The sequence below is a fragment of the Drosophila rhopaloa genome, unplaced genomic scaffold, assembly GCF_018152115.1.
Source record: "Drosophila rhopaloa isolate 14029-0021.01 unplaced genomic scaffold, ASM1815211v1 contig_164, whole genome shotgun sequence".
Classification (NCBI taxonomy): domain Eukaryota; kingdom Metazoa; phylum Arthropoda; class Insecta; order Diptera; family Drosophilidae; genus Drosophila; species Drosophila rhopaloa.
In genome coordinates this window covers 815093-887181 of record NW_025335044.1, presented here as the reverse complement: position 1 = coordinate 887181, position 72089 = coordinate 815093, and the positions used below count along the sequence as shown (strand labels likewise).

The 72089-nt window shown below is 37.8% G+C and overlaps 2 protein-coding genes across 2 annotated transcripts; one reads left to right on the top strand and one right to left on the bottom strand.

The window, feature by feature from the left end:
- The first annotated feature begins 39053 nt into the window (after positions 1 to 39053).
- LOC108039202 lies at positions 39054 to 46605 on the top strand. Its single transcript, XM_017116130.2, has 3 exons — positions 39054 to 39388; positions 40393 to 40693; positions 45092 to 46605. Exons 1-3 carry the CDS (start codon positions 39229 to 39231, stop codon positions 45951 to 45953), a joined length of 1323 nt encoding a protein of 440 aa, XP_016971619.1. The 5' UTR covers positions 39054 to 39228; the 3' UTR covers positions 45954 to 46605.
- A 5137-nt stretch (positions 46606 to 51742) lies between these two features.
- LOC108039201 lies at positions 51743 to 53005 on the bottom strand. The gene is made up of 2 exons (XM_017116128.2): positions 52860 to 53005; positions 51743 to 52790 (listed from the first exon to the last, which is right to left on the bottom strand). The coding sequence occupies exons 1-2, from the start codon at positions 52909 to 52911 to the stop codon at positions 52027 to 52029; spliced, it is 816 nt and encodes a 271-aa protein (XP_016971617.1). The 5' UTR covers positions 52912 to 53005; the 3' UTR covers positions 51743 to 52026.
- Between the last annotated feature and the right edge of the window lie 19084 nt (positions 53006 to 72089).

Sequence of the window (72089 nt, the reverse complement as noted above, 5' to 3'; positions counted from 1 at the left end):
CCCTTCAAAACTGCTAAAGAACTTAAGATTTCTTTACAAAACCGAACTGGTAAAGACGTGTGTCTCAATACTGTGCGTAACACTTTACATAAATTTGATTTCCACGGAAGAGTTTATTAGCCCCAAGAACAAAAAAAATCGCATTAAGTATGTATGCAAAAGAATATTTGAAGAAAACAGGGGACTTTTGGAAGACGGTAATATAGTGGTTATTGAGCTCAAAATATGTTTTAAGAAGTTTGTTTGGCGTAAACCAAATACCGAATTTGAACCCAAAAACACAAAGGCCACACTAAAGCATAGAGGAGGTTCTGTGATGGTTTGGGGCTGCATGTCCAGTGCTGGAGTGGGCCAATTACATTTAATAGGTGGTATTATGGATAAGTTTGGTTACCTTAAGGTTTTAAAAGAGAAGCAAAGTGCTCAGAAATTGGGTATCGCTAACAACTTTGCCTTTTACCAGGATAACGATCCTAAGCACACATCGGGTGATGCAAAGCTTTGGTTGATCCATAACTGTCCCAAAGTTGTCGAAACGCCAGCGCAAAGCACGGACCTTAATGTAATTGAACATCTCTGGAAGGAATTGGCTAGAAGAGTGTACCAAAAGAAATTAAACACTAAAATGACAGACAAATTCGGTCCATTTTGTAAAGTTTTACAGCACATTTATTATAAGAAGGTACTTGTCCGATTATGCGATGGAGCCACTGTACATCTCCTGCATATGACAAGCCTTTGTAAAATTCGAACATAGTTTTATAGAAATAGTGTACAACAGATCGACTAGACTGGAATATAATATTGAATTTGTTCACTAACAGTTGGATTTTTTAAATTAGATAGAATATACTCAGCTGATAAGTTGTTATCAATTTTATATTCTTCTTGGAAGAATGCAATGAGGGCATCCCAATGTTCTAGTATGCGTGCCACACAAGAATAAAACGATAGCCAACGAATCGTAGTGGTTAAGTATATTGTGTGCAGGAGAATCTAAGAAATTTTGAAACTCTTTAAATTTTCGTCGACGCTTGGAACTTTTTGAAAAGTAGTTTCGTACACTGGCCTATGTACGTCGCCCTGTGTTCTGCTTCAGGAAATGATTCAAAATTTTTGAAATTTTTACGAAATTATCTTTAAAATATCAGAAATATACCTGAAAAGTTTTTTTCTTTCTCAAAAAAAAATTCCTGAAGATTGCCTATTTTTCGACACAACTAACCAGAATGGACCCTTAACGTAATTTAAAAATTGTGGTCCATTTTAGATTCCTATATCCGCAAACGACAGATTTTAAACAAAACAGACCTAAATGTTGTTTGAATAGAGAAGTTGGTGGAATCTATGCCAAAACTCCTTAAATCGGTGAGACATTGAAATAAGCAGTTAAAGGGCGTGAACTTGTGTGGCGTAAAAGTGGTACAGCGCTGGACGTGCAAAATCTTGCTCCAATAGTAAAGCATGGTGGTGTCGGTGTGATGGTATGGAGTGTGGTGTATGGCCGCAAGTGGAGTTGGAAACCTCATGTTTCCGAGTCGACAACGGATCACAAGGCTTAACTGCAAATCCTAAAGGATAATTTGCACGATAGCGCAAAAATTAGTTTTAGCTGAGGACTTTTGGTTCCAGCAAGATAATGACCCGAAGCATTCAGCCCATAATGTGAAGCTGGGGTTGCTCTATAACATCAATTATACAAATACATATGTTTTGATTAACTGCGTAAACATGAAACCGGCAAAGAAAAGTAACAACATTTTAAAATATTACGAGGAGATAGAAACAGATATCAGCGAATGTTAGATTTGAAATACATCAAGAATGTAAAAATCGACTGCTTTCTTTAAAAATATGTTATAGTGCATCGCGGCTTGATCGAAATATATTCGGCATCAGTGCTCAATTCGTCAGCAAACAAGAAATAAAATCGCGAATTCTTGGAATGGTGGAACTTAAAGGATTTGTTTTAGACAAATACGAAATAGCCCTGACCCAAATTGTATCAATTACATCGGATAATGGGGCAAATAAGATACAAACTTCGAAAATGTTATCAAAAATGCTTATGAGCGATGATGATATTGACGAAGTCTGTATTGAAGAGAACATTGAGTACATGAAGCAAGTCGACCATTATAAAAAAACAGAAAATATGTATGTACATATGTGGGTAAAATACAAATAGTTCGATGTGCGGCCCACACTGGACAGCTTTGTGCACTCGATGTAACAAAAAATGCTAATATAAGAGAGTATTTGTTAACCTTCCGCAATTTTAACAAACACATTCGGAAGCCATCAAACGGTTAGCGTAATTTTTTTGAACTACAAAATTATAAATTACCTTAATTGGATTGTCCTACTAGATGGGGATCAACATATAAAATGATTGACCTACTCAATAAAGCGAAAGCTATATTAGGCCCTATTGAAACTGTTGAAAATAAATCCAAAGACGGATATTTCGTTGTAAATGAACAGTTATGGGAGTTCATGCAAAGAACTATAGTGCAGTTTCAACAAAAACAATTGCACTATGGGAATTTTTAACAAATTTTAGCAACCAACGCTTTAAGTAAAGGATCCATTCTTTATACAATTGGAGAGACGCTTCTTGAAAGTATGGAAGTAAGAACAAAAAAATTAGTATCAAATGTTGGCTACGACGCTTGCTTATACCTAGACCCAATATTTCATCATACCCTGGACGGCTCACAAAAGGACAGCGCAATTCATTTTCTAAAGAAATTGTGGGCACAAATTAAAATCCACAGCCCCATTCCAAATTTAGTATCATCAAATAATTTAATGGCTTCGGATACTGTACATGAAGGAAGTAATTTCGATCTTTTGGACGACTTTTTAAGTGCTAACATTGTTCCGAATGAGTCAACAGATAGATGTCTATGGAAAGATTGAATCGTTGAAATTGCCGTATATGAAAATGTTTTAAATTTCTGGAAAGCAAGGAAATTAAGCGTTCCAAAGCTGTATGCCCTAAGCAAAGTATGCTTTGCTATACCACCAACTCAAGTAAGAATTATAACTTAATTTAAAACAAAATATTTATTACCAAGTGTTTAAATTTCTTTATATTTGTAGGTAACAATAGAGCGGGCGTTTTCGTCTTTAAAACTGGTGTTGTCGGATAACCGAAATCGATTAAGTCACGAAACATTGGAAAATATTCTTCTTGTCCGGCTTAACTCAACTCACTTGGATAGTGCCATCGACAATTTAAGTTTATTTGAAGACGAGGAAGATGAGGGGTGTGATTCGCGTTTCTAAATGGATAAGTTCTTATTTAATTTTATTTTTATTAATTTACTTAATACATTAATTTGAATACTGTGACTTTTAATTTTTAATTTTGATTTAATCTGAATACTGTGAATGAATATACGTTTTTATCTTGACTTTTAGTTTTTGAATAAAATACTATTATTTATTTTATTATTTCATCTGCGGGTACTGACGTTGAGTTTTTTTTTTACTGATTATTTTTTATTTTATAATAATTAATATATCGAATTTTTAGGCTAAAATCACGGTTTTTGACTGCAAAGTGTTACCAAAAATCCAAAAATTGATTAAAAAAACAAGAAAGGAAAGCTAACTTCGGGCGGAGCCGAAGTTGATATACCCTTGCAGAATACTCTGTAAATTATATTCTCCAAAATTATTCATATGATGCATTCTTAATACTCATAAAAAATCCCAACTTCCTAACTTTAAAAACACCAAAGTTATGGCATTTCCAATAGTTCAGTTATATGGCAGCTATAGGATATAGTCGGCCGATCCTTATGAAGTTTGGTAGGTCGGATTGATTGGCCAAAAAAAAACCCATAGAAAATCCCAACTTCCTAACTTAACAAACACCAAAGTTATGGCATTTCCGATCAATCAGTTATATGGCGGCTATAGGATATAGTCGGCCGATCCATATAAAATTTGGTAGGTCGGATTGATTGGCCAAATATAAAACCCATAGAAAATTCCAACTTTCTAACTTTACAAACACCAAAGTTATGGCATTTCCGATCAATCAGTTATATGGCAGCTATAGGATATAGTCGGCCGATCCCGGCCGTTCCGACATATATACTGCGTGCAAAGGAAAGAAGGGTGTGTGCAAAGTTTCAATTCGATAGCTTTAAAACTGAGAGACTAGTTTGCGTAGAAACAGACAGACGGACAGACAGACGGACATGCTTATATCAACTCAGGAGGTGATCCTGATCAAGAATATATATACTTTATAGGGTCGGAGATGTCTCCTTCACTGCGTTGCACACTTTTGACCAAAATTATAATACCCTCTGCAAGGGTATAAAAAGATGCGGATTTTGGCAAAAAAAATCCTCTCCGACGAGGCCAATTTTTGCCTCAGCGGCCACGTCAATAAACAAAATTGCCATTACTGATCACCTCACAATGCACAACAGACTGTAGAGCTAGTCCAGTACCCAGCAAAACTGAATGTGTGGTGTGGATTATGGCATGGCGGCATCATCGGTCCTTATTTCTTTCGAAATGAGGAAGGAAACACAGTTTCTGTGGCCAGAGCTCGACAACATCGATATTACCGACATGTGGTTCAAGTCAAGTCATTGGTCTATGCCAATAAGCCAGCCACTTTGGACCCACTCGAAAACAATATTCGGGTCGCTGTCGGCACCATAACGCGGCTAATGTTGGACAACGTAATCCAAAATTGGACTATTCGTCTGCGGCACTGCCAACAGAGCCGTGGCGGCCATTTGCCGATATTTTATACTTTATAGGGTCGGAGATGTCTCCTTCACTGCGTTGCACACTCTTGACCAAAATTATAATACCCTCTGCAAGGGTATAAAAATGGAACCGATACTGGAACCGGAACCGATTTGTAATATTTTTTAAGAACCGGAACCGAAACCGGAATCGTTTTGCGATTTTTCTTAGGAACCGAAATTGGAACCGGAACCGTTAACAGATTTTTATAGGAACCGAAACCGGAATCGGAACCGGAATTCCAATCGGTTTCAGTCCCTGATTATAATACCCTCTGCAAGGGTATAAAAAAACATGTTTTTTCCCCTATTTTCTTATATTCCATTTAAAATCACAATGTATGTTTATATATGTATATGTATATCGAGCAATCATACCTGGTAGGTTTGCTATTGCCAGTCGTCGCCAAACCGTAATGACACAATATTCCCAATTTTATTGGGAATCATCCTGGAAGACTTACACTTACGTTGGTCTAAAATGTAATTTCCCCCATTTTTTTTTCAGTTTTATTAAAATGACAACGGATTTATACGTCTTTCCTTAATCTCGGAGTCGTCAAATGAGCCTTCTCTCCACCGCACTGCAGTCACGCCCACGGTCCATCTAATAAACTTTTAATGGTTGTTAAGTCCCCAATAAGGTATATTTTCCTAATATCTTATCTACTGCAACCAAATAATTGTATTTATAAACTACAGGTACATGTTTTGCTCCATACACCTATATATACAGCTGTGAAAAAAATAATAGCACTACCTACTCATGCATTGTTTAAACGGTCACTGTACCTATACTTTTTTACACTATGAAAACGTTGAATACCATTTTGAAATCGAAATTAACCAATTTATTTAATTTCTTAAAATATGTTAGATATTTTATTGAAACTAAAGAAATTTAACGAAAAGAACAAGAGAGAACTCTATAGTCGAGTGCCTCGACTATTAGATACCCGTTACTCAGCTAAACAACTTAATATTATAATTGCCGGGCAATTGCAACTGTGTACAATGTAAATACATATGCTTACATATATACACACATACGCCATTGTTTGACTCAGACCTCCAATTTGGCTAACTTGATTTGATTTGCATAGTTATTGGGATATAGTTCGGTATTGACAATGCCAATCTTCTAGCTTTAATAGTTTCCGAGATCTCAGCGTTCATACGGACAGACAGACGGACAGACGGACATGGCTAGATCGACTCGGCTAGTGATCCTGTACAAGAATATATATACTTTATAGGGTCTGAAACGCTTCCTTCTACCTGTTACATACTTTTGCACGAATACAATATACCCTTTTACTCTACGAGTAACGGGTATAATAATAGCACCACTTTTCAAAAATGGATTTAAAACTATAACAACGACTAGTAAGTAAAAAATTCATGAGTTTTCTATATTTATACATCCATGCATACATTATTGGCAATCACAGCCTCACAACGTCTTGGCATGGAGTCAACGAAGTCCTGGCATTGTTTAGTGGGAATATGGGTCCAAGACTAATCCACTACTTTCCAAAGTGATCTTACGGTGGTTGACTTGGATGCAGCAACTGCCTTCTTGACATCGGACCACAGATTCTCTATTGGATTAAGGTCAGGCGACTGCGCAGGCCACTCCAAAACATTGACAGAGTTTCTTCCGAACCAATCCTTTGCCTTTCTTCTGGTATGTTTGGGGTCATTATCTTGTTTAAAAACACATACGAGTGGCATTTCGTACTCTGCAAAGGGTAGCATAATCGTATCCAAAATATTTACGTACATGTCCTGATCCAGTATGGTTTTAATCCAATGTATTGCACCTACTTCATTATAGGACAAACAGGCCCATACCACCATTAGGTATTACAAACACCAAAGTTATGGAATTTCTGATCAATCAGTTATATGGCGGCTATAGGATATAGTCGGCCGATCCCGGCCGTTCCGACTTATATACTGCGTGCAAAGGAAGGAAGGGTGTGTGCAAAGTTTCAATTCGATATCTTTAAAACTGAGAGACTAGTTTGCGTAGAAACAGACAGACGGTCAGACAGACGGACAGACGGACATGGCTATATCAACTCAGGACGCGATCCTGATCAAGAATATATATACCTTATAGGGTCGGAGACACTTTTGACCAAAATTATAATACCCTCTGCAAGGGTATAAAAACTTCACACCTATTATATTTCTATTATAGCAGCCATAAAAATATATGTAAGCATTGATGTTAACATTGATAGACTCCTTTTATTTACTAGTTCTCCTGCACAAGGGTAGAACATTTTAATTAATTTAAATAAACAGTTTTTTGTTTAGGTAGAATAATTTTGAAATCTTTTGTTTATTTATTAAAAGTAAGTCATTTTGTTAAACATATAATATCAATTCATCATTTGAATTTTGTCAATATCGATTTTAGTTCATTTATGTATGAAAATATCAGGTGGGTCAAATAAGCTGTGAGCCATTGTATGTACATATGTACATGCCATCCAGTCATGGTTGTAGAAAGTGCTTGCAGGTAGCCCAAAACAAATTCAGTTTTAACGTAAAGCACAATGTGTGAGGGAGTATACAACACAATAAACACAAAAGAAATTATTGAACTTAATAATACTTCATAATATAACTCCTACTTTGTAGTGCCAATTCTATACCGAAGAGTCTACAATGCACATTAGCTTGTAATATTCTATGTATATCTTAAGAATTAATGTTTCTTGATTTAAAAAGCTATATTTGTTAAGCTAAATTTCTATATCTTTTGTTTTAAGTTGGTTTCCTTAAAATAAGGAATTTTTGTTTTAAAACATCAAGAACGATATGAATTAATTTGAAAAAAATTCAAATGCTATTTTTCTCGATTTTAATGTAAATATCAATATATGTTAATATTTCGTGACACTCTAAAACGTTCAATTGTACTTCAGCATTTCATCACTCCGCGGATATCGATCTCTCCATGCAATTTTTGATTAGCATTTCCATTTGGCCGAAGTAATAACGGTTTGTTCTACCAATCGAGGTTTCCGCACAGTCTCCCCCGATGGAATTGTTATGCATGCAGCTCGAAGGCCGGAAAGCGGGAGGAAGAGCAGCTGGAAGCGTACCAATTTACTAGTGAGTCTTTTTTGCGTGAGAAATTTTCAATTAATATGCGCAATTGCAATAGAGCAAGAGTGGGAGTGCGGCCACGACAGTTTTAGCATTTTTCGCATAGAAATTTGTTGCTTGGTAAGCCCTGAAATTTGCCCCACGCCAGAACTCCCAGCATCCCCAAAGCTGTTTCCGGTTCCGGTTCAGGTTTATGTTTTCTTTTGCTTTTTTATTCCAGGGACGACACACGCAAAATTTCGTATTCAAGTGTAAATTGCATTGCAGTTTCAGCTACAACGGAAATTTTAAGAGATTTTGCATTTTTAGTGGAATGAATGAAGAGGTTGTCTGGCGGCAGCCTCTATGCAATCTGAGGGAGGAGTGTGGGAAGAAAGCGACCGTGTTGCGCCAGGTGACGCCATACGTGGAGAAGAAGCTCAAAAAGTTGTTTGCCACATTTGACAGTCGCACAAGAAGGCGCTATCCATCATTCGTTTATCCAGCCATCCCCTTATTCGTTTGGGCAGTCTTTCTTGGCAAGCACGAAATTTACAATTCAAAATTTCTCAAAATTTTCTTTTCCTACTGCCAAACCGCGAATGTCGCGTGCTACCGGGCTACATCTGTTTGACAGCTGTCAATTGCTGCAAAATGACAAGCAGCAACTCCATTTTTAAGTTTTTTATGGCGTAAATCGTTTTGAAATCAAGAAAGAAATAATATTAAGAATATGAAAATCGGTTTTTAAGTTGCGAGAGAAATCGGACCTTGCAGTTGTTACAAAACGACTCCATTCCGTTTTTGTTTTAATAAAAACAATGAAGCTATGTCGATTTTGTGCTGCATTTGCAATCGTTTCTATGGCGGGTATGTGATATTGTTGTCCGATTTGACAAAGCTAAAAGCGTAGTTCTGGTATAGTAAATAATTACTATATCTCAAAGGAATATTTAGATAAGTAGAAAAACAGCAAAATATTTTTTTTTTTAATTTTTGTATTTTTTTTAGTTTTTATATTTTTTTATGGGATATATGTATCTATATAATATAGATGTCCGATTTTAATTTAATTAAAAACGTAATTCCGTAGTATCTAAATAACAAAAATAAAATCTTCATACATTTTTATCCGATTGTTCCTATGGGAGCTATATGATATAGTCGCCCGATCCCGATTTGGTAAAACTCGACGTCAGTACCTGCGGATTTTGGTACAGAAATCGTGTGCAAAATTTCAAAACGATTCGTTTAGTAGATTTTGCAGGATCGTGTTCACCGACTTTGAAATTACAACTTTTCAGGAGAGCGTTTTTAAAGTTTTGGACATCGAAAAATCGCATACAAAACGAGCTAACTCACCTACGTTCGACTGCCCATAACTTAGTTATTCGGCGAAAAATCGGCCATTTTTTTAAATTTTTATTGGCGATACGGATAGTCTCAGCTCAATTTGCATGTGATTGGGCAACATTTAAACAATATGTGTGATTTTTTTTTCCAAAAATATTAAAAATTGACTGAAATACAGGCAATCTCCGGCGGCGCCTCTAAGAAAAGATGTTTTGCGGTGTACACGATAACCGGTCACAGAATCATCCGAAATGAAAAAATCGAATTGCATTAGTTAAAGAACAAGATTCCTCAGGTAACGCTGTCGAGTTTTTATTATTTTTTTTTTCGATCTTTTAAGGCACTTGAAAGTCAAAAACACCGATTTTCGCCTAAAACGTCGAGATATTTGTTGCTCTAATAATAAATAAATAATAAAAATAATAAATTTAAAAAAAACTCGACAGCGTTACCTGAGGAATTTAGTTGAGAACAACTGTGCAAAATATTAAAACGATCCGTCCGATAGACTTTTCAGGATCGTGTACACCGACATTGAAAAGGGTAACTTTTCAGGAGAGCGTTTTAAAGTTTTGGACACCCATACAAAACGAGCTAACTTACCTACGTTCAACTGCCCATAAGTTCGGAAGCTTTACTCGGATCGATCTAAAACTTTAACACAATATTCTCAAGATGTTGTGCATTCAGAAAAAAAAATAAAAAAAGTGCAAAAAAAAAAATGTAAATACTATACCCTTAAGGCGCTACTTTTTGATCGGTATAAAATTCGTTCCGATCGAACCATTGTACCAGGTTATCGATTCCGCGGCTATATATTAGTAGTCTCCTCCTCACACTCTAAAAGTTCGACTCGTCACTACGTGTAAGGCCGTCCACAGTGGTAAAGAAGATCATTGACTGCCATAAATACGCCCGACCCTGCAATTTTTATTGCAATTAGACTGCCTAGTATACCTACACACCGCAGCGGCATTTTATTTACATAGGAAAGGTAGTGTAAATGACAAATAGTAGATTATAGAAAATAATAGCTAGGGCATTCCGTGATGATTAAACGTTTTCCCTGTGCGAATCGGAGCTTTACGGACTCCAAAATGCTGTACACTTCGAAGTTTTCCAACTTTTTGTTTAAAAAATCCAGTACCGGCAAAACTAATTCTATAAATATTATAAACGCACGTTATATTTAAGTAAACGACCGACTGCTTGTTGTTTGTTTATTTGTAATTGGTAAGATATAAAAAGGAACGTTTTTGATAAGAAACAAGGAGAAACGCTATAGTCGAGTGCCAGACTACAATATAAATTTATTTTAGAAAGCGCCATCTGCAGAACTGTAGTGCAAACACCACAAGCTGAGAGCGAGCAGCAGCCCTCCCATTTTAAAAACTTTTTATTTTGATGCAAATTGAAAATATATACATATTATAATCGTGATATATATGATTCAATTTTAAGGAGACATGTTATATATATCTATCTATAGAGAGATTTCCTATATTCTGTTGCAGTGATAATAGTAACCATCTTGCATTTTCGTTAAAATGCTTGTATACTTTTATTTATTCAATTAATTAAATTAAAAAATTAAATAATTAAACTTAATTAAATATAAAAAAATTAATTAATTAAATTCTACCTCAGACAGCAACAAGTTAATTGTTATTGAGTTGACTTATTGATTTCTGCCTAGTTGCAGGATCTAGGACAGGTTGACGTAACCATTGTGTTGGAATTGTTAGCCAAGATACAAATAAAACATGTTGTGTAAATTAAGAAACAATTTTTATACCCTTGCAGAAGGTATTATAATTTTGGTCAAAAGTGTGCAACGCAGTGAAGGAGAAATCTCCGACCCTATAAAGTATATATATTCTTGATCAGGATCACCTTCTGGGTTGATATAGCCATGTCCGTCTGTCCGTCTGTCTGTTTCTACGCAAACTAGTCTCTCAAGTTTAAAGCTATCTGCTTTAAACTTTCCCACAAGTTGTCTTTATATTGCAGGTAGTATATAAGTCGGAACGAGCCGGATCGGGCCACTATATCATATAGCCGCCATATAACTGATCAGAAATGCCATAACTTTGGTGTTTGTAAAGTTGGAAAGTTTGGATTTTTTATGAGTATTAAGAATGCATCATATGAATAATTTTAGAGAATATAATTTACAAAATATTCTGCAAGGGCATATCAACTTCGGCTCCGCCCGAAGTTAGCTTTCCTTTTTTGTTAAATATAGCAATTGAAATATAGACTTACTTATTTTTTATAGCAGCTGCAAAGTTCGAGTAAGAATTATATAAAGTTTACCAAATGCCAATACATATTATATGAAGTCAATGGCAATCCGGATGCTTCCAAATCTTAACCCTGTTAACACTAATTTGTAACAGTTTTTTCAAATGGTATTTAATACGAACTTGCAATAATAATACAAATTATTTTTCATTTAATATAAGTATTATTCTTAAATAATTTATAAATACCAACAATATTATAATTTGATCATAAATCAGACAACAATTTTCTTGTATAAATGAAAACACTTCGTTTTTAAAACAATAACAAAGTGTTCCTAACCTTTTGTTCTTAAAACTTTAAATCACTATGTTCTTATATCCCACAAGGTCTTAAAAGAAGAACAAACGGTATTTCTTTTAAAACATTGTTGCACCAATTGGAAAACTCTTAAAATTTTTTGTGACCCACAAACTGGATAAAATAGTTTTATTCGCGACATTTAACGAGAAGTAAAATTGGCTAATAATCTTTCAGGTTGGCTTAAAACGTTTTCTTAAAAAACACCGAAAAGTTTCCCAGGCTTTTTGTCTTATATGATGTATTTGTTTCATTTTCAGACCAACTCTTTGAGTTTTATCAAAATCGGATGACTTTATGCTATACCTATGCACGTTACTGTTCAATTCAGTTTATTCGAGCAGTGTGGGCCGTTATTTGTCTATTGCATTGCTGGTTTTAAATTTATTTGACGTTTAATTCTTATATAACGTAATCATAGTTTAAACCTTTTCAAATTTATATTTACTCCAAAGCCTTTAAAATCAAATTTGTGCCCCAGCCACCTCACTAACCCAATTAGGTAGCTTACCTGAGCTTTCCACTGTGTGCATCGTTTTCTAATTACTTTTCCCCCACAAAAAACCCATTCATTAGTACAGGTGGCCTGCTCCGCATGACCTGACGTTAATTCTGGTCGGAACTTTTAAATGTTCACACGCCGAGGAGCTGCGCGTAACAGGAGCCACACTTACGCCTTCCGAGTCCTGCGCTCAGTTACACCCCCTTTCAGTCCTGGGGGCACATCAACATTTGTGCACCCTCTAATCATTTTAACAGTTGCCAATCATCATTAGTGCCGGCGTTGATCTGAATATTTGAGGGAGCACAATACTGACGCGTTTTTGTGTTGATTTGGGGATCGCAGTATGAACTTGGACCCATCGTCAGTCGGTGGCCTGTGAGTGCGCCCGCCGAAATTTGAAAGGCATTACAAGCTGCAACTATAAAACCTCCAATTAGCAACTCGTTGTCCCCTCTCACGGCACCCACAATTCCGATTTTGCCGTCAAAAGCCAGGGGAGCTGGTAGCCATTTGAGGTTAGGTTGCTACATCTCTTCTGACGTCTGCAAACTCTTCCATCCGTTCTTTGGTCGTGTTAACCACTCGTTTTCAAGCCAATTCACCAGGCTAATCAGTATAAACCACTTCAAAGCAACTGCCACGTCGACGGCTACAAATTTCCTTCTTTGTAATGTGCCGCGATGTGCGCGAATTCCGATGTGTCTGCCGCCTCTTTGGCCCGCCCAGTCGTAGAACCCGTCGATATAAAAGGTGCTCGGATGGGCAGTGGGTATTTCGTTCAGCGTTTTACTCCTTTCCGGACGATGGATCCAATAAAAGGGTAGCGGCTCCAAACGCTGCATTTCCAATGGCCGGGAACAGATGGAGACCGGACTGAAATCGTGCGGTTGCCTCGTAAAAGGAGGACTCAAAGTTCGTCCATTTCTCAGCTGGAATCACAGGAGCAGCCACTGGCAGTGTTAAGTAATCTCAGATAATCGTGCTAAAATGTGTAATTTAATTTAAAGGCAAATCAAATTACACCGAAGCCTTTTAGCCGTGCTCATGCTCAGATTTAAGCGCAACATCAAACGGCTTTAAATGATCAGCGCTGGGGAACAGGAACAGCAAAGAGTGGCGTTTACCCGGTCTAAAAGTTTATCCAACTCTTCTCCTGACCACTTCCATAAGCCAAGCAGACAACTAGACAACCGGAAAAAATCAGCATTGACAACTGGAAGGCGGCAAGTTTGCAAAGTTTCAAGGGCCAAGCTCAACTTTGGTGGCCATATGTCAATTTGCTGTTGCAACTCGTTCAGTGGGACGCCGACAAGTAACGCATGGAACTGAAAGTTGGCCCGCTGGCGGACTCAGCACTCTATTTTAAGGACGCCTCTGATTTCTGTATCTGGCGTCAACAGCGAAGTAAAAACTTTCAAAGAACTAAGCCTCGCCCCGTTGGCCAACGAAGTTTTCTAATCTATTTCTTGTAGGTGCAGAAATGCGGAGGCCTGGGTTTGATTTTCGATTGTGATTTTTAAACAGCCATGGCCATTGATCCTAGGCCTGTTGTCGGACACGCAAGTGTTTTCTTTCCCACTTATGGAACAGGGCTGTTTGTCATCTGGGTCGAAGGAAACTCAGGGATTGCGGGCTGGGCATAAAATCAACTTGTATAGAAAAGTCAATAAAATTGTTTGACAACTCAACGACTGACGCGCAGATTGAGACCGTGGTTGTCGGTGCGTTTGAAAGATTTTGTGATTTGGAGTGGGAAGTGAGTGAGGAAGCCCCTCCGGTCACATTAAATTTACAATTTATGGCTGCCAAAGCAAGGAAGTTTTGGGCGAGAAGTTACCGCAGGCGGAGCGAGGAGTCGTGATGGCTGGGCTTAATTCGGTCCGATGAAAGGCCAAAACGGGGTACTAAATCCTTCTCAAGCCCGGCGGAGTGCTCGTCCTTGCCATTCATGATTATTTCTATAATTTATTGCCAAGGGATGCTACCACTACAAACTTTTGTGGTGGCCATATATCTTCCTCTGCCAAAGCTTTATTTTATTTGCAGCGCTATCATCCGATTACAACGTATAAACTGCTTAAAGACTTCAATATTCGTAATGCACAAACCATGTAGGGCCCGCCCATCCTGCCATGCCAACTACTGAAGTAATTTTTTGAACAAAGCTGTTCGGCAAACACATTTATGGCATTACTATAATGGCGATGATGCCAACTTCATCGACCAAAATGTAGATAAAAATGGCAATTAAATGCATACTCACTCTCTCACTTGTAAGCACGTGCAGAGAGAAACAGACTCGGCGTATGCGTAATTTATCATATTTTTACATGAATTTTTATTTGCATTTTCACCATGGCGAGCACTTTTTTCATACTTAAAATTCGATTTATAACAATTTGCGGTAAATAAACTTGCCTCATAAATTGCATCCTTTTCGATCGGCGTGACCGTTTGGTGAGTGAGATGCAGGCGTTGGTGGAGTGAGATGAGACATTAAACGCACAACTTTGTCAGGCATTTTTACAGTGGATTGATTAAAGTGCAACGCACTCTGCAATTATTATATTGCTTGCGAATTTTCATTGCTGTGTTTAATACGCCCCATATAATTAATGCATTATTTATGCATGCCGAGCGATTGCAAAGGACTGCAAAAAATGAAAGTCAGCCGCTTGTCGGTTATTCTTTTGGCTTGTAAATACGACCTTACATGGCCAGTTGACTGTAGGCGATTTAATACGATAATGACAATTTTTCGAAGGCTATAAAGGGGCTCGAAATGTTGTCGGTAGCAGGATTTTGTAATAGCATAAATGTTATTATATTATGGTCAAGCTTGACCGATTCAAGCAAACGTCTATAAAATGTATAAAGCATGGCGCAGCGCCCATGCATTCCTGCATTAAACTACTAACCACATGCTGGCAAGCAAACAAAGTACCCCATCCCCAATTTCAATTCCATGGCCTGTCAGTTGGTCTTGAATTGGACTTCAGTCGCTGGGGAAGAGTATGATTAAAGGGCCTTGTAGAAAGGGTGGCAGCAAATGGAAAACCATTAAGCCAATTTAAATGTTGTTCGAACAAGCTGCAGCAGGATACAAGCGCTGCGTGATAAACAAAAAAATCAACAAGGCCAGGATCTACAAGCGAAGGAAAGAATGAAAAAGTTACAGCCATGCAGCAGAGCAGCACATCCCACACTGCAGGACTCCAAGGACGCATCTACGCAACAGATCCTAAGCGCACAGAGATTGGGAAAAACCCTGTGAGGGGTAACGACTTGGTAGTCTACCAAGTCCGTTAGTTCATCTTCTCGCCCTCCGTCCACACTCCACTTAATTAGATTGCGCTTTGGGTGCATGTTTACTTTTGCGAGTTGCAACAAAAAATCAGATGAAATACGAGCGACTGCGGAAAAACCGGGGGCACAAACGAGGGAACAACTTCGCAACTAAAAGAAAAGCGAACAAGGGGAAAACTTATAAAACACATTTTTGAGCGAAAGTGAGGATGTCTTCATAGTTAGAAAAATTGTGCTTCAATTCCGGGCAGTTCGTGGTCTCCAATTCCCATTTCGTACACCCCTATCCCCGCATTAACACAACAATGACGCGTCTAAATTATTTCCCCGAGGTAAGCTTCTTGTCATCACAGTTGGCAGCTTTCCTTGGCGAGTGGCATTGTAGTAGGGGAATGGGAAGCCCTGGTACTCTTCGCCGGGAATTCTTTCAAAGAGCAAGTCTAATTGGGATCGGCATTACGCAGCAGGGCACGGGCTAGTAGGACAAATAGCCCAATTGTGGGTTAAGTCCATCTCGTAGACTTCAGGAGTCAACATTAGCCACTGGTTCACCATTACGGCAGAACAGGCTGCCTTTTTCTCTTTTAAGCTTATTCCAATTTAAAACTACAAAAACAGCAGTCGGCACATGTTACCACAGTTCCTGCTCAACGCTCCCGTCCCTCTTCTGTTTTTGTCGCTGTAGTTCGTCCCCGCGGGCAACTTGCCTTGATTATGACAGTCGGGCTTACATGGCTACAACAACTGCCACAACAGCATCTCGGCCAGAACGAGCTGAGCTCTTGTTATTGTGGGTTGGTCAATGTTATAATTTGCCACATGTCTCCATGCCTCCTACAAGAACAGAAGTATACACAGCACTTACATATATAAATCTTGGTATGATTCCCGTGCTCGCATGTTAGCCGAAAGGCGGCCAAGAAATTTTGATTTCCCTTAGTCGCTTCAACTAACAATTTTCCCATTTAAATGTTGTTGGCAACCGCAATAGACCAGTCCCGCCCCCAAGTGCTCCCATTCAGGCCCGAACCCTTTCACACGAGAGTGGGCCTTCTTGGCATGTCCTCTTGTAATTACTTGGCCAGCTCCAATGGTGGGCCAGGGGTTGCCTTTCTTGCTCTGGGGCCTGCCTCCGATTGTTGAGTGATAAGTTGTTGTTGCAGTTGTCTGTTGTCTGTTGCCTGCTTGGAACATGACAGCTTTTCCCCGAGCGGAGGGTCCTTCACTTGCATCAAGCCTCCCGCCCGTTCCCCGGTTTCCTGGTGGCTAACTAACTCGACTACACCATACCCGTACCAGTTTGACTTTTGGGTCGCCATCAGCACCGCGGCGTTGGCTTTCTGTCTTTGTTTTTGGTGTCCCAAATGTTGCTCTAAATTGTTAATTAAATTTTTGTATTCTCATTCTCTTACGGACGTGTGGGAACCACAAAACGTAACAATAAAGGCGAACCAGACTTTTTCTGGGTATCGCAGTTTTAATATTGTGCTAGGAAGAATTGCTTCCGAGTCTGCTGACTGATTATATATAAATGCTGTGGATACATGTATTAGATAAATTATTGGTGTGCTAATTTCTTCTCAAAAGTGTGCAACGCAGTGAAGGAGACATCTCCGACCCTATAAAGTATATATATTCTTGATCAGGATCGCGTCCTGAGTTGATATAAGCATGTCCGTCTGTCTGTTTCTACGCGAACTAGTCTCTCAGCTTTAAAGATATCGAATTGAAACTTTGCACACGCCCTTAATATAACTTCAAACAAAGGTGAAGGAGACATTTCCGACCCAATAAGGTATATATATTATTGATCAGCATCACCAGGAGAGTGGATATAGCCATGTCCGTCTGTCCGTTGCTTCTATTTAAATATTATTCTAACTTTGTTGTTTTTTGTTGTTCTTTGGGATTTGTTAATATTTAAATATTATTCTAACTTTGTTGTTTTTTGTTGTTCTTTGAGATTTGTTAATATTTAAATATTATGGAATTACGGTTTTAATTAAATTAAAATCGGACAACAATATCATATAGTTGCCATAGAACGATTGTTTTTAGTAATATAGGCATATAAATCGAAATGTACTCGTTTTGTAATAACTGCAAGGGTATATAAACTTCGGCTCGACGAAGTCTGCTTCCTTTCTTGTTATACCCGTTACTCGTAGAGTAAAAGGGTATATTGTATTCGTGCAAAAGTATGTAACAGGTAGAAGGAAGCGTTTCCGACCCTATAAAGTATATATATTCTTGTTCAGGATCACTAGCCATGTCCGTCTGTCCGTCCGTCCGTATGAACGCTGAGATCTCGGAAACTATAAAAGCTAGAAGATTGGCATTTTGCATGTCGATTTTAGGAGTTCCTACGCAGCGCAAGTTTGTTTCAAAATGGTGCCACGCCCCCTCTGACGCCCACAAGCCACAAGCTGTGGCCACAGTTTTGATGCTATTATGAAAATTTTAATTGATATGTATTTGTTTGTTTCGTCAATACCTATCGATTTGCCACGCCCACTCTAACGCCCAAAAACCCATTAAACGCTTAAGCCTGGCTAGCGCCTACATTTCCGCCTTTCATGGCGCCATCTAACGGATGACTTTGGAACAGCTGGCCAAGAAGGCATATTTATATTAAGTTGTTTAGCTGAGTAACGGGTATCTAATAGTCGAGGCACTCGACTATAGCGTTCTCTCTTGTTTTTTCTAAAAACAATGAAATTTTAGAAATTCGCCATACAACTTCATATTTTCCAAATCCAAGAAAAGATTTCTATTTTCAAGGAATTTTTTTATAATAATAGAAATGAAAACATTTCCTAAAATATCTCACCCTAATCATAACATTTTTCTAACCCTTAAAAAAATAAATATTAGGTTGTTTTGGTAATGACATACCGGTTTTTTATTGATTTTTGACGACGATTTTAACATAGTTAGCATTGTGCGATTTAAGTGCTATATGTACAGTTGTCTTCGTTGATTTTCTGCCATTTTGATGGTAACTTGTATATGCCTCTCCTAAAGAAGTCCTTGTCCCTACTGGCAAAAAACTCGGCGATTCGATTTTCACAATCCTCCCTTGAACTCAATTTTTGTCCATCGAAAAAATTTTGCATGGCCAAAAACAGATGGTAATCGCTTGGGGCAATGTCCGGACTATAAGGTGGATGCAGTAACACTTCCCAACCAAGCTCCCGTAGCTTGTGACGCGTCACCAAAGATGTATGGGGCCTGGCGTTGTCATGATGGAACACAACGCCCTTACGATACACCATGGCTGGCCGCTTCTGTTCAAGTGCAATCTTCAATCGCTCCAGTTGTTCACAGTGGAGGTCAGAATTGATGGTTTGGCCATGGGGCAACACTTCATAATGGATAATTCCTCTGATATCCCACCATACATACACTCAGCAACACCTTCTGAGCCGTCAGTCCTGGCTTTGCCACCGTTTGAGACGACTCACCGTGCTTCGACAGGATCTTTTACGCCTTATGTTGTCATATGTGATCCATTTTTCATCACCAGTGACTAACCGATCCAGAAATGAGTCGAGTTTATTACGGCGCAACAAAGATTCGCAGATTGATACACGGTCGAAAAGGTTTTTTTGGGATAACTCATGAGGCACCCATACATCGAGCGTTTTTGTTAAATTTTTCGACTTTAAATGCCTATTGACGGTTTCCCTGCTTAGTTGCAGCTCCTCTGCGATGGCTCTAATAGTCACATGACGATCTCGATCCACTATTTAATCGATTTTATCCGTATCAACGGTCACTGGTCGTCCGGAAGGCTTGGGTGTTCCGGTATCAAAATTGCCACTTCGGAATCGCCTAAACCACTGTTCGGCGGTTTGAATCGAAAGTTTGTTATCTCCTAAGACAGCAATAATCTGTCTGCGAGATTCCGCAGCAGTTTTTCCCTGTGCGAAATAAAATTTCAAAATTGCCCGAATTTCTGCGTTTGTGAACTCCATTTCAATCGATTGTAATTTGTTAAGCCTAGTATCCACTTCGTTGTAAACCGTACGCCAGTCATGAGAGGGAGCGAGAGGCAAACAGCTGGCGTTCACTTTTCGTCGGGCCTTTTTTTCACGTCGGTCCCCTGATCGACGAAAAAAATACCAGAAAATTCCGGATAGTGATTTAGACAATCCTGCAGTGAATAATTAAAATCAAGCTAAATAAATAAGTTGTGTTTTTAAAATTATTTGTATAAATCAATATGTAAATTAAGAAATATTTAAAGATAATGGAACACTTTAGAAGCTTCCATTTCTTTATAAGCTGCTTCATATCCTTCAAATATAAGAGCAATAGTGTGGTCGACCAAAGACTGCAAACTGACTTCCGCTGAAGTTTCCGAAATGTGTATGTCCTCAGGATAGGTCGCATTTTTAGCCTCTAGCAAAACATCATAACAAGGAAAAAATTGTTGATCCATGATTTTTTACTATTTTTTAAATTAGCTGGTACGAATTGTTTGTAAAGTCTACCATAAGGGCTAAGGCTTCATCATTATTACATATATAAACTCACGCGACCAGCCAACCAATTCTTCGCATTAGGTTTCCTGTCTAAAAATCTTTGAACTTGGCGATGAAGTTTGCAATCAGAGATTTTTCATGGAACTGACCAGCTTTTGTAGGTCCTACATAAAATGTTATGCCCTCTTCCAGTACTGCCGCTTTTAAGGTGGCACGGTTTTAGGGCTGCCTTTTTGCCACTTTTTTCTTTAGATAAACCCAGAAATGTTCAATGGGGTTCATGTCGGGGCTCTGAGGAGGTGTATCTATCACCTTTTGGCCATTATAAAGGAGCCAAGTTCGAACAGAGAGATCCTTATGTTTGGGGTCATTGTCTTGATAACATTTTAATTTTGGCTTATTATCGACAATAAGGTCAAGTTTGTCCACACTTAGCCTCAAATTTGTTTTGAGAATGGAGAGATATTGCTCAGCATTGATTGTGTTTTCAATAAACGCAAGCTCTCTTACTCCCTTGCGGCTTATACATCCCCAAACCATCGCCGACAATTTGCTAAACTTTACTGTCGGAATGATGTTGCGCTGATCAAACGCTGTTAGCGGATTGCGCCATACTCTAGTTGGGTCCATCATTGTAGAACGGCATTATTTTGGTTTCGTCACTGAATATGACGTCACCCCAATAGTTGTCCGGCTTGATGCTCATGTTGACAGCAAAAGTTAAGCGCTTTTCAACATTTGTGTTTGAAGGCAGCGACTTCTTACGCGCAACTCTTGAAGATTGTTTGTTCCGCAGAATTAGTTGGCGGACGGTTTCATGTGAAACGACCGTGCCACATTCTTCCTCCAACTCCAAGGGTCCTGGTCGAAATTTGTCCGATCTATTTTATATTTTATATTTTATAAATAATAGGCTATAGCGTAGCAGCTGGTATCACTTAATTTTGACACTGGACGATTAACAAAAGCTTATTCTATAAACACAGAAAAATTGATGTACAGTGACAAACTTAATTATTGGCACAGCAAGCATGTTAAACTTTGAGGCTATTTTTCTTCTTATAATATGCCTATATTAAAATAAAACAAAATATTTTTATAGATAGAATCATTAATTTTATGTTAAATACAAGTGACTTCATTAATTTATCTTTTATAAATAATTTATTACAAATAAAAAACCAAAGAATAGACCAAATTTGCCCTAACAAAATTATTGGCACACTTGCGTTTTAATTAACTATTTTGTTAAAACTTTATCGATTTGGACACCTCTTTTTAATTATCACATTTGCCTCTATAATCTTAATGGTATAATGATTAATTGTATAGCTAAAATTGTTTTAGTGCCTTAAAATAAAGGAAAAGTTGTTTGACTTTACAAGGTAAAAATAAAATCAACCGCATGTGTCCAAAAATTAATATTTAATAAGCAGGATCAATGCAAATCGAAAGTCAACATTGGGGAAAGGATGCCCAGAAGCCATTTTTCCCATTCGTAGTCCTTTGCTACATTTTAAAGGACCCACGCAGTTGCAAAATACAGGGCACACTGGCTAATCCATGGCTTTGAGAGGCCAGGAAAGCGTAAGGATCGTATAAAAGGACAATGTCAATCCCAGATCTCCTCAACACGTATCGAAGTTGATGATAAGAAGGACTTTGGTAAGGATATTCACCCAACAGCCTTTTTTCAGGCCCTGCATGACGGACAAACGAATTGAACCTAGAAAAAATCAATAGATTTTAAAAGTCAAAAACAACCTTTTAGTGCAGCGAAATTTATATCTGAGTATGCCAATCGACTTTTGGGTCCTTTCAACCTTCTCGTATGATTTAATAATCCTTTCCCCAAGCAAAGAGCCTTTGTTAGAACCCATTTCAAGCCGATGGATATTTTCTAGGTTCAATTTGTTTGTAGAAACCATCATGCAGGGCCTGAAAAAAGGCCAATAATTTTGTTCAGGCAAATTTGGTCTATTCTTTGGTTTTTATTTTTAAATAAATTATTTATAAAAGATAAATTAATGAAGTCACTTGTATTTAACATAAAATTAATGATTCTATCTAAAAATATTTTGTTTTATTTTAATATAGGCATATTATAAGAAGAAAAATAGCCTCAAAGTTTAGCATGCTTGCTGTGCCAATAATTAAGTTTGTCACTGTATGTACATACAGGGGCTCGCAGCTTATTTCGTGCAGTTACCTTAAAAAAAGTTCAAATCGTTATTCCTGCTAAGCTATGAAAGATAACAGAAAAATTTAAATGCACTATTTTAATAGGGAATACTAACATGTTTATTAAACAAAAGCAAATTTCTTAATCATAAAAACAAAACAATTATTTAATAAAAACAAAATGTACAGGCTTTTTTCATGTCGCAGCTTATTTCGTGCAGTTCATTCTACTTAACTTATTATTTGTTATTTAAAAGTTAAAATGTTGTATGTCATTCTTTCTGGTTCAGGACAGCTTTGAGAGAATTTCCCATGGAAGAAACTAACTTTTTAGAGATTTCCACTGAAATTTTTTGCCATTCTTCCATAAGATCACTTTTCAGATCGTTTTTGTTCGAAATCTTCCTCTTCCTTATAGCTTATTATATATACATATAGTCTAATATTTCCCAAAAATATTCAATCACATTTAAATCTGGATAGTCTCCGGATAGTCTGGCGATATGACGACATAAGGGCAGTTCCAGACAAGCCAAGCCTTCACAATTCCTGCTGAATGCTTCGGATCGTTGTCCTGGTAAAATCGAAATCGATCGCGTATGCCCAGTTTTTCAGCAGTTTGGAGCAGGTTTTCCTTATGAATCTGTAGGTACATCTTGGCCATCCATGATAACTTCAAAAAAACGAGGTTGCCCCGCCAGAAGCTGCCATTCAAGCCCAAGCCATATCATGACCCCCGCCATGCTTGACTGTAGCTTTTAAGAGTTTGCTTCCTAGCTCTGTATGTATGTACATGCATATGTAGGTGTGGACAGAAATATTTAGTGAACTTCACTCGCTCACGACTGCTTGACTATCGATAAGAAAAATATAGTAGCAACGAAGTAGATATTGGCGGGATTTTAGTTTCAAAATAAATAAAAATATTAATAAAATTTAAAATTTTAATTGTACATTTATTGACTGCCAGCTTGATTCAATCGACCACTGTGTGCCGTCGGGCCATACATTTTTATTTTTTGCCTTTTTTTATTTGTGCTATAAACACACATGAGATCTGATGCTTAGAACAACTAAAAGTTTTACTTTTATTGAAAAGTAATTAAAATGTTTTTTGTCAAATGATATGTCGTCTTAGAAAATGTATTTTAAATATTTCGACTTTCACAGTTGGAACTTAACGAGTTCTAAAAAATATTTTAAATTAATATTCTTCGCTAACGCCCCTACATATTTATAGTATTTGGTTTTGGAATTCTTAACGCGCGACCGTGGCTTCGATGACTTAGAACTCACGCGCGGAAGACATGTGTTCGAAATTCCCAGACGGACTAATAAAATTACAAGTTTTTTTCTGATTCTGATTCTTATCGGAGTTTACTTGTAAGAACTGAAATATATCATAATTATACACATTTTCTCTTCCCCAGTTAAAATCGATATTGGCAATTCATTTTCTGCTTAAATCATATACATAAATCCTGAATCACAAATTTTCTTTTAAATAATTTTAATATTTAGAAAAAACAAGAAAGGAAAGCTAACTTCGGACGGAGCCGAAGTTGATATACCCTTGCAGAACATTCTGTAAATTATATTCTTCAAAATTATTCATTTGATGCATTCTTAATAGTCATAAAAAGTCCCAATTTCCTAATTTTAAAAACACCAAAGTTATGGCATTTCCATTCGTTCAGTTATATGGCAGCTATAGGATATAGTCGGCCGATCCTTATGAAATTTGGTAGGTCGGATTGATTGGCCAAATATAAAACCCATAGGAAATCCCAGCTTCATAACTTTACAAACACCAAAGTTATGGCATTTCCGATCAATCAGTTATATGGCAGCTATAGGATATAGTCGGCCGATCCTTATAAAATTTGGTAGGTCGGATTGATTGGCCAATAATAAAACCCATGGGAAATCCCAGCTTCCTAACTTTACAAACACCAAAGTTATGGCATTTCCGATCAATCAGTTATATGGCAGCTATAGGATATAGTCGGCCGATCCCGGCCGTTCCGACATATATACTGCGTGCAAAGGAAAGAAGGGTGTGTGCAAAGTTTCAATTCGATAGCTTTAAAACTGAGAGACTAGTTTGCGTAGAAACAGACAGACGGACAGACAGACGGGCAGACAGACGGACAGACGGACATGGCTATATCAACTCAGGAGGTGATCATGATCAAGAATATATATACTTTATAGGGTCGGAGATGTCTCCTTCACTGCGTTGCACACTTTTGACCAAAATTATAATACCCTCTGCAAGGGTATAAAAAGACAGAAACGCACGGAGCAAGATTTCCAACGCACATGACGGGCGGTTAATAGTGAGGAAAATTAAGGAAAACCCGAGGCTATCATGTAGAAAACTCACTGAGGAGATTCACCAAAAGCTAGTCAAGTCATGTTGCACAGAAACTGTCCGCCGTGTGCTGCGTGAGCATGATTTTAATGGAGAAACCAGGAAAAAGCCCTTTATTAGCAAGCAAAACCAAGTATGTAGGTTTAACTTCGCTAAGGAACACATTTCCAAGCCATCTGACTTCTGGAACCATTCCGAAGATGAGTCCATATCAACAAATTGGATCTGACGGTTGACATACATCTGGCGGAAGCCCAATACCGACCTTTAAAAAGAGAACCCCAAGCCCACCGTTAGACTTGGTGGGGGAAGCGTCATGATTCGGGCCTGCATTTGTGTCTATCGAGGGCATCATGGACAAAAAGGTGTACCTGGACGGACTGAAGAAAAATTGGCTTCAAAGTACCGAGAAGCTTGAAATCCCAAATAATTTCAGGTACTACCAGAATAATGACCCCAAGCACAAAGTCTCAATTGAGCAATATTGGCTGATCTAAACCTGTCCTCCTGAACCCGCCAGCACAATCTCCAGATATGAATGTGATTGAGAATTTGTGGTCTTTGTTGGATAACAACATACAAGTACACAATATTACCAGCAAGGTACAGCCAAAAAGGCTTCTCAAGATGAGTGGTCGAAATTTGACCAGAAACAGCACAAAAATTTTGGATTCAATGCCATCTCTACTGAATGCTGTCATTTGCAAGTGTATACAAATTACATCGCGTTGCCTAAAATAACTATTTTTACATTTTTTCATCGATCTGAGTACCGGGGTATGAAAAGGCCTCGACGAAAAGTGCCTCTCGCTCTCTATCATAGCTGACGAACGGATTTCTTCGATCTGAGTACTAGGCTTTAACGATATGCGGCTGTTCTGACCCCAAGAAACTGCCAAAGAGGAAGAGGGGTGGTAAGAAATGAACACAAAAGAAAGAGACATTCAGCTCCCTAACATACTGAAACTAAAAGGCACACACAGAGCTAAAAATTACGCCACAAATTCATTTGGATTGGGGTTGGGTCAAAATTTAAATATTCAGACCCGTAGACAACAAAACCAAGAATGTATTGAACGAGCCCGATCGACTTGAATTTAGTTTTCAATTCAGTCTCAGACTGAGATTTTGCTTCGGCTTTGGGCTCGTTTTGCTTGAGTTGACAGGGGTCCAAACCAATAGTGAATTTCCGAGCCCGTTGCTCTAACAATTTTTAATCGACGTCTCAGTCGATTGGCTCTTCAGAAATTGTTGGTTAAAATCGATTCCAGAATGGTCTGGCTTGTCCCACAACGCTGTTGACAAGAACACGATCCCCTGTCAGAGAATTCCCGGCCATTAAAGGCTTTATGAATTTTATGGCCTGATTGGTTTGATTTGGGTTGGGTTGGATTGTTAGTTAGGGTTATCGAAAACCAAAATACAATTACAAGGTTTCATTCTTATACTTACAAATTCAACTGTAAGGCCAATTCTTTATTTCTATTAAACTTTAAAGAAACTTTTTTTCTTAAATGTATGGTGATTTCTTTAAAATAGAAAAACAGCACAACAATTACCAAAATTTTATTTCTGAAAACTATAAATATTATTTATTATTTTTTCGGACGTTGATGCACTATGATCAGCGCAAACAAGTGGCCCTTACGACACCAAGCAGTGCTTGTTACGCGCGGAGCCTAATAAGCGTAAAAACGAGACATAAGGCAAGAACATTTTGAAAGGAAACCGCCTTTCAAACGGCAAATTATATGTATATTGTCAATTAATGGTTACTTTTTTTGAAAACAAGTACAAGACATATAATTTCTTAAGACAACATGAAAAATCCTATACCCAAAAAAAAATATTCATAGAAACGAAATTATTGTTACATGAATTCTACAATATTCAGTACCACAAATTCGTCAATAATGAATATTAATTAAATAACTTCGATATTATCAAAATACAACTTTCGATGTTATTAATTGTATACTCCCGAGTATAAAATTAATTTAAATTTAACATACATGTGTTTTTATACCATTGCAGAGGGTAAGAGTGCAACGCAGTGAAGGAGACATCTCCGACCCTATAAAGTATATATATTCTTGATCAGGATCGCGCCCTGAGTTGATATAAGCATGTCCGTCTGTCTGTCTCTCAGGCTTAAAGATATCGAATAGAAACTTTGCACACACCCTTCGTTCATTTGCATTGAAGGAGCCGTTTCCTACCCCAAGCAGTATACAAATTCTTGACCAGCATCACCAGGATAGTCTATTTAGTCATTTCCGTCGGTCTGTCCGTTTCTACCCAAGCTAGTCTCTGAGATAGCTTAAAGCTTAAAGCTGGATGAAACATTCCCTAAAATCGTATTTTTATTGCAGACTGAACGGAACGTAACAAATTGCTCTAATAGGAAAAATCGGGATACATTTTTGTTTAATATAACTTAATTACAATACAAGTTCAATTAAAAGTTGCCTAGTTTTTATACCCTTGCAGAGGGTATTATAATTTCAGTCAAAAGTTTGCAACGCAGTGAAGGAGACATTTCCGACCCTATAAAGTATATATATTCTTGATCAGCATCACCAGGAGAGTCGATCAAGCCATGTCCGTCTGTCCGTCCGTCTGTCCGTCTGTCCGTCTGTCCGTCCGTCCGTCCGTCCGTTTCTACGCAAACTAGTCCCTCAGTTTTAAAGCTATCTGCTTGAAACTTTCCCAAAAGTTGTCTTTCTATTGCAGGTAGTATATAAGTCGGAACGAGCCGGATCGGGCTACTATATCATATAGCTGCCATATAACTGAACGATCGGAAATGCCATAACTTTGTTGTTTTTCAGGTTAGGAAGTTGAGAAGTTCTATGGGTTTTATTTTTGGCTAATCAGTCTGACCTACCAAATCCTTTCATAAGGATCGGACGACTATATCCTATAGCTGCCATATAACTGATTAATCGGAAATGCCATAACTTTGGTGTTTGTAAATTTAGGAAGTTGGGATTATCTATGGGTTTTTTTTTTGGCCAATCAATCCGACCTACCAAATTTCATAGGGATCGGCCGCCTATATCTTATAGCTGCCATATAACTGAACGATTGGAAATTCCATAACTTTGGTGTTTTTAAAGTTAGGAAGTTGGGATTTTTTATGAATATTAAGAATGCATTATATAAATAATTTTGGAGAATATAATTTACAGAATATTCTGCAAGGGTATATCAACTTCGGCTCCGCCCGAAGTTAGCTTTCCTTTCTTGTTTATACATTTTTTAAGTTTACGGAACAATTTATCACAGAAAAAAATCTAAGTATTTACCTACCTACAAAATAAATAATAACTAGAACGGAAGCTGACTTCGACAAAGCAAAGTTTTAATATCCTTGCAAATAATATCGGCAGAAGACAGAATTGTATGTAGTCAAGGGATATGTTTTAAATACTAAGAGAAACTCTATTGGGCAGAACTTACGTTTTAATATAAAACAAGAAAGGAAAGCTAGCCGAAGTAAATATACCCTTGCAGTATATTCTGTAAATTATATTCTTCAAAATTATTCGTATTATGCATTCTCAATACTCATAGAAAATGGCAACTTCCTAACTTTAAAAACACCAAAGTTATGGCATTTCCGATAGTTCAGTTATATGGCAGCTATAGGATATAGTCGGCCGATCCCGGCCGTTCCGACTTATATACTGCGTGCAAAGGAACGAAGGGTGTGTGCAAAGTTTCAATTCGATATCTTTAAAACTGAGAGACTAGTTCGAGAAGAAACAGACAGACGAACCAGTGGCGGATCTAGGGTTGCTGGCGCCCGGGGCAAAGCGAAAAATTTCGCCCCCTCCCTATTTGCTGTACGAATAACATTAAGAGTATTAAAAGCTTATATGTTTGAGGAATTGTATTTCATATCGATTCTTTTGTCAGTTTCAACGGAAAAAAACATTATTATTTGTGTTTTTGCAAGACAAAAAAATATTACTTTTAGAATATAACTAATTTAAAATAGTAGAAATATATTTTTAGAACATCAAGAAATGGAAGGTTCAGTGAATAATATTATTAAATATTATTAATATATCATCGAAGCATAAGAACCTTGATTAAATGTTGCAATAGAAAAACACTGCCTTGATTGGAATGTATGTAAACAAACGCGCTCATAACCTAACACGTACACTATACACTGCTCGCTCTCTCTCTCTCTCTAAGCAAGAAAGTTTATTATGACGATTCGAGAGTCCCTTTTCCTTTTGATCACATCATAAAACACTTACACTTGTATTCTGTAGGGAGCGTTACATGGGCAGCGCCGCGGGAAAATATGAATTCTCGAAACATATATTGCTAGTCGGACTCGATTTAGCGTCTCTTAGATTTGGCGCCCGGGGCGCTTGCCCCTTTCGCTCCCCACCTAGATCCGCCACTGAGACGAACAGACAGACAGACGGACATGCTTATATCAACTCAGGACGCGATCCTGATCAAGAATATATATACTTTATAGGGTCGGAGATCTATCCTTCACAGCGTTGAAATTATAATACCCTCTGCAAGGATATACAAATTATGATTGAATAATGTTTATCCATTATTTATATTCCTCTAGCTCTTTGATCTATTTTCGTTGTTCTCATTACGAAGATAGGCAGATGATATGAATATAGTATAATTTAACATCTTTTGAAAACTATGATACGATCGGGTTCAAGAGTATGACGTTTTGCCGAAATGAAAAGATTTGTATCGCTGTCAGCAACCTAAAATAAGCATTATAATAGGAAAACTTTTGTCAATCCCAGAGTGTTTGTAAAAAATATCGCGCTACTGGCCACACTCTTACCCTCTTAGTTAAATAATTCTCTATTTTACCTAGTGGCCTACATTTGTTCAGTTCTTCTGGTAAGCAAAATTAAAATTAAAATTTTATCAAACAATCCACACCCCAAATAAATTATTTACTATACCTCATTTGTCACGGCCTACACTATAAAATTTTGCATAAGACTGCTCTTCAAGAGCAACAGGCACAGATGGTTGTGCACACACTTTATTAGCAGCAGGAACCCATACAAGCTGTTGCACTTTCGCGTCTCTCGAGACGCGCTTCAATTCCAACGGCAATAGTCTTGATAAGGGATAAATTCGGAATATTTCAGCCAGTCCGAGCTTTCCTTGATTCAGGCTCTGATATAAATTTAATTACTAAAGAGTTAGCCAAGCATCTTCAGCTCCAAATCGAAGCAGAAATATGTCGTTTCTGGCATAGGCTATGTCAATATGACGATAAGATTCTGTTTCAGAAACTATTTGGTCAGGATTATCTGTAAATGAATGTGGCCAAGACAATATCGCTTAATCAGCCACAGCGTTTTGCCGACACTTCACATTGGAATATGCTCTCAGAGATTGACAAAGACTATAGTGACTACTCATAGGCACACAATAGTTTTTTATCTTCTACTAAATGTCCAAATTTATTTGGGTGCTGGACATCTTCGCTTGATCAACACCGCACTAGGTTGGATTGTTGGTGGAAAAATTTAAAATATTCCGCAATCGATGTAGTCGTATGCAACATGATACGTTCCATTAAGTTGCAAGACGCGTTAGAAAGATTTTGTTTAATTGCAGAGATTGAAAAGCCACACCAAAGATTCACCACAGAAGAGCATAAATTTGAACGGCACTTTCTGGCAAATACGAAGTTTTGTTCATTTGGACCGGCCCAAGTTGATTTACCCTTTAAGCAGTCAGCTCAAAATTGCGTAAAATTGCCAAAAAGAGATTTTTACAAATTGAACTTAGGCTGGATACAAAACATTGCCTAAGGATACAAACGTCAAGTTTATTAATGAATAGGTAGCTCTTAATCGAATGCCTTTTCCAACACTTTTCAACTTTGACAAGTCACATTATGTGATTCCACATCATGGAGTCCTTCGATCAGAAAGCACAGCCACCAAGCTTCTTGTTGACTTCGATGTGCCATAAAAAGCAACTTCGCGTATTTCGCTTAATGATGGGCCAAGCATCCAACACAAACATCTCCATGCACCTGTATCTGGTATTTGCAAGATGTCACCAGTTCGAAGTGTCAGATTCCTATGGTGAAGAGGTAAAAGTCGGTGACCTCCTTACAGGAACTGAAGGCTTCATACTGTCGAAGGCAGGCTTAGAACTTGCCAAAAATAAAACAAGAAAGATAGAGAGGAATGGAGTTAAATTTTAATTTAAAGTTGACACCGAATATGTTATGTTCCGTGGCAGCCAAAACAAGCTTTGTTTTCGTGTTGCGCGTCTTATATAGAATCAAAATGAACAGGAGATTGATCACATATTAATATTAACAGAAAGTTAAGGAAATTCAGCAGAGAGTTATAGAGGGAACCGACCCATCACTTTATTATGCCAAGGAAGTCGAAAAAGAAATGTTTTGAAAGGTTCTACGACGCTGCACTCCTTGTCATAATTATAAGCTTCTCCTACCAAATGAATGGGATGATTTCCAGTTGACCGATTTTATTCACATCGTGAAAATTGCGTTTTCATTTCCACTATTTTCCTATACCACTACTGGCCATTTGCTTGTGCTGTTCATAGTACATCAACGTCCGAAAAAAAAGGGAAGCAAGCTCCGGCCAGCCAAAGTTTATATAACAAAAATAAAATATTCAATAAAATAACTATATGTCCTTTATTGTGCTTATGTTTAAAACATAGAAATAGACATAACTACTTTTTAGATCAATTTTTCGATCGTCTAATTGTACTGTACCTCGGAGTATACAATTTACATTCTCTTTTAAAACCTTAAGGTATAAAATGTAATTGGCCCACTCCAGCACTGGACATGAAGCGCCAAACCAAAATAAATTTACTCTCATCAGTAAAAAGAAACTTTAATTAATTAATAAAAATCAACTAAAACAATTTTTTGAGCTCAATAACTACTATATTACCTTCCAAAAATCCCCTGTTTTCATCAAATATTCTTTTGCATATTTAATGCGATTTTTTTGGTCTTGGGGCTAATAAGGGGCTTCTTTCTTGCAAATCTTCCGTGGAAATCGAATTTATGCAAAGTATTACGCACAGCATTGAGACACACGTCTTTACCAGTTCGGTTTTGTAAAGAAATCTTAAGTTCTTTATCAATTTTGAATGCATCTTGTTTACTTTCTTTTAAAACCGACCTCTCTTCTCGGTCATTTAAGATTTTGTTTTGGCTTTCCCTGCTTTTATTGGCAAATCTAAATTCATCACGGAACCGCTTAATAATATCGTGGACGGTAGATTTGCTTTTTCGAACCAATTCGAAGATTTTTCGTTTTTATACCCTTGCAGAGGGTATTATAATTTTGGTCAAAAGTGTGCAACGCAGTGAAGGAGACATCTCCGACTATAAAGCTATAAATATATTCTTGATCAGGATCACCTCCTGAGTTGATATAGCCATGTCCGTCTGTCCGTCTGTCCGTCTGTCTGTCCGTCTGTCTGTCCGTCTGTCTGTTTCTACGCGAACTAGTCTCTCAGTTTTAAAGATATCGAATTGAAACTTTGCACACACCCTTCTTTCCTTTGCACGCAGTATATAAGTCGGAACGGCCGGGATCGGCCGACTATATCCTATAGCTGCCATATAACTGATTGATCGGAAATGCCATAACTCTGCTGTTTGTTAAGTTAGGAAGTTGGGACTCTCTATGAGTATTATATTTGGCCAATCAATCCGACGTACCAAATTTCATAAGGATCGGCCGACTATATCCTATAGCTGCTATATAACTGATTGATCGGAAATGCCATAACTTTGGTGTTTGTTAAGTTAGGAAGTTGGGATTTTTTATGGGTTATATATTTGGCCAATTAATCCGACCTATCAAATTTCATAAGGATCGGACGACTATATCTTATAGCTGTCATATAACTGATTGATCGGAAATGCCATAACTTTAGTGTTTGTTAAGTTAGGAAGTTGGGATTTTCTATGGGTTTTATTTTTGCCCAATCAATCCGACATATCAAATTTCATAAGGATCGGCCGACTATATTCTATAGCTGCCATATACATAACTGAACGATTGGAAATGCCATAACTTTGGTGTTTTTAAAGTTAGGAAGTTGGGATTTTTTATGAGTATTAAGAATGCATCATATGAATAATTTTGGAAAATATAATTTGCAGAATATTCTGCAAGGGTATTTCAACTTCGGCTCCGCCCGAAGTTAGCTTTCCTTTCTTGTTTTGTGTTCATTTTGGGATTGTCAGATTATTTGTTGAGCCCCAAATATCGCTACACATTTGTATTTGTTTAAAAACTTTGGGTTCTTAACGAAAATGTTCAGTCGTTTCTTTTGTTTTAGAGAGATGAAAGTGTATATTTAAAATAAAAAATATTTAAAAAATTAATTAAGGCCATTTAGTAAACTTTTAGCGCACATTTATCATAAGAAGGTACTTGTCCGATTAAGCGATGGAGTCACTGTATGTACATAAGTGCATATGTTCAAAAACATTATTACCAACTTCAATAAAACAAGACTTTTTCAAGTTTCGTTGTTTAAAACTCACCTGGTGCCGCTGATCAAGAATACATATAAATATATATGTACATATGTACATACTTAATAAAGTGGCCTCTTTAATGTGTTGCATCTAGAAGTAATCTTTGAGATTTGGGGAACATTAGCTTTGGCGATTTCGACTGTAAAATCAACTAAAACATCTCTCGCTAAACAATATTTAAATTGTCTAATTATATGCCGTTCTGTAGGCGGAGTGGGTCTAAAAAGTTTAAAACCCATATCAAATAGAAAGTACCATATTTACATACATAAAAACCATAAATACATATGTTTCTGTCGTTCGCCAGAGCTAGTGAACTAATGCCACTCTCTGGTCTGGTCGAGACCGCCAGGAGTATCTGCGTAAGTATATGTACATACATACATACATATTCTGAATAACACATACATACACACAAGTCTAATGTATACACTCAAATTTAATCAGCAGTAGCCGTCAAGTAACAAACAAATTCCGCATGCATGAGGTTCAATTTGGCTGGAAAAAATGCCAAAGAAGAGAAGGGCCTGCCGATCGGTCACTCCGCCGATGAAGATCTTCAGATCAGTCCAGATTGCGGTGGGCAAGGGAACTGCAGCGGAAGCGAGATATCGCCCGGGTAAGGGGGCGGGGGCGCAGAATTAGGGCGGGGACCGCAGAGTTTTGCCAGAAAAATGATCGTGACAACGTTTGTGCGGGCACGTTGTGCTGCCCCAAAACAGAATACATTAATTGACACTTGGCCGGAAATAGTTCATTAGGCATAAATTACGTACAGACAAGCGTTTTCATTCTGCTCTGGCTCTCTGTTCGCCATTTGCCTCCCTGGCGGTTCGGGTTGCTGATTGCAGTTACTGGATTTCAGCGGCTTAAATGATCGGGGGACAAAATAGACAACCTCAGACGGTCTTATCTGCGCTGCAACTCACACAAACGCACTGCCTCAGTCGCCCTCTCGCTCCAACACTCAGTGACCCTCCCTTTCGCTCTTTGGCAAGACAAACATGTGTGATCCAAATGTTCGTTTGTAAATTCTACAAACGGGGAAATACGATAATGAACTGAACTTCGACTCTATAACTGACTGCACCGAACGAAGACAGCAAAAGACGGAGGCCACACAAATACACAGTGACGGAAACCGAACCCTCCTTTCCAATGTGCATTACTTAAGCGAGGTCGAGTCCCCTCCCCGAAATATTCAGAATCCGGGCGACAGAAAAATTGGAGCCACGCCGCATATAATGGGATCTAAAGGCCTTCATATCGAGTATCCGTTATACCTAGTTTTTAAGGGGAATACCCTTATACCTAGTTTTCAACGTGGAAGAATTTACTTTATAATAAATTACAGGTGCCGCCACATTCTTTTCTATGCCAAAATCACAACTTTTGAACCAAATGAGATAATTGAATATTAAAGATAATAGTTTAATACAAACAAGTTTGAAACAGAAAATTCGCTTATAGAAACAAAAAATTATTTTAAAAATTTTTATTTTCTTATGTTTTGTTTTTATTGTTATAGCTATTTAATAAAATGTAGTATTATACCTATTTAGTAATGTATAATTTCTTAAAATTGTATTTTTCATTTTTTTCACGTTAATTATCAGAATTCGTAGAATAAGGTATATCTAATAGACAAATCATTTCCAAACTACAATAAATTGATTCCGCAAAGAAAAGATTTGATATATTAACCCTATAGAGTTAGCCAAGTTAAAATTAATCTTATGTGTAGAAGGTCTTGTTCAGTACATAAAATACTAGTAAGTTGAGAATAAATACAAAACATTTAATCCATTTTTTCGGATTGTATTGATTGATTAAATTAAAACTGACGAAAATATAATTATTTTAACTAGTTGTTATAGTTTTTCATCCATTTTATATTTCTATACAATTAGACAGTAAATAAAAATTTGAAATTTAAATAAATACAATAGAATTTAAACTGGCCGTTATTATACCCTTGCAGAAGGTATTATAATTTCAGTCTAAAGTTTGCAACGCAGTGATATATATTCTTGATCAGCATCACCAGAAGAGTCGATCACGTCCGTCTGTCCGTTCGTCTGTCCGTCCGTTTCTACGCAAACTAGTCTATCAGTTTTAGAGCTATCTGTTTGAAACTTTCCCAAAAGTTGTTTTTCTATTGCAGGTAGTATATATGACGGTATATATATATATGTATATTTTTCGGATTTGGTCATATTTTAATATTATGGAATTATGGTTTTAATTAAATTAAAATCAAACGTTTATCTCATATAGCTCCCAAAAATAAATAAAAAAATTAAAAAACATATATTTTGGTGTTTTTTCTATTTATCAAAATATTCCTTTGAGATTAAGTAATTATTTACTATCTCAGAATTACGCTTTTATTTTGTCAAAATCGGACAACAATCTCATATATGTAGCTGCCATAGAAACGCTGGCAAAATGGAGCCCAAAATCGACATAGCTTCATTGTTTTTAGTTATATAGGCATAGAAATCGAAATATATTTGTTTTGTAATAACTGCAAGGGTATATATTTTAGGAATACACAAACAAAAAAAAATGACCCGGAATTTTAAGGATATTATCATTTCTGACTTTGCTTCATTAATAATAACACAATCACAAAACACAATCTTGGCACTTATGCGTTTTAGTCATGACATTTTGCCTAAATAGTGTGGGCTAATTCTGGCAGCTTATTTTGAATAATTAACATTACCATAGCCCATACCATAAATCCAGACGGAAACACATGTCATTTACTTTATGCAACCATGAAGAAAATAAGCTTAACTTAAATTTAAAACTTCAATAACGATTGTCAGCCATAAAATGTTATTTAAAAAGTTGAATGTTAAAATGTTAGATTAGCAAGTTTGGTTAAATTGATTTATCTACTTATTTTCAAAATGTTTATACCTATAATTCTTAAGGGGCTTGTAATAATGTACAGCGACAAACGTAATTATTTGCACAGCAAACATATTGAATATAAGACTTTTTTTCTCTACCTAATATTCTGAAATTTAAATGAAACGACATTTTTTTAGATCGATTTACCAATAAACTGTCTGATTCAAGTTACATCATTAAATTAACTTCCATAACTACCTAACTAAAAAATAAAGAAACATCACCCTTAAAATGAGATTGCAATAAAATTAAGAACAAATTTTCGTATACCAAGACATTTACAAAAAAAAAAACTTAAACAAGAAAGGAAGCAAATTTCTGCAAGCCGAAGTTTATATAGCCTTGCAGTTATTACAAATCGACTACATTTCGATTTCTATGCCTATATTACTAAAAACAATGAAGATACATATATATGTCGACTTTGCGCTGCATTTTGCCATCGATTCTATGGCAGCTATATGATATTGTTGACCGATTTTAATTTAACTAAAACCGTAATTCCATAACAACAAAGTTATAATTTTTTTGAATTTTTTTCCGATTGTTTCTATGGGAGCTATATGATATAGTCGCCCGATCCGGCTTGTTCCGACTTATATACTACCTGCATTAGAACGACAAAAATTTTTTTTGAGTGCTTTCAAAAGCGGCTCATCCTTTAATTGATGCCCCTCAACTTAATGCGAAGTCAACAAATTAGTAGGACAAATCATCTTAAGATTTAAAAACACAACTAGCAGGTCACCGGTGAAATAGCTTGCTCATTAACTTTGGGAAACTCAGAGTGTAAACTCGCTCCTTGGGAAAGTCATTTGACTTTTTAATTAAACTTAATTAAACAATAAAAACTAAAAATACTGCCTTTTTCAACGCCACAGAATTTTTGACCCAGTTCATCAAATTAATTATAAAAAATTGAAAAAAAATATTTTTTTAACTTTTAGTATTTGGTATGTCCGCCCTTTTGGTCCACAACCGACTTCAGTCGATTGGGAATAGATTGTAACCCAGCCAATATTGAACAATAGAACCAAACCCTGTTTATTCCAATTTCTCAGCATTGGTGATTATAGATATTAAGATAAACATTTTTATCTATTGGCTTTCAATAAATTTAAAGTTTCCGACTCTGCTGCGAGCAAAAACCATAACGTCCCGTCATGCTCAAGGTCATTTTTATTGGAAATTATTGCGCTTTACGCTATACGTAAGAACATCATTTGGACCCAAAAATATTACGTCATTTTTGCTGATGAGTCAAAATTTAATATTTTTGATCCGATGGACGTTCTTAGCTATGGCGTAAAGCCAATACTGAGCTGCAGGACAAACATCTAAAACCCACCATTAAGCATGACGGCGGACACGTTATGGTTTGGGCCTGTAAGTCCGCAGCAGGAGTCGGAAACCTAAAATTTATTGAAAGCATAATGAATAAAAATGTTTATCTTAATATCCTTAAGGACAATTTACTCCAAAGTGCTGAGAAATTGAGAATAAAACAGGGTTTTCGGTTCTACCAAGACAATGACCCAAAAGCAAAAGTCGGCTATAGTTCAATATTGGCTGGGTTATAATTGTCACCATATAATGAAATCGCCAGCTCAGTCACACGATTTTAATGTTATTGAGAATTTGTGGGCTTTGCTGGACTCCAAAATTCGGGAGCGCAATATTTCCAATAAAAATGACTTGAAGTCGGCTTTGCTCGAAGAATAGGCTAAAATCACCCCAGGAACCACAAAAAAATTGGTCGAATCTATTCCCAATCGACTGAAGTCGGTTGTGGACCAAAAGGGCGGACATACCAAATACTAAAAGTTAAAGAAATATTTTTTTTGAAATTTTTTATAATTAATTTGATGAACTGGGTCAAATAAGCTGTGACATTGAAAAAGGCAGTATTTTTAGTTTTTATTGTTTAATTAAGAAGTTCCTTGCTAGAATAAATAAATGAAAACATATTTTTGAAGTAAAAACAACAGTTAACCTTTCTGCGTTTTATTTTTATGGGTATCTCCTCTGGTTCAGGAGTTATACCTGTTTAATGTTGAAAATTAGGTGTGGGTCAAATAAGCTGTGAGCCACTGTACGTACATACATACATATGTATGTACAATGTATGCATGTAATTTTGTTGGCAAATAAAATAATAATAATTATATAAGTCCAATTCCCATAATTCGAAGTTTCCTAATGGCAGACGGTAGCTTGGCCAGGGAGTTTCGACTCATTTGGGTCTGAAGTTCCAAGAACGTGAATAGATTCTCCCAGCTAACATTCTTTTGTTTATTACTCTGGGGCCTCCGTTTGAGATTAGAAATACAGTACATTTCGTACAAACGGCCCTCAAATTCGAATCGCAGCCAATAAGCCCAAAGTGCAGGGTACTCTGCAAACAGCCGCCAAGAAGGGCAATCGAAAACATGTAGTGTGTGTTCGGTTCGCCTCAACAATCGTCCACACAAACACAACCGTCGGCCACTGGAAACCGAGGGCGAACGCGTCAACGGATTTTTTTGTTACACACATTCTCTTGTTTTGCTCTGCACGGCTGTTTGGCTGTGTGTGTGACGCCGCTTTTCGCTCGCTTTTACTTTCTGTGGCTTGTGATTGTGATTGCAATTAAACGGCGTTTTCCATCCGGAGAGTCGCGCTCTTGGAGCGCCGAGAGAGCACTTTTGGACCCGTTGCCTGGCTGGATCAGCTAGCAGAGGGCTGCGACGCAGATAACGGGAACGGTGGCGAGTGAGAGCGAGCGGAGAGGAGCGAGTTGGCTCTCAGGGCGAGTGCGCGTGATTTTCTGGCTCTGAATGCGGGCTTGCTGCCAACTGCGCTGCCGACTCGAAGTAGCGCAGCGCCGCTGCCCGCTTGCGGCGGTGGTTGTTATTTTTTGGTCTTGGTTTGGTTTTTAGTCGCCGTTTAAACTTGGTCGTGAGAGGGTAGCAGCCCCAGAACCAGCCCGTTACCAGCCGCCCGCGATCGCGTCCCCAAAAGTGAGAGCCCTGGCCAGCTCAAGCCTGCAGATCCAGATCCTCCATCACATCCTCATGGCCCCAGTGAGCGGCTGTTCGCCCACCGCCACCCACTCGCTGCAAGACATGAGCGCCGCCGCCGCCGCCATCGCCCTTGACATGAAGCCCAAGGGGGAGTCCCACCCCCTAGCCGCCGCCACTGCCACTGCCCTGCCCTCGCAGAAGATCAAGAAACGTGCGTACCCAGATTTAGTGCCCCTATAGAGATATCAAACAATAAGAGTTACATCCATATGTACATATATATTTATGCGTAATACGGTCGAAGTGCCAGAAATCGAACGAGTTATAGAATTGATTTATACTCTTGTATTGTCAATGAACTATGATTTAGGAAAGTTCGAGTTGTGGAAGTTCGACTATGTGCATGTACATAAGTATGTATGTGCATAAAGTTTGACAACTAAAATCTTTAAAGTGGAAAAGATCTTAAAATGTATTAACAAGAAATTGATTTCTTTACATTTGTATTTATTTGCATCGCAGTGAAGGAGTCATTTTCGACCCTATGAAGTACAAATGTAGGAATATGTACATATATTTGTAATCAGCATCACCACATGAGTCGATCTAGCCATGACAGTATGTCCGTCTGCCCGTCCTTCCGTCTGTACCTTTTTACGCAAACTTATCTCACATTTTTAAAGCTAACTGGTTAAAACTCCCCCAAAACTCTCATTTCTATTGCAGGTAGTGTAAAAGTCGGAAAGGGCCGGATCGGTCGAGATATAGTAGTAACGGTTTTAGTTTTACAAAAGTCGGACAACTATATCATATTGTTGGCATATAAACGATTGACAAATTTATCAGAAAATCAGCATAGCTTTATTTTTTTAAACGTATGCGCAAAAAAATCTAGATATAGTATCCTTGTAGATTACTTTTTTTAACAGCTGCAAGGGTATAAAAACTACGGCTTGCCGAAGTTTGTTTCCTTTCTTGTTACAGTAAGCATTAGCTGTTGACATATACATATGTATATACATATGTAACGGTCTCTTCATGCAATGAACTGATAAAATCCCAGAATGTTCACTGCATCAAGTTTTTTAGTGTGAAGTGGCGAAATAATGATGTGTACTTTAATTTTAAGAACTATTTAATTTTTACCCTAACCGAGGGGATATCTGACCATATAGCCTTTTTTCTTATTTCATTGTCTATTACTTGTGTGGACAGTGGTGCGGCGCAACGCCTCCGACAAGCTAAAGCTCATCCAAATGGTTCACGACAACCCGATTCTCTGGGACTCGCGCCTCCCGAACTTCAAGGGCGCCGAGGAGGAGAAGAACCGCGCCTGGGAGCACATAGGTCGCGAGTTCAACGCTCCAGGGCGACGAGTGGCACGGGCCTTTAAGTCGCTGCGTGAATCATACCGCCGTGAACTGGCCCACGTCAAGCTGATGGGCAATGGATTTAAGCCCAAGTGGAGTCTCTACGAAGCCATGGATTTCCTTCGCGACGTCATCAGGGAGAGAAAGTGAGTACAAAGAGAAGTTAAAACAGCAACATAACATAAATATCACAGATATAGTTGTCTAATTAAAAAAAAGGGCTTACAAACATATGTGCTCAGAGAAAATAATCAGGCTTAAGGGAGGAGATACTTTATTGATTTTTTAAATGTAATTGTATATATATATATAGTTCAAAAAATATAGTTAAATTTGCCTAGAACATACTCTCAAAATTTAAAATCGATTGGAAAAATACTTTTATCGATATAAGTTGTGGAAGTTACGCTCTTTGATAATTTAATGTCACTGGTCTCAATTAATTTGTGTTATTCTTAATTATTCTTGTTTGAATCCAGTAAACTGTGTAACTCAGCTTTGTAAATCAAGTAAATAAATTAATTAAAGAATTAGGTTTTTAAATTTTATCTAATTTAGAAATGAGTAAAATAAATTTACTGATCCTATATTCCCTTTGTTTATACAATTAATTTTTGGATATACTATAATAAACCATTACAATCCTTAATTTCCGAAATTAGTTCTACTAAATCCTATATTCACGATATTCTCAATTATTATATTCATTCTCGTAATTTTTACCTTGGACTTTAGTTTTATGAAAGCCAGTTATCTAATTTTTTTTTTTAAATATTGTGGTACACTCTCAAATTTATTAGTGTCAGGAGCCCAATCGGTTACTTTTATTACAATGTCTTCGATAAGCCACTAGCCATCGATCGAGTCATGAGCAAGGGTTAAAGTGCAGCTTGAATCGTGAATAATGCCTTTCCGCTTTGGCTTGTTCTAAGCATATGCGTTTGAGTTTGTCAGACACAGCTTGATTCATTCTGAACTGAGAACTGTAAACTTGAGTCTAGCAGACTATGTCCCTAGGTGAGTCACCATCCTCTCACCGATCTTGTACATAAGGCGAAAAGATGTTGTGTGGTATTTGGCCCGCGCATGCAAAGGTTTTCCCAAATGTAGCCCCCTCTATATAAATATATATATGGTATTTCTTGTTCGGAGTAATCAGTGAGGCGAACCTTGGTTAACGGTCTCAATCAAATGTTATTGCAGGCTAATTCCACGAAGCTAATCATTTCTATGTTTATTCTGTTTAATTCAAAAATCGCTCAAAGAACGAATATCGCAAAATAGTACTTTTAAGAAAAGTACTTTTACGATAAATAAAAGAAAGCATGACAGAGGAATAAAATGGTTCGTGTCACATCAAAAAATTAGACGGCCGAGCTTTGGAATATTCTGTAAATATCTGGGAGCTACTTTAAAAGTATTTTCTATACACAACACATCCTTCTTAGCCTCTTAGCCCTGTCGATTTGCATAAATGCCCAGCAAGTCAGAAAAATCTCAGCTGTGTCTGAAAAAACATCTGCCCAGCGAAAAAGAATAGCAAAAACAACGCACAGGGGCATATGGACACTAAGGAGCGGTAATATGGAAAAAACCAATCCGAACAAAGGAATGACCGGGCCAGAGACCAGCAAATGGTCTCAGTCGAGAGTCTGCCCCGTCCAATGTTCTGGCTCTTATGGAGCCGCGCTCTAGCTACGGGTGTGTGTTTTGTACTTTATGTACATATTTATATGAAATAAGGCCATTTCCTTTCAATTGACTGTACCCACATGGGCAACAAGCAGTCGACGGCCCCGACACATGCCCGCGCACACTCACCCATGGTGTGTGTATATATTTAAATTTTTATTATTTTGAGCTGATAACAGACAGCTCAACGGGCCCGGCCAGTCGGGTAGCGCTTGAGCCGGAGCTATAGCCATAGCCATAAAACAGATCTCGCCAAGCGTCGAGTACTATATAACAGCGGCGCAGCATCGTCGCTACTTGAACCAAAAACCAAATTGAGGGAAGCTGCAAACGCAAGACCAACGAAAAATACTGCTGGAAGTGACAGGGGGTTATGGAGAAGGCGGCGAGAGAGCGATAAATTAATGAGAGCACTACGAAAATGACAATCAGCACTGAAGAATACGGATTGCGAGTGGACCAAGTTAGGAAAGAATCGCAGCTCGCGATCGGGAAAGGGGCTGCTGAGGGAAAATGAGCGGGGTTCTGTCTGTATATGTATGTATGTGTACAAAACATATATACACATCAGTGTATGGGTGAGCAATTGAACGAATCGCTCGGCTCGGCTTCGGCCAGGGTTAAAAATATGCCCACGACCGTTAGCCAGCCACGACGGTCCCGGCCAAGGGGGTTGCTCTGACCCAGAGACGGGGCCTGGACCCCTCTCCCAGACCCCACACCCATACCCATGCCCACACTCACTCTTCACTCAGTTCTCTCTCGATCTGGGTCTGTCGTACCCACACACACGAGGCCGCTTGGGTGTGAATGTTCTGTCGAGCTCTGTCTGTGTCACGCTTATGATTTAATAAGCAAATGAGCTGCGAAATTGCTGAAATTGTTTTGCTCCCCTCCATCTGCACCCTCCGAATCTCGCACCACTCCCCGAAATCACTGTCCGGCGAATTTCGTCTTGGAATGCTTTAGCCAATGCGTCACTGGAGAAAAGTGGGCGTTAACCCTCTGGGTTAACGGGGCTTGGGGGTCTTCCAAATATCATGGGACTAAAGCTTATCACGGGTTTGGAATTGGACATGGGCGTGCTTAAGCCTTTTAAAGATGATATTAATCGATTTTTATAAAATGGTTTCTAAGTGCAAGTTGACAAATTTAAAGATAAGACTCCAAACCTTCGAAACACACGAAATACGCCACAAACCATAAATGGCTCGGGACCCGGACCAGAGCGGAAGCAAATATTGATAAGCCAAGCGATTCAAACCCCGAAAAGAAACCAAACTAAATTAGAGTCAAGACCTTAAAAGCCGCAAACAAATAGAGCCATTCCCGATTGTAGAACATGTGAAAATACATTTTGCCTTGATTAGTCCTGCGAGATATTTTGTCTGGGCAGACGAGTATCAGTTTTCAAATTTTCACCGATTGTCAACTACCTGCGGGCGATATGTGTATGTGATAAGCCGGGGAGCGAGAACTTCAGCGAGGACTGGAAAACGCGCTATGTCCCTACGAGTGGGCCAGGCCACGACATTTGGCAAATACACGAAGAGATGGGGAAGACCGAGAATAGCCACGTTCAGGCGTTTTCGAGCACCCGCCATTAGGGCAGCTGCATTGTCTGGGAAAATGCGCTTGAAACTTGAGACGCGTTCAGGGAGAGACAGGAAACCAGAATACTTGTTTGGGACGTCGAAATAATTTCTTTTTCTCTACTGTTCTGTTTCCCGTCTTCTTGTATTAATGCGTCGAACTGGCTTTTGGGGTTTGTATGTATGCTCACGGTTCCGAAGTGGGGCTATGAATAATTTGTTCTATTCTTGGGACGAAAATATCTCTCAAACTGGCCACCAGGATCATACAACTAAAAGTGTTGTACTTATCTACTCATCCCTATCTGAACATTATCACGTTAATTAAAATTATGAGTTAATTTTTATTAAATTTAAATTAATACAAGGTAACATTATCAATAAAATATACATGTTTTTGAAAATAAATTAAATACGGGCTTTCTTCTTTGCATGGTCTTGCTCGACCTCAAATACAGCCATGTAAGAATCGTTTCGCTTTGATTTATCAATACTTACTTATTTTAAAACAATAGACTTAACAATTTTAATGGCACTTCTAGTTTTTGCTACATTTAGAGGGTGTTGACGCTGGTTAAGAATACGTTATTGCATTAATGTGATGTGATATATTTTTAAAGGATTAAATAAAATTTTTTGACAATAAATTGTAATCATATTCCACTTAAATTATCGATTTATGTTCGATCCAATTTCATTTTTACTGAAATTATTATTTTCAAACGTTTTAAAATTCCAGTTCGTTAAATCGACATTTTAGAAATTTCTGAAACGCTGACCCAATTAGAACTAATCATATAAATTAAATTAAACATGTTTGTATGTAAATAGGCAGTGGTTGAATCGTATCAAAATGGTCAAAAACACCACAAAACAATTATACTTAACCACTGATAACATTATTTACTTGACAAATTAAAAATACGCTACTGAAAAAATGACTTTAGGTCTTGAATTGAATCTTGTAGCGGAGGAAAGCCTTTTGTGTTTTCAACGGTGTGAGAAATCTTCCCGATATTCCATCCGGCAAATAAAAGTACCAACAAGAAAAAAATTCTTTAAAAAAAATAAGATTTTTAAAATTGCTTTTAGGTGAATGTTATAGCTATTATATAATAGACATCAGCTTATCTACATTCCTTTGACGAGTTTGAAATCTTAACAACTTTTTGATAAATAATATAAAAATCAAACGATCGACGTTGCATTTTATTTCCTAGTTCTACCATTGAAATTTGTTATTGCTTTCATTTATTTCAGAGGCGCTTCGCATGCAACCGATCTCAGCCTGACCGCGTATGGGCAAATTCACAACAACAACAATAATAACAGCAACAGCATGGGATCAGCTGGAAAGGCAGTATCGCTGAAGCTGTCCACGTCCTTCAACGAGTCCGCCGCAGTGTTAAACCTTTCCAAGTGCTCCTCGCTGAACGTCAGCGGCGATGACTACTACTGCGACTACTATGTAAAACCGGAGCTGGATCTCTCGGTGGGAGGTGGGGCCGGAAGTAGCAGCAGTGGCAGTAGCTCCGGCGGCGGACCACTTCCGCTGCCCGCCCACCAGCACCAGGCGCACAACGACAGCCGGGTTAGCTCAACACGCAACGAACATCAACATCTTCAACACAGCTACGATGACATTGACGCCAGCTCGATCCGCAGCGGTGACGAAGACACCGGCCATGCATCCGACGGAGTGGAGGAGCTGGAGGCAATCGACGCGGACTTCCCATATCCGCTGATCCTGGACTCCAACTCCCGCGGGAGCACCAATGCGGGCGTGGATGAGGTGGCATCATCGCGCAAGCGTCGCCGCAATGTTGAGCAGGATGGTCAGGAGAACGGTAATGGCGACGGCGATGAAGTCATCGATGGCGACGACTATGAGGAGCAGATGCTCCAGCAGCACCGCCATCTCCGGCAGCAGCAGGGTGCAGCTGTCACCGGAGGCTTGGATCTACCACCCCCTCAAACTGTACGCGAGGTCCTCAACTCCAAGTTTTGCGGCTTCATTTCGGCCAAGCTGAACAGCATGGAGGACTCAGAAGCGGATAATCTAATGAACCGCATTCTTCTGTTACTTGTTCAGGTGCAGCAATGCGAGGGGTCCACAAAATAGGCGGCCATAGAGAAGAGCGTTTAATGCGCGAGGTGTAGTTATAATAGCCAAGAAAAGCTCATTATGGATTGATGCAGCTGCTCAAAGCAGTCACAACGGATTGATTTCTTGTCATTCGTTCTGACTTCCCTTGCCATAAGAATTATAAACATACTTGCCAATGCCAAATTTGTGCCATACCAAAAAGATCAATCGAGCAACTAGAAGAATGGCTTTACAAAGAAATTCTCTCATTTGCTTCGCTCTCATTTACAACAAAGAACAAAACTCAAAGAAAAGACAACACAAAGACGAAAAACAAAGAAAGTAGATGATGTAAGACCCATAGTTTAATAAAACTTTAAATGTTAATATCGTTTTAAGCCGATCAACTGTATATCATACTCATGCCAACGTTTCATCACATGAATCTATTCTTTTACTTGAAACTATTACTTTGCCCAGATTAGATCGTCGATTTAAAACATGATCACTTTCTTGTTAAATTGCAGACCTAGAAATTTGAATCCTCTATTGAAATAGCTTTAAATACCAACAAGCTATCATTTTACAGTTAGTTTTACACCGAAATGAATATTTATAATTTTCTGAAAGCAAAAAAATATTGCTTTCTACATTTGATCATTATTTGAATAAAACTCCTTAAAAGGTAGTGAAGGCAGTTTTAGTGCCGCTGATTCCAAGTTGGGAATATAGTTTACGGAGACTTTAAAATCGTGTATTCACATAAGCCATTTAGACTGTGTTCATGTCAATCGCAGCTTTAATTCTTAGTCAAAATTATGTTGAAACTCAACCCCTCGTTCACAGCCCGCATGAGCCATAGCAAACTCACACATTTGGCCAGATGACACGCATGCATTCCCGTAAAAACCCTCTTCAAGCCATTAATACAGAAGGCGTCATAAAAGCAATGAACAAAAAGACAAAAGATTAGAACAGCGCATGCGCCACGCATGAGATCCTCGCACATTGGAATGGCCCAAGGTAAGCAGATGTGGACCAAATTGCGTCCGGGTAGCGCTACTTATGAATGAAACCAGAAGCAACTTAGGGGACCACAAAGAGATTGAGGCATAGCCACATTGAAACCCAACGTAAACAACCCTTATAACGAGACTCGGCCTGGCCGAACAGAATCCGCTAACAGCATCAAACCCTTAAGAACAGAAGCAACAGAGTCTCGCATGCGCGGAAAATTGCCAAATATCAGATCTGGCTACGACGCAGTCTAAAACTGGTTTCTCAACGTAATGATGGCTGAATGGATTCATTGCCGGCATCCTTTCAGTGCCGACTAAGGGATGCTGCTTGGATTTTTGCTTGTGATTGACCAGAATTGGGTTATGCAGCAATCAAAGTCTAGCAAGCAGCCTAAAATTAATGGAGGCTGAACTTTTTATGTTATAAGAGCAGCACAAAAGGGTATATGGGTGTTATAGGATCGGATCAAAGAATTTGCGCAAAATATCTTACAACTTTTAAGCAGTTACATAGAATTCAAGGGCCGAAAACAAGAAGTTGTTCATAACTTTGTTATTATTTCGAACCAATCCCTTAATATCCTTGCAGATTTTTCAAAAAAATAAAATTAACAAAAAACAGCTAAATTTAACTATTTTCATGGGAACTATAGGATATGGCAGAGGATATTATAATTTCAGTCAAAAGTTTGCAGGGCAGTGAAAGGCATGTTTTCGACCAAATTGAGAATATATCTCCGTCTAGTCTCTCAGTTTTAAAGTTATTTGGATAAACGGGACGGATCGGTCTACTATATCATTACAATAGGAACAAAGGGAAATAATATAATAACATCTTAACACATATCCATTTACTCCGAGATTAAGTATATTTTAAAAATGCCAGATATACGATTTTAGTTTTATAAAGATCGGACGACATGATACAGCTGCCATAGGGAAAATCGGGAAAAAGGGAAATAAAATTATAACTTCGTGGTTCAGATATATGCTAAGAATCTATATACTTATAAATATAGTCATTATACCCTTGCAGAGGGTTTTATAATTTCAGTCAAAAGTTTGCAACGCAGTGAAGGAGACATCACCGAGCCTATAATGTATATAAATTCTTTATCAGCATCACCAGGAGAGTCGATCTAGCCATGTCCGTCTGTCCATTCGTCCGTTTCTACGCAAACTAGTCTCTCAGTTTTAAAGCGATCTGCTTGAAACTTTCCCAAAAGTTGTCTTTCTATTGCACGTAGTATATAGTAAGTCGGAACAAGCAGGATCGGGCGACTATATCATATAGTTCCCATAGGAACAATCGGAAAAAGAATTCAAAAAAATTATAACTTTGTTGTTTTAAATTTTTTTTTGTTCTTTTGGAATTACGATTTTATTTAAAATTAAATCGGACAACAATATTATGTAGCTAGAAGCGGTGGCAAAATGCTGCGCAAAATCGACATAGCTTCAAAGTTCAAAGCTGCACTTAGTTCTAAAGCCTAGTATCCAGATCGACGAAAACCGTACGCCAGTCATGAGAGAGAGCGAGAGGCAAACAGCTGGCGTTCACTTTTCGTCGGGCCTTTTTTTCACGTCGGTCCACAGATCGACGAAAAAAATACCAGAAAATTCCAATTCACAAAAGACGATTGCAGGTGTTTACATGTGAGGACAAAATGACATTAATACTATCTGGGGTGCCTCTTGTCAGAGCAAAATTTTTTTAGGTCCAGAATGTACGAAAAAACACAATAAAAGTGCAGCTATGAACTTTAAATTAGCAAATAATTATCAGTAAATTAAATTCTTTGTACACCGGCAGACTTGTCTTGCCAAGGTATTTGATAATATCTTTAAAAGGCTCTTTCCCGCAAATACGATATTTGAATTTTAACTGCTTGTCAACAAACCCAGCTGATTGACAGTACGACCATAGCACGCTTAAATCTGATGAACTCTCCAAATGTTGGTCACACTGGAAAGATTTAAGTTTTTACGCTAGCGTAATTGTTTGTCGATCTGGATACTAGGCTTAACAGGCGATTTTTCTAAGTTTTTTATTGTGTTTTTTCGTACATTTTTGACTTAAGGGCTCTAGTAACTTTTTAACGATTAATAAAAAAATCAAGATTTTTTATCATTTGTTTATTAAGCCTAGTATCCACTTCGACGAAAACCGTACGCCAGTCATGAGAGAGAGCGAGAGGCAAACAGCTGGCGTTCACGTTTCGTCAATGGTTTTTTCACCTTGGTCCTCAGATCGACGAAAAAATACCAAAAAAATTTCATAGCGTTGCTAGACTGCGGAAATGAACTTTGGGTGAACCCTAGCGAAAAGATTAAAAAATTTAATCTTTTGGAGTGCGCTTCTCACTGAACATTATAAGAAATGGAGGAAAAACTCAAAAAACTCGCAAAAGTCGATTGAGGTGTTTATATGTGAGGACAAAATAAGATTAATAATATATGAGGTGCCCTCTGTCAGAGCAAAATGCTTCTTGTCAAAAATGTACAAATAAACACAATGAAAGTTCAGCTATGAACTTTTAGCAAATAATTATCAGTACATTAAAAAAACAACTGTTAAATTTAAATTGTATAGTTTTTTAATTTCTTTGTACAGCGGCAGTTTTGTCTTGCCAAGGTAGTTGATAATATCTTTTAAAGGCTTTTTCCCGTAAATACGATGTTTGAATTTTAACGGCTTGTCAACAAACCCAGCTGATTGACAGTACGACCATAGCACGCTTAAATCTGATGAACTCTCAAACTTTTGGTCACACTGGAAAGATTAAAGTTTTTACGCTAGCGTAATCGTTTGTCGATCTGGATACTAGGCTTTAAACTTAAAGGAGTACATAAAATAAATTTCAAAAAAAAAAAATTAGTTTTCATTGAGTTATTCCTTCTTGAAGAAGAGGGGAAAAAAAAGAGGCCGTGTCCGCGTCGCCATGATATCTATGCTTGTAATTATCTGAAAAATAAAACAATGATAGATTCTTAATGAGTACGAATGTCGCTATGGCATGAACCACCAAAAAAAAAAAATCTTTTTTTTTCAAGAAATGGCGGCTTCTCAAAGAAAAAAGTCGATTTTTTTCACTAATTAGATTAGAACTTGAGTTAGAGTGGCGACCGCATCAAAAAAAGTAGTTTCGAGAAAAACGCGTTTAAAGTTCCAGTCGTTCGCTCAACTGGTCTAGTTGCCACGTCACTAAAACGGCAATAACTTTGAAAATAATTTGAGTTTTGAAAAATCCTTTTAGGGAGATATTTTTGAATATCCAAACTATCGAATTATGAAAAAAAAAATTTTTCGATTTTCTCAAATTTCTAGACTAGAAGACCCCCTTAAGGCTAGTACTCAGATCGACAAAAACTGTCCGCCAGTCATGATAGAGAGTGAGAGGCAAACAGCTGGCGTTCACTTTTCGTCAACGTTTTTTTCACCTTGGTCCTCAGATCGACGAAAAATACCAGAAAATTGCATAGCGTTGCCAGTCTGCGGAATTGAACTTTGGGTGAACCCAATTAATCATTTTTCCAATTATATTGTAGCCACTTTTTTTTACATTGACCTAAAAAGATTTTAAAAAAAAAAAAAAAAAAATATTATTTTTTTTTTTTTCTCTTATTTTAAACCCCTTCAATCCACTTTTCTATTTTTTTTTTTTTTTTCCCTCCTTTTTTTATAATTTTAAAACACCCAAAAAATTTAAAGCCTAGTAATCAGATCGACAAACGATTACGCTAGCGTAAAAATTTTAATCTTTCCAGTGTGACCAAAAGTTTGAGAGTTCATGAGACTTAAGCGTGCTACGGTCGTACTGTCAATCGGCTGGGTTTGTTTGACAAGCACTTTAAATTCAAATATCGTATTTGCGGGAAAGAGCCTTTAAATGATATTATCAAATACCTTGGCAAGACAAGTCTGCCGCTGTACAAAGAAATTAAAAAACAATACAATTTAAATTTAACAGTTGTTTTTTTTAACTTACTGATAATTATTTGATAATTTAAAGTTCATAGCTGCACTTTTATTGTGTTTTTTGTTACATTCTTGACCTAAAAAACATTTTGCTCTGACAAGAGGCACCACAGATAGTATTATTGTTATTTTGTCCTCATATGTAAACTCCTGCAATCGACTTTTGCGAGTTTTTTTTAGTTTTTCCCTCCATTTCTTATAATGTTCAGTAAGAAGCGCACGCCAAAAGATTAAATATTTTAATATTTATTTCACCCAAAGTTAATTTCTGCAGACTGGCAACTCTATTCAATTTTCTGGTATTCTTTCGTCGATCTGAGTACCGAGGTGAAAAAAAAGCCTGACGAAAAGTGAACGCCACCTGTTTGCTTCTCGCTCTCTCTCATGACTGGCGGACAGTTTTCGTCGTTCTGAGTACTAGGCTTTTCAAAGAATTCGATTTGTCTTACATAAACCCACCAAAAATAAAACGCTTCTCTCAGTTACACTGTAAATTAAAATAAATTTGTTAGTCCTGTAAATTTTTAGATTTCAGTAAAATAATTGCACTTTCTTGGATTATTAAGTTAGTTATTAATTTTATACTCCCGAGTGCAAGATTTAAACTCACTTTGTGTACTCATACCGAGAGAGACCATTATAGTTGGCAACCGGACTTATACTAGTTATCCCACGAGTCACCTGATGGCTTTGCCAGGCGTTTTAACACAAGAAACTGCCGCTAATTACCAGTTGTCCTTGAGTATGTGCACAAGGTGAGTCTTCAAAACCTGCTGAGGATGTCCAAAATGATTGGAAACCTACTTTATTCCTCGATCATATGGAAGCAAATATATTGGTGGTTTATTTATAAATTATTGCATCATTATTATAAATTATAAATTACACTGACCGTATAATATAAACACAGCTTTTACATTTTATAGTCAATACCTATGTAGATGGAACGATCAAAACAACTCGCAGAATTTCGTTTGTGGCCGTTTTCCCATTTCTTTTGTGTCTACTTGCATTTTATCTACTAGAAGAGACAATGAAAGTGTTTTGGCTTGGACCTTGGCCATGCCGTCGGATTTGCAGTTGCTTGCGCCTGCCTGGAATTCTATTTATGTTACATGTTCTGATCTTTTTCTAACATCTTGGATGTGGTTCTATCAGAGTAGTGCCCATCTCCAAGATATTTTCCTCCTCTCTTTCCTTTTCTTTTCCGGCAAACGTTTGCATAAGCCTTGGAGTTCGAGCGCAAAAACTTTATATTAGGTGTCCCGTATTCCATTTTATAACCGGATTCTTGCATATTTCGACCGCTAGGCTTGCTCTCCTTATCTACCTTGCAAAAGCATTCATGGCTTCGCCAAACGTCGTTTTTGGCTTTGTGACAATGGTCAGATTTATTTCTGCCAGCTTCACAACAGTCCGCCTGGAAACAAACTCCATTTGCTCCAACCAAGTCCTCGAGACGCCCTCGCAGTTGACAGAGTATCTTGTTTTGCTTAGCCCGGACGTTGCCTGGGAAGGATGAGTTGCATCGCATGCCCGATAGCTCGTCGTCCTGCCTGTGGTCAGTTCCATCCAATCCCTGGGCTATTAGGCGTTCTAGATCTTTGAGCAGGCTGTCCCTCTTACCGGACGAAGCCGAGGCTATCTGGCGGAGCCGAAACTGAATTTTGGCATAGTGGGAAGAAATCGTGAAAAGAGCCTCCTGCAGCTGCTCGACGTCGTCCTCGAGCTGGCACTCGTAAGGAGTCTTAGCTCGGCTGAACATGCGGCCTTCCGAGTCAAGCTCGGTGTAAAGTCGCCCATTTCCAGGCAATGAAGTTGACCACATATTTTGCTTGTCGGGATACAACGACCTCTTCCTTCCGTTCTTTATAACTAATAATTCAAATCATAAGCTTGATGTTATTTTTAGAGTTAAATTTACATTTGAAGCCCAGAACTTACTAAATCTAAGGTTGCCTTTAGAAGGAACTTCCAAACTTGATGATAATTCCATAGAGTACCTGTGTGACGCAGACGCAATACAATACTGCCAGGAACACAAGGAACCTGAGAAGTGTATTCATAGGTGCAGGTACAAATTATTTGCTTGTTGACCAAACGCTTACTAGAAATTTTGAGTTGTCTAAGTCAAACACCCGAATGATTAAAGGTTTTGTTTATAAAAACGATTTTCTTGATTTTTTATTGCTCTGTATTTTATGTAACTCAACGAATTTTATTTATAATTATAATTTATAATTTCAAATTTTATTTTCATAAATCATTTTTATATATCAAAAGCAAGCCTTATTTTAAGTTTTAAAAATAACGTTTAATTTTGTTGGGGTACTTTATATACCCTTGCAGAGGGTATTATAATTTTGGTCAAAAGTGTTCAATGCAGTGAAGGAGACATCTCCGACCCTATCCTGAGTGGATATAAGCATGTCCGTCTGTCCGTCTGTCTGTTTCTACGCGAAGACTAGCTCTAAGTTTTAAAGCTATCGAATAGAAACTTTGCACACACCCTTCGTTCCTTTGCTCGCAGTATATAAGTTGGAACGGCGGACTATATCCAAAAGCCGCCATATAACTGATTGATCGGAAATGCCATAACTTTGGGGTTTGTAAGGTTAGGAAGTTGGGATTTTCTATAGGTTTTATTTTTGGGTAATCAATCCGACCTAACATAAGGATCGGCCGACTACATCCTATAGCCGCCATATAACTGATTGATCGGAAATGCCATAACTTTGGTGTTTGTAAAGTTAGGAAGCTGGGATTTTCTATGGGCTTTACAGATTATTCTGCAAGGCTATATCAACTTTGGCTCCGCCCGAAGTTAGCTTTCCTTTCTTCTTTTAAACTCCTATTTGTTAACGGCAAGGTTTTTAACGCGACATTCTGAAAACAATCTTTCTGATCTAAAATTTGGGGATAAAAAATAAATTAACATTCGACTATACCATATTTACTTTGTTAAGAGGTGTTTTTGATATCAGAAGCTTTTATTCTAACTAAATTTAAAGTAACTCAATACCATAACCATGACTTTGTAGTCGATGGAGAGTCGATGTAGCCATGTCTGTCCGTCCGCCCGTCCATTTGTCCGTCCGTCCGTTTCTACGCCAACTAGTCCCTCAGTTTTAAAGCTATTTGCTTGAAACTTTCCCAAAAGTTGTCTTTCTAGTGCTGGTAGTATATAATTCAGAACGAGCCGGATCGGCCGACTATCATATACATAGCTACCATAGGAACAATCGAAAACAAATTAAAACAAGAAGGGAAAGCTAACTTCGGGCGGAGCCGAAGTTTATATACCCTTGCAGAATACTCTGTAAATTATTTTCTCCAAAATTATTCATATGATGCATTCTACACCAAAGTTATGGCATTTCCAATCGTTCAGTTATATGGCAGATATAGGATATAGTCGGCCGATCCTTATGAAATTTGATAGGTCGGATTGAAATAAAGCCCATAGAAAATCCCAACTTCCTAACTTAACAAACACCAAAGTTATGACATTATGACATTATGACATTCCGATCAATCAGTTGTATGGCAGCTAAAAGATACAGTCGGCCGATCCTTATGAAATTTGGTAGGTCGGATTGATTGTCCAAAAACAAAACCCATAGATAATCCCAGCTTCCTAACTTTGCAAACACCAAAGTTATGGTATTTCCGATCAATCAGTTATATGGCAGCTATAGGATATAGTTGGCCGATCACGGCCGTTCCTACTTATATACTGCGTGCAAAGGAAAGAAGGGCGTGTGCAAAGTTTCAATTCGATATCTTTAAAACTGAGAGACTAGTTCGCGTAGAAACAGACAGACGGACAGACGGACAGACAGACGGACAGACGGACATGGCTATATCAACTCAGGAGGTGATCCTGATCAAGAATATATATACTTTATAGGGTCGGAGATGTCTTCTTCACTGCGTTGCACACTTTTGACCAAAATTATAATACCCTCTGCAAGGGTATAACAAGAAAGGAAAGCTAGCTTCGGGCGGAGCCGAAGTTGATATACCCTTGCAGAATATTCTGTAAATTATATTCTCCAAAATCGGATCGGTTATTCATATGATGCATTCTTAATACTTGTGGCAACCCGCTGCAAATATCGAACCCTACAGCAGCGGATCCGAAGGTGGGAACCCTGACAACGTGGCATGAGGAATGCGGGCAGTCTAACATATACCGCTAGCAAACCAACAGTGTGTGGTCTCGGAATAAAAAGAATGAATTCAGTTTGGAATATAAACGTGTTTTTATTGCTAAGAGATATCCATTTTGTGAGTTATTACATTGGCGACGAGGTAAAACAGAGACCTATAATTGGTGAATTCTAAACATACATTTAAGAGGAATGGCTGCAAATGAAAATAGTTTTATTGGCATTGCAGTATTTTAGTGCGCATGTATGTGTGACTTGCAAGAACAGTCCTTCTGTTTCTTCCTTTCGGTCATTCGTTGCCGAATGGTGGGAATGACAGAGGAATTCGTGAATTCGAGAATACATCGAAACAAAGTCAATTGAGTCAAAAAGAGAATTTTGATTCAAAGGCAAAAACGAATACATAGCTCCACTTAAGAGAGGGACTGAGTGACACTAAGTTGCAAGTCATGAGAATTATTGTAAAAGCGCAGAGGAAAACGCAAAACAGAAATGCGAAATAATTAACTGAGGAACAGTTAGTTTCAAGTTAAAAAATGAAAATAATTTTGAATCGAATTATTGGTTACGATTGAGACCGTAAGCCAAATCATAAGCTGACACAGTCAGAGGCAGTTTGCCAAATCATAAGCTGACACAGTCAGAGGCAGTTTGCCAAATCAAAAGCTGACATGGTCAGAGGCAGTTAGCCGAAAACACAAGCTGACACGGTCAGAGGCAGTTAGCCCTAATAAAAGTAAAAAACAAAATTTTTTTCTTTTACTTTCAGATAATAAATAACAAGATGTGCGAAAATATTATTAAACCGTTTCTTTGTGATGGGAAAAATGGCTTCGGGCATTCATAATATATATCGAAACCCCCAGTAAGAGACGGAGCAAATTACTTCACTTGGGAGGCGTTGAGTTACAAACGGTCGCTTATTCGTTGCCCGATGCTTTGATCGATCCAGACGAGGATAAACAGACTGATGTATTTTTGGTGTTGGTGAATAAACTAAATGATTATTTTTCGCCAAAGCAAAACTCAACCTTCGAACGGCATCTGTTTAGGAGCCTTTCTCCTTTGGAGGGCGAGAGTTTTGCGAAATTTATTGTCCGTTTGCGTCAGCAAATGCAGAAATGCTGTTTCGGAACCACAAAGGCCGAAATTGAAGAGATTTGTTTAAAAGATAAAATTATGGATTCCTGGACTTCCTTTCAATTAAAGAAAAAACTATTGGAAAAAGAACACACGTTGGCTGAAATCATTGAAGCTTGTCGAGTAGACGAGGAAATTAGTAAGCAATCCAAATCGATGCTAGCCAAATCGGAAGAGACAATAAATAAGATATTCAACCGAAACTCTGAAAAGGAAACCGAATGTGGCAGATGTGGTCGCATCGGGCACGCGCATGATAACGCCACATGCCCTGCACGGCAGGTTAAGTGCAACAAGTGCACTCGCATCGGACATTTCGCCCGGAAATGCAGAACAAGTTTCAAACGCCAGTACACACAGCCAAATAATAATGGCGCCAAGCGAGTACGGTCACACGTACGATGGGTTCAAGATGCAGATACCTATTCTGAAGTAAAGGCAACGAAAGATAATTGTTTCCGTATCTATAGTGATGGTGAAGACGATGAATTCATTGATTGCTACATCGGTGGCCAACTTGTTTCACTAATAATTGACTCAGGATCCCGTTTTAATTTAATCAGTCAATTGGATTGGTTGTCAATGGAACAAAACAAAGCAGTAGTCTTCAACATCAGATCAAATTCCGAGAGACAGTTTCGTGGCTACGCCTCAAACAAATTGCTCAGCGTAATTTGTGTTTTCGAGGCTCCCATATCAGTCGGCTCAAACACAGAGGTAGTCGCATCATTTTATGTAATTGAAAATGGGACACAATCACTATTAGGCCGAGATACCGCCATACAATTGAAGGTCCTCGCATTGGGATTGCAAGTAAATCGAATGGAATGCATTACCCCGTTTCCCAAGTGGAAAGGAGTGACGGTCAAGCTTTTAATTGACCCGAAAGTGAGACCCGTACAACAGCCTATGAGACGCATCCCAGTTGCGGTCGAGAATAAGGTTTTGGCTAAATTGGAAGAAGCATTAAACAACGACATTATAGAGCCAGTGCACGGCCATAGCCCTTGGATCTCACCAATCGTGGTAGTTTTTAAAGAAAATGGCGATATACGTATGTGCCTGGACATGCGGATGGCGAATAAAGCAGTAAAAAGGGAACACTACCCACTGCCAACTTTTGAGTCATTCATGACTAGGTTGGAAGGAGCAAAATATTTTTCGCGAATTGATTTAAAGGATGCATACCACCAATTAGAACTGGATGAGGAGAGCCGACAGATAACAACATTCATAACGCCAAAGGGGTTGTTCCGGTACAAGCGTTTAATGTTCGGAATAAATTCAGCTCCTGAGATATTCCAACGGCGGCTCGAAGAACTGTTAGCGCCTTGTTCCAAGGTCCTAAACTATATAGACGATATCATTATTTTCGGAACAGAAGAAGAACACGACAAAACCGTCACGGAAGTCCGATCAATATTTAAGGAAAATAATGTCTTGCTAAACGATTCAAAATGTGTTTGGAAAACGAATCGTTTGAAATTTTTAGGCCACATTTTATCTGACAAGGGAATTAATGTTGATCCGGAGAAAGTGACGACCATCACGTCTTTTCGAAATCCGAAAAATAAGGAGGAGACCCGAAGCTTCCTTGGTCTCGTCACATATGTCGGAAAGTTTATCCCGGACTTGGCCGATCGCACTGAACCACTACGACAGTTGTTAAGGAAAGAAATTAAATTTGTTTGGGGCCCTAAAGAGAAAGCAGCGTTCGATGATTTAAAAATTAGATTGGCCGAAATACCCAGACTCTCGTATTTCAACATAAACCACCGAACACGTCTGATTGCCGATGCCAGCCCTGTGGCACTAGGCGCGGTTCTGCTCCAGTTCACAGATAACAATGAACCATTAATAATTTCCTTTGCAAGCAGGAGTTTGTCTGATGTGGAGAAGCGGTACTCGCAAACGGAAAAGGAAAGCTTGGCATTAGTATGGGCGGTGGAAAAGTTCTATTACTACTTAGCAGGATTGGAGTTTGAATTAGTTACCGACCACAAGCCACTCGAGACTATATTTAAACCGTCATCAAAACCACCAGCTCGCATTGAAAGATGGCTTCTTCGCTTACAGGCTTTCAAATTTAAGGTTATCTTTAAAGCCGGAAAAGAAAATATATCAGACTCTTTGTCTCGACTATGCTGCATAACATCAACAAAGGATTTGGAGCCACGAGCAGAATATAGCATTCTGCACATACTACAGAGCTCAATCCCGGCATCAATGAGTATATCCGAAGTAGCAGAGAAGAGCATACGGGACGAAGAAATAGTCGATGCTATGACTTGCCTGAATGACGATTCTTGGACATCGGCGATATCAAAAAGGCTCTACCCATTCAGGCATGAGTTATCGACAGTTGGTTCAATCTTATTGAGAGGAGACCGAATAATAATCCCAACTTCTCTTCGGCAGAAGACACTGGAGTTAGCCCATGAGGGTCACCCGGGCGAATCCGCAATGAAGCGCCGATTGCGTTCCAAGGTGTGGTGGCCTGGGATTGACCGGGAGGCTGAAAAATTCGTAAAGTCTTGTAAAGATTGCCTTTTAGTCTCCCAAGCTAGCAATCCAGCACCGATGAACAGAACGACGTTTCCAACGGGTCCGTGGATTTACGTGGCGTCCGATTTACTGGGTCCATTGCCAAACGGCGAGTTCTTGCTCGTATTCATCGACTATTTTTCACGTTACATGGAATTTAAGTTCCTTCGTACTATAACTTCCACAAGCATAATTAACACTATGAAAGAAATTTTCTGCCGACTTGGGTTTCCAAAATACTTAAAGACAGACAATGGACGACAGTACATCAGCAACGAATTTAAAGAATATTGTAAGATCTCTGGAATCGAACAGATTAGAACTCCGCCCTACTGGCCCCAGGCAAACGGCGAGGTAGAAAATATGAACAAGTCACTAGGGAAGAGATTAAAGATAGCTCATCAAAACAAGGCTAACTATAAAGAAGAAATCCAAAAGTTTGTTCATATGTATAACGTAACTCCACATGGCAGTACAGGCACTGCACCCACGATGTTAATGTTCAACAGATTGATTCGAGATAAGATGCCAGGAATTCAAGACTTAGGAGGCGAAATGTTAGATTCGGCTGAGCGAGACCGCGATGTTTGTGTTAAGCAAAAGGGAAAAGATTTAGCTGACAGAAAGAGAGGGGCGAGGGATATCGACATCGAAGTAGGAGACAAGGTACTAATCAAGAATGTTGTATTCCCGCACAAACTAACACCTAGTTTCGACCCCACTACATATGCTGTAATTGAGAGGAAGGGGAACATCGTAACAGTGTCAGGAGATGGTCGCGTTTTAACGCGGAACATTAGTCACCTTATAAAGGTACCCAGTGAGAGGTCACCGAACGATACATCCAAACCTGGTCTCTTACCCGAAGCACAGCTGATTTCCCCAGAAGATTTCCAGCATGCACAGCAGTCTGAACTTCAACCACCGCAGGCATTCAATATGAAAGAACCGAGCCCGGACCAAGGATTGAAACTGGGACTGGAAAAAAAAGGAGGGATGTGGCAACCCGCTGCAAATATCGAACCCTACAGCAGCGGATCCGAAGGTGGGAACCCTGACAACGTGGCATGAGGAATGCCGGCAGTCTAACATATACCGCTAGCAAACCAACAGTGTGTGGTCTCGGAATAAAAAGAGTGAATTCAGTTTGGAATATAAACGTGTTTTTATTGCTAAGAGATATCCATTTTGTGAGTTATTACAATACTCATAAAAAATCTTAACTTCCTAACCTTAAAAACACCAAAGTTATGGCATTTCCGATCGTTCAGTTATATGGCAGCTATAGGATATAGTCGGCCGATCCTTATGAAATTTGGTACGTCAGATTGATTGGCCAAATATAATACCCATAGAGAGTCCCAACTTCCTAACTTAACAAACAGCAGAGTTATGGCATTTCCGATCAATCAGTTATATGGCAGCTATATGATATAGTTGCCCGATCCGGCTCGTTCCGACTTATATACTACCTGCAGTAGAAAGACAACTTTTGGGAAAGTTTCAAGCAGATAGCTTTAAAACTGAGGGACTGGTTTGCGTAGAAACGGACGGACAGACGGACATGGCTAGATCGACTCTCCTGGTGATGCTGATCAAGAATATATATACTTTATAGGGTCGGAAATGTCTCCTTCACTGCGTTGCAAACTTTTGACTGAAATTATAATACGCTCTGCAAGGGTATAAAAAGTATAACTTTGTCGTTTTTGAATTTTTTTTATTCTTCGGGATCTGGTAATATTTAAATGCAATGGAATTACGGTTTTAATTCAATTAAAATCAAACTTCTATATCTACATTTCCCATAGGAAAATCAAAAAATTAAAAAAGATCAAATTTAAAAAAAAAACGTTTTTTTTGCTGATTTTTTATTTATCAAAATATTTCTTTGAGATATAGTATTTATTTACCATATCAGAATTACGCGTACATATAGCTGTGTTCACCGAAATAGCAGTGCTTACGACCTGCACGTTTAAGATTAAACAAGAAAGGAAAGCTAACTTCGGGCGGAGCCGAAGTTGATATACCCTTGCAGAATATTATGTACATTATATTCTCCGAAATTATTCATATGATGCATTCTTAATACTCATAAAAAATCCCAACTTCCTAACTTTAAAAACATCAAAGTTATGGCATTTCCAATCGTTCAGTTAAATGGCAGCTATAGGATATAGTCGGCCGATCCTTATGAAATTTGGTAGGTCGGATTGATTAACCAAATATAAAACCCATAGAAAATCCCAGCTTCCTAACTTTACAAACACCAAAGTTATGGTATTTCCAATCGTTCAGTTAAATGGCAGCTATAGCATATAGTCGGCCGATCCTTATGAAATTTGGTAGGTCGGATTGATTAACCAAATATAAAACCCATAGAAAATCCCAGCTTCCTAACTTTACAAACAGCAAAGTTATGGCATTTCCGATCAATCAGTTATATGGCAGCTATAGGATATAGTCGGCCGATCTCGGCCGTTCCGACTTATATACTGCGTGCAAAGGAAAGAAGGGTGTGTGCAAAGTTTCAAATCGATAGCTTTAAAACTGAGAGACTAGTTTGCGTAGAAACAGACAGACGGACAGACAGACGGACAGACGGACAGACGGACATGGCTATATCAACTCAGGAGGTGATCCTGATCAAGAATATATATACTTTATAGGGTCGGAGATGTCTCCTTCTTTGCGTTGCACACTTTTGACCAAAATTATAATACCCTCTGCAAGGGTATAAAAATACTATTACAAACACTACTTGTATTTAATTATAAATAATATAACAATAATTTCATTTGGGTAACTTAAACATTTTAGAAGATATAGCTAATAACAACAAAAAAGTATATATTATGCTGTTCATTGAAATAGTAGTCAAAGTAAACTATTAACAAAAAATGTAATAAATTTTAAAATATCTTATAAATAATCTAATCCACCTAAAATACAATTCGTCTATAATCTAATATTTTGTTGTATAGCCTTTATTAGCTATCACAGCCTCACACCTACGTGGCATGGAGTCCACCAAATCTTTGCAACGCTTGAGGGGAATCTGGGCCCATGCCTCCTGCACAAATTGCCAAAGCTGCGGCTTAGAAGTCGGGGACTTCTTTGAAACGTAGCGCTTGATGTCTCCTCACAAGTTTTCAATGGGATTTAAGTCCCGGATTGTCCTGCTGAAATGTCCAAATTAATGGCATCTCTTCCTCAGCATACGGCTGCATGATAGTTTTTAGTATCTGTACATAGGCAAGTTGGTCCATGATCCCACCGATCATGTGTATGGGACCTACACCGTTGTAAGAAAAGCATGCCCATACCATGATTTTCAGACCACCGTGCTTTACTGTCTTCAGCGTATGATTTGGGTGATATTCTGTATTTGGAGGTCGGCGGACATATTGTCTCGATCCTTTTCCACCAAATAACACTAGCTTGGACTCATCTGTCCAAAGGATATTACGCCATTTGGATAGTGGCCAGTTCAAGTGCCTTTTGGCGAACTCCAACCTGGCTTGTATATGCCTTTTAGCAAGTAATGGAATCTTCCGTGGACTTCGCGCTTTCAAATTTTGTTCAAGAAGTCGCCGGCGAATGGTCACATCACTTATCCCCAAGCCAATTTCCGCTTTTATATCCCTAGAGGAAGCAAAAGGATTCGCTTTGCTGAAGCGTACTATGCGTCGGTCCTCTGCAGTTGTGGTTTTGCGAATACCACCTCATTGTTCGGGCTTCGGTTCATATCTTATTGCATTAGAGACCATCTTGGCAGAACATTTCAAAAGACTTTGAATTTCTTTATAGGTTTTGCCCTCCTTTCTAAGCCGAATGATCTCCTCTCTTTCTCGCTTGGAGCAGTGAGGTCCTCTACCCACTAAAATGAAATTTTTTGCGAAGTAAAGGTATTGTCGTATTAACTATAATAACGAACTTAATTTAACTCACTTTTCACAAAATTACAACAAATTTCGGAACTTTTCGCGGAACAAAATCAAAGACTGATATTTCGGTGAATAGCCAAAACGATTTGCAAGTGTGAAAAAATATCAAGATAACACAAAAATAGAGCAAATCCAACGGAACTTTTGCTTGATTCTTATCTTTATGTTCCATTTTACAAGTACAATGTGCAATAGATAAACTAACAAAAAGGAATATTCCAAATAACCGTTTTATAGTTGTTCTTCTGTCGCACTGCTGTTTCGGTGAACACAGCTGTACATATGTACATATAGCTGCCATAGAAACGATGGCAAAATGCAGCGCAAAATCGACATAGCTTCATTGGTTTATGTAATATACATAGGCATAGAAATCGAAATGTAGTCGTTATGTAATATGTTTTTATACCCGTTACTCGTAGAGTAAAAGGGTATATTGTATTCGTGCAAAAGTATGTAACAGCTAGAAGGAAGCGTTTCCGACCCTATAAAGTATATATATTCTTGATCAGGGTCACTAGCCGAGTCGATATAGCCATGTCCGTCTGTCCGTCTGTCCGTCCGTATGAACGCTGAGATCTCGGAAACTATAAAAGCTAGAAGATTGGCATTTTGCATGCAGATTCTAGGAGTTCCTACGCAGCGCAAGTTTGTTTCAAAAAGGTGCCACCTTTAACGCCCACAATCGCTTATATACGATTTTAAAAATTTAAATATTTCGGAAAAGTAAAAATGCAGTTTTATTGTGTTTATCAACACCTATCGAAATTTTTCAAATCGGACCATTCGTTAAAAAAGTTATGCGTGATCAAAGTTTCTATCTCCATCTCCCTCGCACTCCCTTTACCTGAGTAACGGGTATCTGATAGTCGGGGCACCCGACTATAGCGTTCTGTCTTGTTTTTTATACCCGTTGAGTAGAGTAAAAGGTATATTTTCAGTCAAAAGTATGCAACAGCTAGAAGGAAGCATTTCCGACCCTATAAAGTATATATATTCTTGATCAGGGTCACCAGCCGAGTCGATATAGCCATGTCCGTCTGTCCGTCTGTCTGTCCGTCTGTCTGTCTGTCTGTCCGTACGAACGCTGAAAATCCTCGGAAACTATAAAAGCTAGAAGATTGGCATTTTCCGCAAAATTCTAGGAGTTCCTACGCAGCGCAAGTTTGTTTCAAAAAGGTGCCACAAGCCCTCTTTTTTTAACGCCCAAATCGTTATATACGATTTTAAAAATTTAAATATTTCGGTTGAACAAATAAAAGATGCAGTTTTATTGTGTTTATCAATACCTATCGAAATGTCGGAGAAATTTTTGTTTTTAATCGGACCATTCGAATTAAAAATTTTATGCGTGATCAAAATTTCTATCTCCATCATCCTCGAACATCCCTTTACCTAGAATTGCAACGGGTATCTGATAGTCGGGGCACTACTATAGCGTTCCTCTCTTGTTTTTATAAAAATGTACATATTTATTGCAAAACTTAACAGGTACTGCTACCTATGTGGCAGCTTGAGCAGATTGTAAATATAGGGGATAACAAATTTTAGGTATAAGATTTATATTTAAATTCTATTGGAATTCCTTTAAGCTTTTAAATATTTAAGTGTCCTGATGGCAGGTCATGTGGGTGGTATCTTTTTATACCCTTGCAGAGGGTATTATAATTTTGGTCAAAAGTGTGCAACGCAGTGAAGGAGACATCTCCGACCCTATAAAGTATATATATTCTTGATCAGGATCACCTCCTGAGTTGATATAGCCATGTCCGTCTGTCCGTCTGTCTGTCCGTCTGTCTGTTTCTACGCGAACTAGTCTCTCAGTTTTAAAGATATCGAATTGAAACTTTGCACACACCCTTCTTTCCTTTGCACGCAGTATATAAGTCGGAACGGCCGGGATCGGCCGACTATATCTTATAGCTGCCATATAACTGATTGATCGGAAATGCCATAACTCTGCTGTTTGTTAAGTTAGGAAGTTGGGACTCTCTATGGGTATTATATTTGGCCAATCAATCCGACGTACCAAATTTCATAAGGATCGGCCGACTATATCCTATAGCTGCTATACAACTGATTGATCGGAAATGCCATAACTTTGGTGTTTGTAAAGTTAGGAAGTTGGGATTTTCTATGGGTTTTATATTTGGCCAATTAATCCGACCTACCAAATTTCATAAGGATCGGACGACTATATCTTATACCTGCCATATAACTGATTGATCGGAAATGCCATAACTTTAGTGTTTGTTAAGTTAGGAAGTTGGGATTTTCTATGGGTTTTATTTTTGCCCAATCAATCCGACATATCAAATTTCATTAGGATCGGCCGACTATATTCTATAGCTGCCATATACATAACTGAACGATTGGAAATGCCATAACTTTGGTGTTTTTGAAGTTAGGAAGTTGGGATTTTTTATGAGTATTAAGAATGCATCATATGAATAATTTTGGAGAATATAATTTGCAGAATATTCTGCAAGGGTATTTAAACTTCGGCTCCGCCCGAAGTTAGCTTTCCTTTCTTGTTAATCTTCTTTTTCTCGGTCTTCATATCAGCCTTTTCGCCAATGAGTTAGGGTGAGACGTCTGAAATAATTTTCCGCGTTTGTTCGACATACATCGCCTATCTTTGGGATTTTTAGACATTGACATGAATCTTTCCAAATCGTATTTTTTTATGCATACCTTGATTAGGGTAAATGCGCGTGACGATCGGACGTCTATATCCTATAGCTCCCATAGGAACAATAGGGAAAAATCGGCTAAAATTTAATGAATTTTAGGATACTTCGCGCAGTATATAAGCTATTGACATGAATCTTTTCAAATCGTATTTTTTTATACATACCTTGAGTAGGGTAAAAGCGCGTAACGATCAGACGTCTATATCCTATAGCTGCCATAGGAACAATAGGGTGAAATCGTTCCAAATTTGATGATTTTCAGAATTTTTCGCGCAGTGTGTAAGCTACTGACATAAATTTTTCAAAGTCAATTGTTAAAGGCTGCGAAAGTATCCCTTTTTTCTATTTTTATATGACATTTGTGCAGTATAAAAGCAATTGACATTAAACGAAGAAAATCTAGTTATACGCGTTACTCGTAGAGTAAAAGGGTATATTGTATTCGTGCTAAAGTATGTAACAGGTAGAAGGAAGCGTTTCCAACCCTATAAAGTATATATATTCTTGTTCAGGATCACTAGCCGAGTCGATCTAGCCATGTCCGTCTGTCCGTCTGTCTGTCTGTCCGTATGAACGCTGAGATCTCGGAAACTATAAAAGCTAGAAGTTTGGCATTTTGCATGTAGATTTTAGGAGTTCCTACGCAGCGCAAGTTTGTTTCAAAATGGTGCCACGCCCCCTCTGACGCCCACAAGACACAAGCTGTAGCCAAAGTTTTGATGCTATTATGAAAATTTTAATTGATATGTATTTGTTTCGTCAATACCTATCGATTGGCCTAATAAAAGTTTGCCACCCCCACTCTAACGCCCAAAAACCCATTAAACGCTTAAGCCTGGCTAGCGCCTACATTTCTGCCTTTCAATAGCGCCATCTAACGGATGACTTTGGAACAGCTGGCCAAGGTGCTAATTCGAGCGGCGAAAAACATACAAGAAGACATATTTATATTAAGTTGTTTAGCTGAGTAACGGGTATCTAATAGTCGAGGCACTCGACTATAGCGTTCTCTCTTGTTTTTAATGTGGTTTCCCCCAAATAGGTCTAGTCCACAATATAAGTTAAAATATTTTTAAAAGTTATTTCAAAACCTCTCTGTAAACAACATTTTTTGTTTGGCCATCAGGAGATAGGATGATTAAGCTCTTTGCTGAGCTAACTCTTGAACAGGCCACATAAAATTGTCCATGGGAAAAACAATCGTCCCTAAGATCTAATCCAGCTACTTTCAAAGTCTGGCCTTGTTACTTATTTATTGTAATGGCAAAACAGACATTTACAGGAAACTGTAGACGTTTAAACTCAATAGAAAGTTGGATGACGTTAAGGGAATTCTTGATATGAAAACTGTCTCTCCGTTGGCACAGCCGGTAAAAATAACGGCTTTAATAGCAAATGTGTGAAGAGCTTTCACTTGCAATCTCGTTCCATTGTATAACTTTGGGAGACTTAAGTTTCTTACCAACATTATTGGTGTACCAATTTTAAGCGTAAGAACGTGCAAAGGCAATCCTGCTTGATTCTGAATGTTAAGAAATTCAGTAGGATAATGTTAAACATTTATTATGCTTTTAACTATTTTTTAGCGAAAACACGGTATCGATTGGTTAAATTTTTAGCGTACAGGATTTCATTTTCTAATTGAAAGAGTTTGGGCACTTTGGTGGGGGGTGGGTCACCAATAACTACACTCATAGCAAAATTAACCCTGAATTTTAGAAATTCGCCCTAAAACTTTATTTTTTCTAAATCTAAGAAAATATTTCTATTTTCAAGAAATTTTTTTCTCAAAACAAGAAAACTTTTTTTAAATCAAGAAAGTGTTTCTCAAATGTAGAAATTGTCGCCATTAACTAAACTCACCCTAAATCCAAGAAAGAATTTCTATATTTTAGTAAAAATAGTACTTATTTTTAGAAATTTTTTTCTTAAAATTAGGAATTCTGCCCTAAAAAATTATTTACCCTAAAAAATAGAAACGCTTTCTTAAATATAGAAATATTTTCTTAAAAATAGAAATATTTTCTTAAATATAGAAATATTTTCTATAAAAATAGAAATTAATCCCAAAATATAGAAATATTTTCTATAACATAGGAAACATTTTCTAAAATGACCATATAATTGTTCTAACCCTGTCTGAGTAGCCTAGGGGCTAGAACGTCTGACCAGAAACCTAAGCACCGCAAGTTCAATTTCAGCTGCCGACATCTTTCTTTTTTCTTTTCTTTTACTTGTGTTATAAACACAGATGAGAAGTAATGCTTAGAACGACTAAAGGTTTTACCCTTTATGGAAAAGTAATTAAAATATTTTTTGTCATATGAAATATCATCTTAGAAAATTTATTTTAAATATTTCGACTTTTACAGTTGCGACTTAACGAGTGGCTCCATTCAATGTCTTTGAACTCACGCGCGGGAGACCTGGGTTCGAATCCCACTTACGGACGAATAAAATTAAAAGTTTTTTCGGATAAGATACTTATCGGATTTTACTTGTAAGAACTGAAATAAATCATAATTGTACTAATTTCTCTCTCTCTTTTTTAGAAAAGTTTTTCTTGTTTTTAGGGCTCTTTGCCTTAGATTTTAGAAAGGAACGCCCTTCATTTAAGAAAAATTTACCCTAAAATTTAAGGGGAAAGTTTGAATTTTTTTATGTATGTAACTATTGTTTTTATTAAATGAATGATTATATTTTCTGAAAGTTTAGATTGTTGACAATGTTTATGCAAAAATTTTTGAAAAAATATTTAATAGTTTTTAAGGTGTGGCTGTTTCCCTTAAACGCCTTTTTTTAAAAGAGCCTTGCGGTGATAATTCCCCAGGACGAATGGGTCAACTGATACCGAAAAAATAAAAATATTTCATTAGTTTAAAGTAGTAGTTTTTTTTGTGCATACGGGAACGTTTAATGCAAAAAATGACGTTTTTGGACGCGAAAATTCTTACAAAACAATCTATTTCGGCGAAATAAAAATTTTTACATGAAAAAACGATCGTTCAAGTACTAATAAAATTCATTACGAACATTTAAAAAAAAATTTGAAGAAAATCGGTTCAGTAGTTATACCCGTTACTCGTAGAGTAAAAGGGTATATTGTATTCGTGCAAAAGTATGTAACAGCTAGAAGGAAGCGTTTCCGACCCTATAAAGTATATATATTCTTGATCAGGATCACTAGTCGAGTCGATCTAGCCATGTCCGTCTGTCCGTCTGTCCGTCTGTCTGTCCGTCTGTCTGTCTGTCTGTCTGTCTGTCTGTCTGTCTGTCTGTCTGTCTGTCTGTCCGTATGAACGCTGAGATCTCGGAAACTATAAAAGCTAGAAGATTGGCATTTTGCATGTAGATTTTAGAAGTTCTTACGCAGCGCAAGTTTGTTTCAAAATGGTGCCACGCCTCCTTTAACGCCCACAATCGCTTAAATACGATTTTAAAAATTTAAATATTTCGGAAAAGTAAAAATGCAGTTTTATTGTGTTTATCAATACCTATCGAAATGTAGAAGAAATTTTTCAAATCGGACCATTCGTTAAAAAGTTATGCGTGATCAAAGTTTCTATCTCCATCTCCCTCGCACTCCCTTTACCTGAGTAACGGGTATCTGATAGTCGGGGCAACCGACTATAGCGTTCTCTCTTGTTTTACTGCTTGAAACATTCCCAAAAGTTGTCTTTCTATTGCAGGTAGTATATAAGTCGGAACGAGCCGGATCGGGCGACTATATCATATAGCTGCCATATAACTGAACGATCGGAAAAGCCATAACGTTGGTGTTTTTAAAGTTAGGAAGTTGGGATTTTCTATAAGTTTTATGTTTGGCCAATTAATCCGACCTACCGAATTTCATAAGGATCGGCCGACTATATCCTATAGCTGCCATATAACTAATTGATCGAAAATGCCATAACTTTGGAGTTTGTTAAGTTAGGAAGTTGGGATTTTCTATGGATTTTATTTTTGGCCAATCGGCCGACTATATCCTATAGCCGCCATATAACTGATTGATCGGAAATGCCATAACTTTGGTGTTAGTAAAGTTAGGAAATTGGGATTTTCTATGGGTTTTATTTTTGGCGAACTGATGCGACGTACCAAACAATCAGCTGACTATATTCTATAGCTGGCATATAACTGATTGATCGGATATGCCATAGCTTTGGTGTTTCTTTATGACCGTTACTGCCCGTTACTGTCACTCCCTTGCGTTATAAAAGAGGCTGAAAAAGGTAGATATGTTCAATTCAAATTTTGAAGAATATAATTTACAGAATATTCTGCAAGGGTATATCAACATCGGCTCCGCCCGAAGTTAGCTTTCCTTTCTTGTTATACCCTTGCAGAGGGTATTATAATTTTGGTCAAAAGTGTGCAACGCAGTGAAGGAGACATCTCCGACTATATCCTATAGCTGCCATATAACTGATTGATCGGAAATGCCATAACTTTGGTGTTTGTAAAGTTAGGAAGTTGGGATTTTCTGTGGGTTTTATATTTGACCAATCAATCCGACCTACCAAATTTCATAAGGATCGGCCGACTATATCCTATAGCCGCCATATAACTGATTGATCGGAAATGCCATAACTTTGGTTTTTGTTAAGTTAGGAAGTTGGGATTTTCTGTGGGTTTTATTTTTAGCCAATCAATCCGACCTATCCAATTTCATAAGGATCGGCCGACTATATCTAATAGCTGCCATATAACTGAACGATTGGAAATGCCATAACTTTGGTGTTTTTAAAGTTAGGAAGTTGGGATTTTTTATGAGTATTAAGAATGCATCATATGAATATAGGACTAGCTAGTTTCGTCTGCACGTCACCTCAGACTCATCAGCTATCCACGGAGATGGAAGCAAGAGCATCAGAAACTCCCTAATGTTACGATCAGGGAAGCTTTTTTTTTTTTGTTTGGCAATCGTTGTGTTATAGAAGAAATTAAAATATAACCAACGTATGACCTCGATTACTCGAGGTTATTGAATTACTTCAATAACACTACAATTATATATGATATATATATATACATATATATGTATGTTCAGCGACCACTTTGGGGACACAAAAATTTTTGGGTTTCCGTTATAAAACTGAATAAAAGAGGACCCAAAAAGGATCCACAATAAATTTTGGAGCTCTTCAAGCTTTCCCACGTTATTTATTTACATTTGTGTATGTGGCGTCTATTTCAGGAACACAAAATATATGTATATTGAATTTTGGGGACTTTGTCCTCGAAATAAACTTTTTATTAAATACATAAATTGGGCACTTTTTATATAGGTATAGAATGCTTATTTCGGGGACAAAAGTACAAGGTTGCCACCTGGTTGAACATAATGCTTATCTCAACGTACACAACGAGGACACTCCATCGAGTCCCCAAAATTATATTCATATAGACCTTTCGTTATATAAATCAATTGAACTTTTTTTATAAAAAGGCGATTTTTGGGACAACAATTAAAGATTCCCACTCTATCGCGACCCCAAAAATTTTATTCATATAAACTTTAAGAAAATAAATAAGTTTTCCAACTTTGAGGTCGCTTTTGACAGAATCATTGCATTGAGAAATTTTTTGGCAACCTCATTTAAAAATGGTGATTCGAAGCGTATTCGAGTGTATGACATCCACCGAGGTACTCAAATAAAGGGTTTAAACATGTAACGCCGTGTAATTTTTGCAATTTTTTTATCTTTTTATTTTTGAGCGAAAATGAAAAAAACACACTGTTACATTTCATTTATAAGTTTTAAAATCATAAAAATAAAAATAACATTCATGAATAACATTCTTTATAATGTAACTGAAAATCTGAAGGGCGCAAGACTGGATCTTCTCTTAATAAGAAAAAATATTAAATATACACTTTAATATTTAATATTTTTTCTTATTAAGAGAAGATCCAGTCTTGCGCCCTTCAGATTTTCTCTGGTTGTCAATCCAAGACTTGACTTGCTGGGGTGTTCTATCCTTAAGATGGGGATTCCTGTTGATTACCTCGATTCCTTTTTTTTAACGAAGGTAATTGGTTGCTGGTTCGCCAAACTCGATGGTCAAGGCTTTAATTTCTTCAGCAGTCCAGCGTTTTCGTTGAATTTTTCCAAAAGAAGATCCTAAAAAAAGGGTTTATTAAAAAATGTTACTAATTTTTAATAATTTAAGCGATTTAAATCCTAGAAGGTTTTAGTTTAAATATTAATAACTTTGCAATACATACTCTTTTTTTCGTTGTTTTTAAAACTTTGGAGAAACTCGTCATCGGATCCACTTTCAGATTTGTTGTCCGAATAGTTTGACCCGGAGTCTTCGAAATCATCTACAAAATATTAACAACTATATTTATAGTGCTTACAAAAAAAATAATACAAAATAATTCTTAGTTTAATAAATTAATTTTTACATAGATTATATTTAAAGTAAATAATTAATTTCATTCTTTATACTCGAACATGCTGGTCAAAAAATATGTGCTTTATTCTTGTAAATAATTAATTAATTTTAGTCTTAAAATAAATCACCTTTTTTTTGTTTGCACAAAAAATTGTATTGCAAGATATTGTGCTTGATTAGAGCCAGATCAACCACAAACAATTATCACCGTTAAAAATAAATTATGATCATAAAAGTTAACCAAATTTAATAAATATGTAAGCCACTGGCACC

What these genes read in the sequence shown, in the direction of transcription:
- LOC108039202 (XM_017116130.2), top strand. Translation starts at nt 39,229, where the DNA reads ATGGCCCCAGTGAGCGGCTGTTCGCCCACCGCCACCCACTCGCTGCAA. An exon ending in CTCGCAGAAGATCAAGAAAC is followed by an intron (nt 39,389 to 40,392) that starts GTGCGTACCCAG and finishes TTGTGTGGACAG; the next exon opens with TGGTGCGGCGCAACGCCTCC. An exon ending in GACGTCATCAGGGAGAGAAA is followed by an intron (nt 40,694 to 45,091) that starts GTGAGTACAAAG and finishes CATTTATTTCAG; the next exon opens with AGGCGCTTCGCATGCAACCG.
- LOC108039201 (XM_017116128.2), bottom strand. Translation starts at nt 52,911, where the DNA reads ATGGAATTATCATCAAGTTTGGAAGTTCCTTCTAAAGGCAACCTTAGA. An exon ending in TAAAGGCAACCTTAGATTTA is followed by an intron (nt 52,791 to 52,859) that starts GTAAGTTCTGGG and finishes TTGAATTATTAG; the next exon opens with TTATAAAGAACGGAAGGAAG.